This window comes from Trematomus bernacchii, unplaced genomic scaffold (genome assembly GCF_902827165.1).
Source record: "Trematomus bernacchii unplaced genomic scaffold, fTreBer1.1, whole genome shotgun sequence".
In the NCBI taxonomy this organism is placed as follows: domain Eukaryota; kingdom Metazoa; phylum Chordata; class Actinopteri; order Perciformes; family Nototheniidae; genus Trematomus; species Trematomus bernacchii.
The window spans coordinates 7,626,053-7,698,141 of NW_022987869.1; the positions used below are offsets into that span (position 1 = coordinate 7,626,053).

At 43.1% G+C, this 72,089-nt stretch overlaps 1 long non-coding RNA gene and 2 pseudogenes across 1 annotated transcript; 2 read left to right on the plus strand and 1 right to left on the minus strand.

Moving 5' to 3' along the window:
- Window positions 1-18,193: 18,193 nt before the first annotated feature.
- Window positions 18,194-18,954, minus strand: LOC117469249. Its single transcript, XR_004554572.1, has 2 exons — window positions 18,915-18,954; window positions 18,194-18,464 (listed from the first exon to the last, which is right to left on the minus strand). It is a non-coding gene; the product is annotated as an uncharacterized LOC117469249 (long non-coding RNA).
- A 36,658-nt stretch (window positions 18,955-55,612) lies between these two features.
- LOC117469371 lies at window positions 55,613-55,680 on the plus strand (annotated as a pseudogene).
- Window positions 55,681-55,863: 183 nt separating this feature from the next.
- LOC117469370 lies at window positions 55,864-55,944 on the plus strand (annotated as a pseudogene).
- The last annotated feature ends 16,145 nt before the right edge of the window (window positions 55,945-72,089 follow it).

Genomic DNA, 72,089 nt, shown 5'->3' on the forward strand with positions numbered 1-72,089 from the left:
ATGAAGGTGATCCTGACACGTTTTTTTTGTTATTTGAACGTGTAGCTAGGGCTAGAGAGTGGCCTGATGCAGACTGCGCTTTGATGCTTCAGTGTGTTCTCACAGGAAGAGCACAGTCTGCATATTCCTCTTTATGTCTGGAAGATAGCTCTAGCTATAATAAAATAAAATCGGCGGTGCTTAGAGCATATGAACTGGTGCCAGAGGCCTATCGACAGCGTTTTAGGTTCTTTGAGCAAAAACAAGATCAAACATATGTGGAGATGGCGAGGGATTTGTCTGTTCATTTTAAGCGTTGGTTAACTGCTCTTGAAATCGATTTATTTTGACGATTTGTGTGAACTCATGATTTTGGAACAGTTCAAAAATATTCTTCCTGACAAGATTGCTACCTACATAACAGAGCACAAGTTCATTTCCGCGGCTGGAGCTGCTGTGGCAGCTGATGAGTTCGTGTTGCTTCATAAGAGCAGGTTCGGAGGGCGCTCTGGGGCGCTAACGGTTTGTGAAGGAAATAGAAGGGATGTTGGGATGGATCCAAGGAAACTTAGTTTGGTCAAATCTGAGGTGGATAAAAAAAACGACACTTGCAACTACTGTCGGGAAAAGGGCCATTGGAAGGGAGACTGTCGTGCTCAGGGTAAAATCCAAGGGAGGAAGTTTTTTCGTTAAACCGGTTGCATTGGCTGCTCCTGTGAAAAGCTGCTGTGTTACCAATGTGCTTACAGCCCACTTCTGTGGATCAGATGTTCAGACGGCTCGGTGTCATTGGTAGGTAGCGATGTCAGAGTTCCAGTTAAAATCTTGAGGGACACGGGGGCATTTGACTCCTTTATTGTTGATTCTGTTTTGCCTTTGTCTGAGGAAAGTGACACTGGTGACAATGTTCTGAGTCGGGGGATGGGATTAAAGGTTCTCCCTATTCCTGTTCACAGGATGCATATTGACTGTGATCTTGTTAAGGGTGAGGTAGCTGTTGGTGTACGGCCAGCTTTGCCAATCGAGGGGATACATTTCATTCTGGGCAACGGTTTGGCAGGTAGCAGAGTCTGGGCTGATGTTCCCCCAGCGTTTTCAGTCACTGGTGGTCTGATTGAGTCGGGGTCTGAGGAGAGCTCTACAGTGGTGCCAGACGTTACGTCCTCTTGTGTGATCACTCGGGCTATGGCCAAAACAGATCATGACTTGTCACCAGATGGAAAGTCTGGTGATACAGTGGGGGTTCCATCTTTGTCTGAGTTTTCGGTATTACTTGCACACAATGAAGTTTTAGATGAGCAACGTCAGGATTCTTCGTTGAAAGACATTTTCGACTGTGTTGTGCAGAGCTGGAGAATGCTTTGAGTGGATACTTGTTACATAATGGCTTGTTTAGAAAATGGGTTCCTGTGGCTGATGGTGGTGGGGTGAATAATGTTTTCCAGCTGGTGGTGCCAACTAAGTTTCGTCCTCTTGTCCTGAAAGTCGCACATGATGAGTGTGGACACTTTGGTGTTCAGAAAACATATTTAAACATCCTGAAACACTACTTTTGGCCACGTCTAAAAGGAGATGTGTCGCAGTATATTTGAACATGCCATGTGTGTCAGTTAACAGGGAAACCAAACCAGAAGGTCAAACCAGCACCATTACAGCCGATAGAAGTTGTAAGTGAGCCATTTACACATCTCATTGTGGATTGTGTGGGACCATTACCATGTGCAAGGTCTGGTTGCAAGTATCTGCTGACAGTGATGTGTCAAACCACTAGGTATCCAGCTGCCTATCCGTTGAGGTCGATTACAACTAAAGCGGTGGTTAAGGCTTTGTCGCAGTTTATTTCGATATTTGGTATTCCTAAAGTCATCCAGAGTGATCAAGGCTCCAATTTTTCGTCTCACATGTTTGGTCAGGTGTTGAAGCTTTTGAAAATTAAAAAGAACCAATCAACAGCTTACCACGCTCAAAGCCAAGGTGCCTTGGAAAGGTTTCACCAGACGTTGAAATCCTTGTTACGTGCATACTGTACTGAACTAGATGGAGACTGGAAAGAGGGTCTTCCATGGTTAATGTTGGCTGCAAGGGAGGCGGTACATGAAGGTACGGGGTTTAGCCCTAATGAGTTGGTTTTCGGACATGCTGTACGTGGTCCCTTGGCAGTGCTGAAAGAGGGTTGTGTTGACACTGAGCCACCACGGAGTTTGGTTGATTATGTGAATGGATTCAGACATCGTTTGGTTGTAGCCTTGAGTATGGCACAGGAAAAGCTGTCAGTTTCTCAGTGTAAAACGAAGAAGTTGTATGACCGTGGTTCGGCACGACAGGAGTTTAATCCAGGTGACCAGGTTCTATCCCTTATGCCTATTGTTGGTTCCCCATTTCAGGCTAAGTATTCAGGTCCATACACTGTCATTGAAAAAAGGTCTGACTTAAACTATGTTGTGGCAACACCAGAACGGAGGAAGACCAAACGCCTCTGTCATGTAAATCTTCTGAAACCTTATCACCGGCGTGAAGCTAACACAGACACAGAGGTGATGAAGGACAGTGTGCATCCAGCTGTGGCTGTGACGTCACTTGGTTTGATGCATGAGGGAGATAGAGTGCCTGAACCTGATGATAGTTTGCTCTGTGGTCGTTTGAGAAATTCTGAATCACTGGGTAATTTAGATGGGTTGTTTTCTCATTTGCCGGAATCAAGACGTGAGGAACTCTCAGCGTTGGTACACAAGTATCTGTGTCTGTTTGGAGATACTCCTTCGCAAACTGACTGGGCTGAGCATGATATTGATGTTGGGGACGCTCAGCCGATTAAGCAACATTTTTATCGCATGCCACCAGTAAAGCGCAAGTGTTTGGATGCTGAGATTAATTACATGTTGGAGAATAAAATCCCACTGTTAGGGACTAGTGCTGGAGGTCTCTAGGCCGTCCTTTGGGGGTCTGTGAGCGGGCAAAGAGAGGGGATTTTCCCGGTCTCTGTCCTGGAGGTGTGAAATAAACAGAGTCCCACTGTTAGGGACTGGTGCTGGAGGTCTCTAGGCCGTCCTTTGGGGGTCTGTGAGCGGGCAAAGAGAGGGGATTTTGCCGGACCCTCTCCTGGAGGTGTGAAATAAACAGAGTCCCACTGTTAGGGTCTGGTGCTGGAGGTCTCTAGGCCGTCCTTTGGGGGTCTGTGAGCGGGCAAAGAGAGGGGATTTTCCCGGTCTCTGTCCTGGAGGTGTGAAATAAACAGAGTCCCCATTTCAGGGACACATCTTGGAGGTCTCTAGTCCGTCCTTCGGGGCTCTGTGAGGGGACAAATAGATGTGATTTTCCCCTGGTCTGTCCTGGATTTAAAAAAAGCTTACAGCACCGGGTATTCCCAGGCGGTCTCCCATCCAAGTACTGACCCGGCCCGACCCTGCTTGGCTTCCGAGATCGGACGAGATCGGGCGTGCTTTTTTTTTTTATCTTTTATTATGAAAGTTTACACTTTGCAATCATATCACATTACTGATCCCCAAAAAAAGTAAGGACCCCAATGTTTACAATACATCTCCAAACAACGCCCAACACAAACTCTCCATCAAGTCACAGTGTCATTGAATAATATTATAAACACCCTTTTATCGTAATGAACAAAAAACAAAACATCATACCATCATTCATCAAACATCAAAATGATATGTAATTTTGCCATCATCCATCTGAATTAACCCACTCCCCTCCACATATTCCACCTCAAAAACATCTTCCCCTTTATGTATAAGCAACATTCCCAAATCCCTTTTTAAGTTCCTCTTCATTATGTTCCACACTTTGTCTAATCTCCCCTCATAGTGGGCAGCATTCCTCCGTATCTTTACCGCATACCTCGCCTGACTCAAACACATATTCAGCAATCCAACATTGTACCCATCCATTTTCCCATTCATACCGAATAGCCACAGCTCCTTCCATTCCAAACATTTCAACACCTTTATATCCCAACATCTGCATATCATTTCTTTCAATCCCCAAAAAAAACCTTTTAATTCTCTACACTCAAAAAACTCATGCATACAATTCTCCACTTCCACCCTACAAACATCACATTCTCTCCTCACCTTTTCGTCAAACATACTTATTATCAAATTATTAAAAACCCTATTATGTCTTAAAAGAAAATCAAACTGCTCACATTCTATACTATTACCTTTCACTCTCAGATTCAACCATATCTTTCTCACATCCATTCCACCCACCACTTTTCCCCACACTTTCTCCGATGCTGGTCTCCTCACACTTCCCAACCCAAACATTTTATAAATTCCTTTTGCACTCAAATCCCCCAGTTTCATCCCTTCACCCACATATAACACCACATCACCTTCCACACTCCCCACATTTTCACTTTCAATCATTCTCCTCCACTCCCCCGGCATTCCTTCCTTTATACTCTCTAATAAAGTCTCAGCTGTCCCTTTCCCCATTAACAAATCCCCCCCTCTCACCTCATCAATAATCACCTGTGCCCTCATAAAACCCGGAACATATTCATATACTAAATCCCTTACAACCCTAAATCCCGCCCTCCACATTGGCAAATTGAACATTACCTTTCCTTCATTATCATTTTATTTTGAAATATCGGCTGCACCCATACCTGTTTCCTGTTCACACAATCATACCTAACATTCACCAAAAACTCTCCCCATGCACTCATCACTTCCCCTTGAAAATCACTCATCCCACTCATCCACCCTTTCTTGAAACACATAAAAATACCACTATCCCCACACCCCCCACCTTTACTTATACTATCCCTCAAAAACACTTTCCACACATGATCATCTTTTTTATTTAAATATTTGATCATTGTTTTGACCCTCATTGTTTTTAACTTCCTCTCTATATTTATTAACTTCAACCCCCCATCCTTATACTCATTTTCTAACACCTCCCTTGCTATCCCAGATAAATTCACTTACTATTTTATTTATTTCTCTAACTATCCTCTCAGGCACATCTAACACATTCATAATATAAACTAACTTACTCATAATTAACCCATTTACTACCATAACCTTGCCTCTCAATTTCAATTTCCTCAGTTTCCAAAACCTCAACGTTTTCCTAATGCTTCCCAAAACACCCTCATATTGCACATCCCTCCCCTCTCTATCTTTCAATCCCAAATTAATACCCAAAACCCTAAAATAATCCTTATTTTCCCTCAACTTCACCTCCGCTCTCCCTACACTACCTGTCCCTAACACCATAAACTCTGACTTTTCTATATTAATTTTTGCCCCTGATGCCCTTCCATACACCTCTACACTCTCAAATACCCCTTTCACACTCTCCATATCCCTAACCGTGATTGTTGTGTCATCCGCATACTGGTAAACTACACTCACCCCCCCCCCCAGGCACCACCACCCCCTTTACTTTCTCATTCTTTTTCAGCAATGTCGCAAACGGCTCTGCTGACAAAGCATAAAGCATTGCCGAGAGAGGGCACCCCTGCCGGACTGACCTTCCTAACTTAAAAACATTAGTGACAATCCCATTAACCTTAACACAACTCACCGCCTTCCTATAAATCCTCCTAATCCACCCAATAAAACCCCTCCCAAACCCCGCTTTCTCTTAAACCCTAAATAAATAATCATGATTTACCCTATCAAAAGCTTTATTTAAATCCAAACTAATCAACACCCCACCTATCCCCCCCTTCATATAATTAATAATATCCCTTATACTACAAATAGTGTCAGTAATATCTCTCCCTGGTATGCTATAAGCTTGTGTGCTCCCCACGACTACACCAATTACCCTCTTCAACCTGTTAGACAACACCCGTGCTAAAATCTTATAATCATTATTTAACATACTCAAAGGTCTATAGTTCCCTAGCTTATCCCTACTCCCCTTCTTAAACAAAATACTAATCACCCCTGTTGACAAACCGTCCGGCAGTTCATCCCTCTCTTCAAAGCATTTAAAAAGCTTTTGCAATATCGGCACTAATATGCCCTTAAACTCCACATAAAATTCAGCAGTTAGACCGTCTAACCCAGGGCTTTTATTCTTCCCCATGCCGTCAATTGCTGCTTCTACCTCCTCCTTTGTTATTTCTCCTTCACATAAATCCTTTCCTTCTTCAGTCAACACCGCTTCCATGCTATCCAGTTCCTTCTCTAGACACTCATTATCAATCCCCTCCTCCTTAAATAAATCCCTATAAAATTCTTCCACCCTTTTCACTATCCCCACTAAATCTGATATCACCTCCCCCCCTTTACCCTCTATCTGTTTAATATAATTATTCCCCTGTTTCCTTTTTTCCATCCCCAAAAAAAAACCTGTGCACTTCTCCCCTTCTACCAAATATCTAGCCCTACTCCTAACTATCGCTCCCATACATTTCTCCTTTTCTAATACCCCCAACTCATCCTTTAAACTATTATATACCCCTAAATCTCTCCCTATCTCTTCCTCTATCCTTTCTGTCTCTCTAACCAGTTCCTTCTTCAACTTTTCCTCCCTCTCTCTCTCTCCCTTTTTTGTTCCTCCTACAACTAAACTTAATACTCATTTTCTTAATCTTTTCTTTCAAATCCTCCCACCACTCCCCCTCATCCTCTCCATCCATACTTCCTTGCTTATTTATCCATTCATACACCATACCTTTATAACTCTCATCCTTTAACAACATTTCATTCAAACACCACACCCCTCCCCCTACACCCATCATCCAAACTAAACCTAAGAATAACATGATCACTTAAACTATTTATCCCATGCTTGAACTCCCCAATTTTCCTACCCATACTCCCCTTGCATAACACCAAATCTATCCTACTTTGCTTCAATACACCTCCCACCACCTGTTTCCTTGTGAACACCCTCTCATCCAAGTTTCTCTCCCTCCACAAATCCCTTAACCCATTATCACCCATCATCTTTTCAAGCGCACGCCGTGAGGCGTCATTTTTAAACACCATCCCCCCAGCCACATCATTTCTTCCACACCACACATTGAAATCACCCACCACCATACAATTCCCCCCGCATTTCCCATTCAAACCTTCAAAAAACACCTTCCTTTCCTTCTCCTCATTCGGTGCATGTACATTAATTAATCTAAACATTTCCCCCATATAATCAAACTCTACACCAATCATTCTCCCCTCACCATCAACCTTTCTCACATTCTCTACTACCCCTGTTCTAATTAAAATCGCAACCCCTCTAGCATTCAAACCCCCATTATTCACATACACATCACCCCTCCATCCCTTCTTCACATCATCCACACACCTTTCATCCCAATGTGTCTCTTGTAAGCATATAATGTCAGTTGCACATAGCAATAAAGCTCGGTCCCTTCTGTCCTTTGTTTTCAGTCCTCTTCCATTAAAGGAGCAGAAAGTCACCATAGCATATAAAAGAAAAAAAACAAACAACCAACAATTTAAACTCTATTTCTTATTTTTTCCTCTTTTTTTTTTTCCCTCTTTCCCAATATGTCTCGCCCGTCCCCTCTGAGAATGAGAGCGCATCTCCCTCCTATTGGGGCTCCTGTCCCTTCTCATCTGACTCTCATTCTCACCCAACCATTGATTGTCCCTCACTCCAACACCACCCATCACCTCATTCGTCTCCTCATCCGCCTCAGAGGAGACCTCCCCACCAAAGCCCCCTTCCGCAGACTGCTCTCCTCCAACCACCACCCTCTCCACATCAGAACCAACATCACTCGCCCCTGCACTCCGCTGCTCCCCCTCCACCACCACCTCCACGACAGTCCCGACCCCGCTTGCTTCTTCGTCCCGCTTCTCCACTTCCACCTGCTCCTCCACGACCTTTTCCACTTCTGCAATCCTCTGTTCTCCTTCCACCTCCTCATCCACGACAGGCCCGACCTCGCTCTCCACCACGACAGCCAGCTTTTCCACCGCCTTCTCCTTTTCAACAGTCCCACCTCCACTCTTTTCTTCTGTCTTCTTCATCATCATCACCGTCTCCACCCCTGCCCTCACGTCACTTATATCCCCACTCTTCCCATCTATACCTCCACCACACCCCCCTAACTTTGGCTCTATCCTCCTTCCTTTCCAGCCTCTTTACCCAACCCAACTACTTCCTTTCCATCATCTCCCACCCCACTCCCTCTCCCATCTCCATCCCCTTCATACTGTCTTTTCCCACCAGAGCCCCTCCTCTTTTTACCAGGCATCCCCATGCCCCCCTCCCCCTCCTTTTCATTCTCTACTTCTTCCATCCTCCCTCCCACATCACCCTCTTGCACACCCTCCTCTTCATCTTCCATTTCTTCAACATCAGACGCCTCACTCTTTTCCCTCAATTCCCCGGTCTCATCCCCATTCTCCTCCTCGTTCATCTTCTCCACATCCCCACCACCCTCTCTTTCACCTTCACCTTCCTCACTCGGCCCCCCCTCGGTCTTGTCCTCCCCTTTGTCAGCTGTAACCCTTTCAGTGTGAGGGTACCTCCCCTCCCCCCCCTCTCCCCTCCCTCCTCCCCCTCCACAGTGTCTCGCCAGATGTCCATACCCTCTGCATTTGTAACATCTCACATCCGGACATTCCCTGAAAATGTGGCCAGTGTGTAGGCAGTTCCTACAAACTTGGCTCTGTCCATCGTGCTTCACATTGAAGTACTCTTCCCCCCCCCACCACTTCAAACTTGGTAGAATACTCCTCTTTAGCTCCTGCTGCTATCGTCACAGCTGTTCCGTGCTTCGCGGGACCCGCCGCCTCTTTCGTCTTTGGACCCCTTTCTCTTGCTTCTCTGACCACTTTTTCATCCACAGCTGTCTTCGTCTTCACTTTCTCTTGTGAAACAGCACCTTTCTTTCCACTTTCCTCCGTTGTTTTACCTCTGCTCCTCACGTCAGTCTCCACAGCTGTCATCACAGCTCCGCCTTGATTAGCGGCGCCCGTCACCTCTTTTGTCTTCGGACCCTTTCCTCTTGCTTCTTTGACCACTTTTTCATCCACAGCTGTCTTCGTCTTCACTTGCGAATCACTACCTTCCTTTCCATTTTCCACGGTTGTTTCAATGTTTTCCATCACTGCTTCGTTCATCGTTTCCACTTCCTCATTCCAGCTTCGTTCATCGTTTCCACTTCCTCATTCCAGCTTCGTGACGCTCGCATTCCACAATGCACGTCGCTCCTCTTCGGTATTTCTCCCGTCTCCGACCTCCTAAACACACGGGAATGGTCCCCCCCGACAGCTATGCTGTTCAGGGGGGTCTTCAGCACAAAAACCTCCAAAAAATCCTTCAATATTCCACCTTTCTACCCGGTTCTCCTCCAAACAATTTCTCTCTCGCTCTCACACATGCGTCACCGGGCGTGCTCAGGGTGGTATGGCCGTAAGCAAAGAGTTTGGAGGGATATTGGCTTCTTATAGCTGGGTTAGAGAGGGGTTGGAGGTCCCCGGGCCCAGTTTGGGTGCTGAAAGGCGGACTGCCCACCTCCATGTCGATGCCCAGCAGCTGGGGGGGGGGCCTGCTGAAGGTCCCAGGCCGTGCTGTGAGCCTTTCTCCCCCGCTTCAGCACCTGGGCGCTCTCCGGGGTCCTGGAGAGTCATTTCCAGCCTTCTCTCTGCACTTTTTCGGGGGAATGCTCCTCTCCTCTCCTCTCCTCATTGATTCAAACAGATTCAGCAGTTTCTACCAAGACTTTAGCCCTGATCAGAGCCCTGTTTTCTCAAATCGTATTTTCAGAATCTGACCCTCTGCCGTAACTCCGCTCCCCAAGGTCCTAGAGACTCGGCGATAGTACCGTTGGATGCGGGGTACATGGAAATGGGGGGGTACAAAAAAGCCTGAACCGAACAGAGCTTGTTATCAAAAGTTATGGATTAGTAGCAAGATTTCACAATGGAGCTCTCCGGGGTGCTGGAGAGTCATTTTCAGGCTTCTCTCTGCACTTTTTCCCCAACAAATGCATTTTTAATGGATACTTTTAGATGTCAATGGTTTATTGTATCATTACTATGGATCTCTGAAACAATCAGACTTTTACCACACTTTTATCAGAGTCATAGCAGAGTTTTATCTGACTTTTAGCACTATTTTCCCCGCTTAAACTAGTTTAAATCATCCTTTTTCACTGTTAATGCACTGTGCTCATGTTGGGTGATGCGCCCCCCCCTGTGGGGACACATAGTAACTGCATTAAAACAGTTCCCTTCCGACTTTAAACACTAAAGTGCCCATGATTCAGACACTTATTCCTGGCTAAATCTGTTCTCTTTCCCCCCCTGGGTGTGTGTGTGAGACAAGTGAACTGAGTCAGCCTGCCAACAAGCAGCAGTCTGCTGTCATTTGAAACATGTTCCCCCACTTTTAGAGTATAACTAGAAGAATTTACTGAAATACATTTCATTTATTTGCATTTACTTTTTAAATAGCTGTCAATGAAGCAGTGTGTGAACCAACCTGACAGTGATTTGTTTAAAAAAAAATACGATTTAATATTGTATGTATATATGTATTAATGTTTTTCTATTGTATTCCACATTAGCTGTTTACTGTTGATGTTTTTGTTCAAAAATGTTATAAATGTTAAACTAAACCTTTGCACAGCCTTAACATTTGTTTTCGTAAAACTGAAAAGACTTTCTCCTATTTAATCCGCAACGTTTTTATAATATATTATAGTTGCCAATGGCCATGTTGTATGAGCACACACACACAGGTGAAAGATGAAAGGATAGTTTTTTCTCCCTCGTTTTACCAGGCTGCAGTTTTCTAATGTTATACCTGCTGCACAAATACATTTCATAGTGACACTAAATATCTAGAAAAATGATTAACAAAGCTAAAATGTCGTGCCATTTGCAACTACCGGAGCGCACCCTGACGCGGCAGGCATTCTCCAGCCCAAATCAGCAAAGCTTATGAGTGTGAAGCAACAGTATCTGCTGCCCAGCTGCTTTAGTATGAAACGTACCTTCAGCTCATCAAATCTCTGCAGTATCAGAAGGAAGTAGCCTAATGATAAATATGCAGCCTCTGAAAAGTGCAGCGTCAGAGAACCAGTGCCATTTACGCACGGCCGCTCACTTCGCTAGATCCGCTAAAAAGGACAGCAGTCTGCGGTCTAACCACACAGAAACACATCAGGTGCTCGCTCATTATTCCATATTCTGCCGTTGTATGCTCTTTGCTTCTAAATGTATCAATGTATTGTGAACCAAAACCAAATGCAGTATACCATTTCATTTCACTCATTGCGGCGTGCCGTGCCACTTAAAGGTGGGGTAGCAGTGTTAATTTTGGCAGCTATTTTTGATTTAGTCTTAGTCTTTAGACGAAAATGGTAATTAGTTTTAGTCACATTTTAGTCATTTCTATCCTTCATAGTTTTAGTCGACGAAAACTCAAAACGTTTTAGTCAACTTTTAGTCGATGAAAAATTACATTTTAGTCAACTTTTAGTCAAAATGTTTTCTCTCTTTAAACCAATTCAGTTAGGCAAATACAGGTTTCTGACATTGTAATCAAGGTGACAGCATCAAGTGTTGAAATTCGTAAAGCAACATTTCACTCTCTTAACACTTTACTTGTGTAATATATAGGGATGGGCATCATTAAGGTTTTCTACGGTACTACTAGTCTTATCAATACTGCTTATCGATCCGGTACTTTAACGGTATTCTTGTATTTACTTTTTGTTATTTTTTAAAGGAAAAAACTAACAAATTGTTAACCGAATTAATTGCTTTATTTAAAATGTGAAATAAATTAAATATATATAATTATGTTAAAATATTGTACTGTACTTGAGTAAAATGTTGAGGTACTTGTACTTTACTGGAGTATTTAAATGTTTTGCTACTGTGTACTTCTACTCCACTACAGTTCATAGTTAAATGGTGTACTTCTACTCCACTACATGTATTTAATACCTTTAGTTACTTTACAGATGTGGATGAATGATGTGAAATATAATCAAGTGTTAACTCAGACTTTAGTAAATTCACAAGCTACCCTGCAGTATACAGATATCATATATCATTCAAACTAGCTGCACCTTTACCAGCTTTGAGAACACTTTAATGATCAATCATTATAAAACATATTATATATATTATTCTGAAATGGAACAATCTGCACAATGACTACTTGTACTGTCGCTACTTTAAATATATTTTGATGATCATACTTTGACTTGAGGAACTCTTCCTACACTATGGTATTTTTTTACTTAACGACAAGATCTGAGTACTTCTCCCACCTCTGCACACCTGATGTGATAACGTTACTCGTAATTGGGGCAACAGAGCTACGAGTTAAGGAAGTCGAAAATTGTGCATTTCTCCGACTGAATATGACGCCTTTTGGCCGGCTGTTTGGACAGACTACTCTACTCGTGTCAACGCGCTAACGCGAAAACATGGCAAACGAGCTTTGTCCACATCGAGCCTTGTAGTGTTTCTATACTTCTGAACGCTCCGTCCCCGGCAGATCTCTGTGTGCCGCTGCAGCGTGTCTGTTAGGCCCCGCCCCCGCACACAGAGAGACACAGGGAGATCGCTCTTCTGGAGTGAAGAGAGCGGAAATAATGATATTGCAAGTTAGAAACGTAAGATGCATTTTGACAGACAAGACGGACACTTGGGGGAAAATATGCTGCATTTTGAATGTCCGCTAGTCCACCATTAACACCTTAGTCCCGTCTCGTCTCGTCAACGAAAACTAAATATACATTTCGTCAAATTTTCGTTATCAAGAATCTATTTTTAGCTCGTTATCGTCTCGTCTTAGTCATGTAAAAAAGGTCGTTGACGAACATTTTTCGTCATAGTTTTCGTTGACGAAATTAACACTGTGGGGTAGGTCATTTTGGAGAAACCAGCTCGAGATCGCTAGAATTTGAAAATACACAGCCGGAAAAAATCTGCCACTTCCTTACAGAGCCCCTCCTCCAACACACACGAACGCGCACATGACCAATGAGGGCACGAGATAAGTTTGTGCCCTGATGGAAGGCTGACAGGCAGGTAGGCCATCCAATCATTTTAGCCGCGGCTAAAATGATTGGTCGTACTTTTTACAGTACTTCGGCTTCCACAGATGACATTTTTTTATGGATTTTTTGTCAAAGCACTTAAGATATTCATTGCTATCGGGATGTTAAGAGCATTCCATGGAATATAACAAAAAGTGTATCTCGAGCCGGTTTCTCAAACTTACCTACCCCACCTTTAATTATTTAAATAATATTTAAGCTTCTTATAAGTGAAAATGTTTAAAAGAGAAGGGTTTAGAAAAAGTGTCTTTACTATAGGAAATATGTGATTACACAGTTGCCTACAATGATATGCAGGCATTTCTTTACATTTTATTTTTGTTAACGAGAAACATCTGTTAGAACAGGCCCAGCCGAAATTACATTGGCCCACCCAAAATTTAAATCCTGGCGCCGCGGCTGCTGTATTCCCCAAGATCTAACCCCTCAGCAAACAAATCCCAGTCTGTGTGTTCAAAACAGTCTTGCAGCAATGAGGTGGCTTCCTCAGACCACACTTGTACTGTCCTGATAGCTGGTTTTGTTTTGCAGATATGTGGTTTGTAAGCTGGAATCATAATTAGTGAGATGTGGTCAGATTGTCCAAGATGTGGGGATTATGTTGCTTTAAATGCCCCTGGAATGTTTGTGTAGATGTTGTGGTTCAGCCAGATCTCTGTGATGATCGGAAGCGCCGGTCTGTACGGGTTAGCCTTTAGCCTAGACCTTAGCCCGGCTCACTTACCACGCTTCTGTCTCCTCTCCTTCCGCCGCCGGCGGTGCCTCGCTGGTGGGACGGTGAAAAAGATTGCCTCCGGGCTGCGTAGAATCTACGGAGGGATGACAGTTGTGTCCAAACGGAGATCAGTGTGGGTGTTCTGAAAGAAAAATAATTTAGCTCAGTTATGTATTAAAGCAGGGGTGCCCAACCTTTTTTGAACCGAGAGCTACTTTTAAAGTTGCCAGTGTGCCGAGATCTACCAGTCCAAATAGAGAGGCGTAGCCATTACTGACAGTGTACTACCAGGAAAATACACACTTCTACTTGTATAAAACTGACCTTTGTACGATTAATACTTCATAAAATACTGCTGATCATGTATCTTACCTCTTTCTAATCTACACACATACAAGTATGTAACTGAAGTTACACAACAGTGTTGTTGATACAGAGTTGGAGTTTATTCACACGTCACATACTACAGTGGGTCATGTTTTCAAGAAACATTGAACAGTGCTGCCACATATGACACAGGAAAAAAAGAAAAGACTCTGAACCCTTTCTTTGCCATTATATAAAAATAGTGTTGCTCCAAAAGTATAAATTAGGCTTACTAATAAGACAACTCAGATCTGAAGCTACACAGGAATCTGCTGCCAAAGTGCAATCAAAAAGACAAATAGAATCAAACCCTTTTCTTGTTGCATTTTAGTAGAGTATAAAAAGAAATGCCTTTAAAATAGGATGCAAGCAACACTAGTTTCTTAACCTGAATTGATAATAGACTATAATCAATTTAAGTTTGCATTATTATTATACCATTTTGTACAATAATTATAATGAATAAGTTCAAACAAACTAAAACTTACAGCTGATTAATAACGGTATCTAACTTGAGTTTTTATTATATCAAAAACCTGTTGAAATGCTACTGTTATTTTTACTGTCCCCAAAAAGCACGTCGGCAGCCTCCAGGAATGCTTCTTTCACAACTTTGCCGTCTTTGAAAGACTTCATGTGTTTGGCAAGAACGTGACTGACACGATAAGATGCTATGGTAGCAGCCTTGCTCTTGTTGTTGGGCCTGGTGAAAATGGACTGCTGTGCATTTAGCTGTCCTTTCAGGTCCCTCACCTTTTGGGAGCGTAGGACAGAATTAGGAGGGAATTCCGTCTCGTAGCTGTTTTGAAATGCCGCTCCTAAATTACCCTTCTTCGGTAAAGCCACGCTCGCATTGCAGATGAGACAGATGGACTTTGAATTGGAATAGATACAAAAATAATCATCCTCCCACTCGGAGTGAAAATTATATATTTTGGGCTTTTTTGCTTCTGCTAGGGCTGTGCAATTCATCGTATTTTAATCGCAATTACGATTTTGGCCTGCCACAATTAAGAAAACAACATAATCGTAAAAAACGATTATTTTGCTTTGCTTGGTTGTGACCGTGCACTGCAACATATTGGATCTAATTTATTTGTATTTATCATATTTACATATGTTTAGTAGCTTGTTGAAGTGCGCTCCAAAATATTTGTTGATCTTGTTTATTGGTATTTATTATTTTGATATTATTTATTTAAATGTAAATATAAATGTATCTTAATTTATTTTTTGTATTGGTTTTTCAGTTGAATTATACGTTCAGGGTAATCAACAGTTAAAAAGATACTGTTCAAATTATTATTTGTATTTGTTTTAAAGTTCAATAAATGGATGTTTTCAAAGTCAATGAATAATCGTATTTAATAATCGTGATATCAATTATTAACCAAAATAATCGTGATTATGATTTTTGCCATAATCGCACAGCCCTAGCTTCTGCCATAATTGCGGTCTTGTGTGTGTGCGGACTGTCACTCCTGTTGACACGGACAACGTCAGCTAACTAGTGCCCACTGCCAACCAGCCACGCCCCGACACATGGGATCACGCCGGCCAATCACAAAGCTTTGATGCGTTCAAGTGCATTATTCTGGCACAGGAAGATTATGTTATAGGACATTAAAAATAGAACAACAATATTCTGTTTTATCGTTAGACACATCTCGCGATCGACTGGGAATCTCCCCTGTATTAAAGGCTACTACCTTGCTGCTAGAAAGTAAACATGCTAAAACGTATATAAACAAACAGAGAGCCAAGCCGCTGCGTGTGTGTGTGTGTGTGTGTGTGTGTATGAAAACTCATTTCTAGGGCAGAAAGTGTTTTAAAAATGAAAGAAACGATTTAAAACCGGTTTAAAAGCACAAAGTCATTTAAGTGCAGTTCCTCTGTTTCACCACAGGAGGTCTCATCACCCTACAAATGTAACAAGTTGGTTGGAACAATGCTTAATTGATTGGAGTTTTTTTTAATTATTACTATTTTATAGGAGGTAACCGTAGCAGCGGGGGCCCTGAAACTTTACACCAGTGTACTATGTATATAAGGGAATATTTTCAATGAATATCAATTCACTCAAATGCTTGATTTTATATCTATATTATTAGACTTTGAACGAGAATTGTGAAATGTTGCTACTAATTCATATCTTTTTTTAACAAGCTCCGTTCGGTTCAGGCTCAGATTGTACCCCCCCATTTCCACGTACCCCGCATCCAACGGTACCATCCCCGAGTCTCTAGGACGTCGAGAAGCGGTGTTATGGCGGTTGCTCGAATATCTAATATTACAGCTATACGTGTGTTACGGGTCCCAAAAGCTTGGGTATCACAGCAACAATAAATGTTGTGACGCAGGTGACCAGCACCAAATTCCTTGGGGTGACCATCACTGATGACCTCACCTGGGAAAACAACACCACCGCACTAGCGAGGAAAGCCCAGCAGCTGTACTTCATTCGGAAGCTCAAGCGAGCCGGAGCATCACCCCCCATCATGCTGTCCTTCAACCGAGGCGCCACCGAGAGCATCCTCAGCAGCTGTATCACGCTGTGGTTCGGAAGCTGCACCGCCGCCGACCGCAAGAGCCTGCAGCGCATAGTGAACTCTGCCCAGAGGATCATCGGTGCCTCACTCCCCTCACTACAGGACATATATAACACCCGCCTCACCCGCAAAGCACTCAGCATTGTGGGTGACTCCACCCACCCCTCCAACAGCCTCTTCAGCCTCCTACCTTCAGGAAGAAGGTTCCTCAGCCTCAGCTCGCGCACCTCCAGGCTGGGCAACAGCTTCCTCCACCAGGTGGTCAGGATGCTGAACTCTCTCTCCTCTCTCCTCCCTCCCTCCCTCTCTCTCTCTCTGACATCTCTCCCCTGAACTCTCCATCCTGCCTCCGACCTCTCTCCCCTGCCCCAAATGGTCTATACACAGGATCCGGTTGATTCTGAGGAGGGGGCGGAAGTGTCCCCCCTAAAATAACCCAGGTGTCACCGCTCACCTGCCAAAGGTTCCACCTTGACGCTACTTACTCTTCCTGTTTCCAATATGGGATTAATTTTGTATCATAAAGATAAAGCAACACTTTCTCAGAATAAAGCAAAACTATGAATTTAAAAGAAAAAATAAACTGAGTCAAGCAAAATAAAATAAATTAAAAAAATAAAACTATAAGTTGCAAACAAATCATTTGTGTAATCATGTAAACTATAAGTATTTTTTCTTTTTTTTAACATAGGTTTTTGTTTGCAGTTCTTGTTTCTTCTTTCTCAATGATCAGACTTTTGCTTTCGCTGCGGCACTCTCTTTTGCGCTCCTTCACTTTTTGTTTGAGATTCTGACACAAACCTCCCAGGTGGGCGGGACTTTCAGGGGTGCGTCCCCATTGGCTACTCAGTTTTTGAGTGACAGCCCACTACACCACAGATCATACAGTGCAACTCATGCAGAAAACTCCGGAGTCCACTCGGCCACGTTAGTGTTGGTGTCACCGGGGGATTTGTCATGAACATATCGGACTTATCTTATGGATTGCTGTGCATTATACTTGTGTTGTGTAGTTTATACTTTATTCCAACTTTAAATATTTTAATACCTGAACACACTGCTGCTGTTAAATAGTTTCCCAATTTGGGATTGATAAAGTGTCTGTCTGTCTATTTATTTTATAGATTAAAAATACACATCTATGTATTTTCAAGCTAAAGGTGATAAACTGTATACTATTATTTTTTCAAAGACATGTTACATTTCAAAAGCATATGTTTAGGACAAACAATTAAAGACTGCTTTAATTGAACAAATTCTACAATATAAAAGTGGCAGATTTTCTTTATTAAACAGACCAGACCTAGGTTGCATACCAACACAATTAGGAACATGCTCACATCTTACTATGTTGGTCTGAAGAGCTGAAGCATTCATACACAATGGATAAAAACTGTGTTGTCTCATTCTATATCCTGTGAGAAAATGATATACATTTAACATTAAAAATTCGACATAGCCAACTATTCCTAGCCTGAGGAAGATATGAATAATCAACAGATTTGAATGGAATCTCTAACATTTTCATGTAGAATAAAGACAAAAGAGTGATTATACAAATTACATTTATTGAAATTTGAACCAGAAGATGAAGTCTCAAAGAATGTTTTAAATAAAAGGACATGATAATAACATCTATTGCATATATGTAAAGACATTTGGTCAAATGAAATGACACTGAGCAAGTGATAACAGCAACGCCAGCGTGGATGAAGATGGTGCAGGTCTCTCTTCATGCCCCCCCTCCGTGCTGTCCCCTCAGAGGAAGTGGGAACATGGGATAAGACCTCTGGACACCACGCTGTCTCAATGATCCACACTGTTAATATGAGAGGAAAATAAATGTTTTAGGAAATGAAAAAAATGAAGTTAACAAATAAAACACAGCTCAGGGGCATCATGGACGGTAGGTTTTCCTACAAAGTTAACTCAGCCTCCATTGATTTTCATATCAAATTAGCGTGTTAATAAAATAAGCTATCATGGCTTATACTTGCATATCTAAACAGAATCATGAAAGCCTGTTGGTAGAGTCAGACAGGCACACGAGTCCGTTTGAGTGTGTGCGCCGGTGTCTGAAGGCTCACTCACTGCTCGCTTTGTAGCTAACTGTCCCTGCTATTAGGCTACTAGCTTGCATTGTTATGGATCTAAAGTTAGCAAAAGCTAACTTTCATAACACAGCTTTTCTTTACTTCTCACTTAACTAACACAATAAAGAAACAGACCGTATAGTATAGCACAAACAACACAAATGATCAATACTTACATATATGTTCACTTGTAGTTAGTGATGTTACGTATTGTGCCGAGGCTTCGGAGCGTGTGTCGAGTAATCCCCGAAGCTTTTTGTGAAGCATGTATCGAGGCTTGTATCGTTTTGGGCCAGTGACGTCATCGATGACAAACGAAGCCTCGCTGCCTGTCGATACCACGTGACTGCTTCAGAAAGCGATTCAGATCGGTTGAACCGTTGAACCACAACGCTCATAATACCCATGGATGTATAATAAGAACCATATTACCCCTCCTGTACCCGGGTCCGCTGGTGACACGATGGAATTAAATGAGCTCAGACCCTCACTTATATAGAGGTCGGAACATGTCATAAGTATAAATAGATACAAGCATAAATAAATGTAGGAATAAAAACATGAATAAATAAATGAATAAATATGGTGTAGTGTTTTCAGGGAGTTTCAGCGTGTGTGCTGTGGCTCAGCTGGAAAGCAGTTGACTCACGTCCCTGGTTCAACGACTGAACAATACATATTTTTTGGTGTTTATAAAAGCTACAGCTAAATGAGATAATGTAGTTAATAAATGTATTCTTTGATATGGTTTAGCCTTTCTCAGGCTACAACATGGTTAAGTTTATGAATATTATTAAGGAATACAAATCCCTCTTTGCAATGTTTACGAGCCTCCTTAGGCTTTTCAATCACAATCATTCAACTGGAATAAAAACAATATTGTTAACATGAACATATGATTTAATGTTCGTTGTTTAGAGTTATTCTAAGGCTTTACTCATTGGGAACTCGGTATGAGATACAGCACACTGTTGAGATGTCCAATCTGCCTGTTTTACACACTTTGACCAACAGGGGGTTTGTGTTCAAATGAAGCCCATGATGAAGCCTCATGAGATTAACCCTTTTGCGAACCAATTGGCTGGAAAGCTTCAAAGCTTCATAAGGCTTCATCTCGCCATCACTACTTGTAGTATTATAATAATTGAAATGCTGGTTCTTCTGGGGGTCTTCTGTCCACGCTCAGCTACCGCACCGCAGCTCCCTGCACTGTACAATCGCTGGAGGACAGGGCTGTAACTCAAAAACTGAGTAGCCAATGGGGACGCACCCCTGAAAGTCCTGCCCACCTGGGAGGTTTGTGTCAGAATCTCAAACAAAAAGTGAAGGAGCGAGAGCAAAAGTCTGATCATTGAGAAAAAAGAAACAAGAACTGGTGGAAATTTACTAGAAGTGGCCTCCAACATTCAATTAGTGTACATTTACATTTACTAAAAGTGGGCTCAGACATGAACCTGGTGGAGCGAGAGCAAAAGTCTGATCATTGAGAAAAAAGAAACAAGAACTGGTGGAAATGTATATAACAGTAATAACAACAAAAAAAACAGGCATCTTTTCCTCTTAATCGACACACACACATTGTCATCTACTTTAGAATCACCGGAAATGTCTGCGAGAGTTTGATTAGAGTTTAAGAAGCAGTCCTGAAGTACCATCATCGCATGCAAACAAAAAAGACAAACATATTTTGTCGAGCAGATTGTCTGCGACAAGGTAACCGGTAACTGTTTGTGTAACACATCCGACCCTTTGCAGGGGATGCCTACTGCGGGTGGCAGAACAGACCTGAATCCAGTAGGCTTCTCAGGATGACTAGAGATCTTCTCATAGTCCAGAACAGTTAACAGGCACAGCAGAATCACGATATGGGCCATCCTCCCAGACCAGCACACAGTATCCGCGATGTTCCCGGGGCAAAAATCCTCCTCCTCACAGCAGCAAAGGACAGGCGAAAGCAGCAGCGAGGAAGCGCACCGGTCTCTCCGTGGTATCCCCGGGGTAAAAGGTCTCCTCAGCAAAGCAGCACACAACACTGGAGCATACGACAGGTGGGAGCAGGCCTCCGCAACAGCAGAACCAGGACAGGTGGAGAGCAGGCCCCAGCCTCGGCAAATCCTCCTCCGCACAGCAGCACACGCCCGGTGGAAGCAGGCCCCAGCCCGAAGCGTGGAGCCACTCTACAGGTGGGAGCAGGCCTCCGCAGATAGTAGATGACCTGATTGTGGTTTCAGTAGTGTGTAGGATGTGAGAGTAATTCACAGATATTGCCCTAATGCTGCCGCTTATTCATGCGACGAACATCGTCGAGAAAGTCTAAAGACAACGTCGTGGCAAATACTACTGTATAGAAAAAGCACCTAAATCACATCAAAACGTTTTAAAGTAACGAGCATACAGATGGAGCCTCTTATTTTGGACCCCAGCATACAGCTTCCTGCCGACTGCCAGCCAGTTGCCAGCCAGTTGCCTGCCAAAGACCAGTATTCAGGAATGTTAGGCCCTCCCACTATTCTCCAATTTCAGGGTTTAACCAGGAGATGGCGCTATATATTAAATAACTAAGACTTAGTTTTTCACAATAGAAAATGCAGATATTATATAAAAAACTAAAGTTAAAATCTTGTTTTTAATGCCCCAAGAGCAATAACATCTTGTCACAAGCTTTTTGGAAGAAAAAGACTGACTCAAGAGACCTGTAGTTGACTAATTACAGGCCTCAATAAAGTTCTGCCATTGGTTGTGAAAAACAACGGTGGACATAGTGGAAAGTGAAATTGACATTGTCGAATTTAATAAAAATACAAAATAATGTATCTGTGTACGTGTTTTACTATGTGATCTGCACTTATCAAACATCTAATTAAGGCGAGACACCCCAGGTGAATAGGGTATTTTTAACTTAAAGATATCAGCTAAATATTTCTCCAGTTAATTACTTACAATAAGGCAATTGTTTTTTGTATTACAAGTTTTCTGAAATAGCATGTTTAAATATCCAAATGAACCATTATCTCATGAAATATGCGCATATTTTAACACATTTCAGGAACCGAAATCTGAACTTTGGATAAAGCCAGGATCAAAATTATTGTTTCATTTTGTAGTCATATTAGTATCTAAGGCTTTTACAGAAGGGATTTTGGATATCTCTTTGTATCACTCCATAATTCAGAAAATACTGTCAACAGCCCTAAAATATCAATTTTCACCATGTTTTTAGGTATAAAATGTTATATAATTCAGGCTATGAATTATATATGACCAAACCCTTCTGTAAAAGCCTTCATAATATTGATAGGAATATAACTGGAAGGTTTGGTGTATGTAACTGCTGAGTGATTCTACAATTTAGGGTACATTCCATGTCCATTGATGTCCATTGATGATAATTATAATTATTCTAACTATTTTCTTCAAAAATATCATATTTTGCCTATTATTGGAAAGCATGTTATAATATCACACAAACATTATGTGCATCCTATGCTTTATTTAGCTTGAAATGTGTCATGATGTTCTTAAATTGTCAGTTTTTGCTATGTCCGTTTTTTAGTTGAGGGTGTCTTGGATTCAAAATAATGAATAAAAACCATTAAAGTAAATTTAAAAAATGATTCATTTATTTCAAAAGTCTAAATACTAAAGAATAATAACATATTTTTAATTGATTTCCCCCTTTAAATAATTTAAATATCTTAATATATGAATGTCCGCAAAAGTTCTGTCAACTATGTTACTAACAGAACTTCCCCCTTTAACTCAAAAATTGTTTGTCCCAATACCATGTCACCAGCATCACATGATGCCATGTTCCTCTTTGGCAGACATTTTGAACACACTGTGGTGATTGTCCTCTACATTTTTACAATATTTTATGTATAATAGCACATGGTCAATTAATATACTCATTGACAATCAACAATGTTACGTACATTGTTATGGTTTACAATTGTTTAATGATTTTAATTCAATTATATGTGCAAATGTGATGTTAACCTGTTCAAGAAAATGACATGTGGTCATCCAGGCAAGGCCTACCATTGAAATGATGGATCCAGTCAACTATGTTATTTGCGTCAAATGTTTGACTTTCATTGTCAACTATGTTGCACCTCATTTTTTCAAATTTAAAATATCTAAAATAGTGCTTCTGATATCCTTTATAGTATAATGTATATCTACACAGGTTGGAGTTTTACATGACATCTCTTAAAACTATCAAAATGACCTGTATGGTAGTTTTATAATACAAAATATCCCTAAACTTAATGACAGTGCTGAACATATCACATGAAAAAACAAAACTTTAATACAATTATTTTTTAAACTTTAAAAAATCTTTGGATATATGGTAGAATAGACTCAAGAGCCTTTCAAATTTGATTTTACTTGAAGTGCAGGACTTAATCAAATGATTGTAATGACATCAAGTTTGTCCGTAACATAGTTGACAAACTGAGTAGTGAAAACATCCTTTCCCTTAAAATAAAAAAATATATAAAAATGTTTAAGCTTTGCAACTAGTGGATATGTTACACTGAGGAATATACTAACTTGAACCACTGATTGTTCTATCTATACATTTTATTTGGCATTAGTAAATAATTATGCACATTTACAGATATTTTACATGATATGAGTGATAACACGTGTTATAAGGGCTATTTCGCACAATAGGTGTGCCTTGAGATTTTTACTTGTCCTTTGGTGTGCCTTGGGCACAAAAAGTTTGGGAACCACTGCTGTAGAGAAATGTAAACGTTCACCATCCCCCACCCGCCTACTGTATGTTGCTTTTTGACATGTAAATGGTTAACTACCCCCCTCTGAGTGAATACCTGTTGTACCTGTCCGGGGCTAAGCCCATAGGACGATGCTCTGATGTCATCACCCTCGCACATTGGTCATATGTTTACAAAAAAACGATGTTAACACTTTCTCGTTCTTAATATATGCTATATTTAGGGTCGATATGTGTTGAATTTACTTTAAAATAGCAGATCACTGTGATTCACTTCTCCGCGGCTCCTCCGTGCAGAGAGGCCCCCCCCCGTTGACAATTCACGAGCGTCTAACTCTCTCCCCCCTGTGAAGAGATATCACAGGGGGGGGTTGGGACACACACATTCCGATGGCCAATTCGTTTTAAACAAAGAGTGGGGTGGGGGCTGGTGAACGGTATGGTCAATGTTTGTAAACACTGTGACATTTTGACTTTATTTGATCATTTCAGTTAAAAACTAACGTTCATATTTCATATTACTGTTTTGCCTGGCTGGACCTGTAATTTACAGGAAAGGAGTGCACGCTACTAAAGAGACACGCTACCATGGAAACCAAACAATGGTGTTGCTGTATTGAAGTCCGAGTGGAAACAGTCATATTTGGAGCGTTATGTTAGAATGAAACAGCGAGGGTCGTGACTCACAAAAAAAAAGTGTTACTTCACTAACTGTAAGCTTGTCACTCAGAGTAACCTACAGTTAACTTAACTGTTGGAAAAGAAAGATCAGAGTTAGGAGTGTGAACACACAGCTGAGAGCTGCCGTTTCATTCTGACTGTTTAAAAAACGGTAACAACGGACTATTTTTCTTAGCGGATGCATGTAAATTTAAATCAATACATAGAACTATGTTTTAAATCAATAAAAATATTTTCTAAATCCATAAAAGCATTTTAATTAATATTGGGAGTCATGTCGTTACTTTGTTGAGAATGTGGCCATGTAATAAGCGGGATAATTTGCAGCGACTTGGTCATTATGGGGGAAAATAACACCCAGGGATCAAGATCCCTCCGCGACGCGGAGGGATCAGTAATTTTTAGTGAATTACTGAGTTTAGGCACGTTAATAACATTTTAATGAAGTTGAATACAGTATATTCATATTTGTCAGTGATTTCATGTCAATTCGGCGAACATAAACGATTAAATTAGGATTAAAAATCGAGAGCCGGCTCGTTCGTTTTTTCCGACTAAACAACATTATTAACAACAGAGAAGTTGATTTCACATGACTCCAGTGTGGAACCCCACTGCACCCCCTGGTGGATCAATGATCCATTGCAGCTGGCTTCACAATAATTAAATGTATTTATCATGGGGGCGGTATCAAGTCTGACTGGGGGCCGGCCGGCCATCACGGAACATGCACGAACCGATCACGACCCTCGCATTTTAAACTGTCCAAAATAAGACGCTTCATCTGTATGGATGCACGGACAAGCGCTGAAAACTTGCATCCGAATCTTCCGGGTGCGCGTAACCGGAAGTCCCGAGTGAGAATAAGATCCAAAGAAGTCTTTGGATCTAAGTGAAGTCTCGCCCTTCTCTATTTTCCTGTTGAAGGTGTAGTCGCCACATGTCACATGGACAAAGGGGATGTCGTGTGTGATTACCACGGCACCCTTATGTCAGAGGTTGAGGGACGTGGAAGGGAACAATCGGAAATAAACATTGGTGTCACCTCTATGTTCCCACACTCACAGGTGCAGGACTGGTTGCAGAGAACGCCAGGGACTGACGGTACCACCATCCGGCTAACCAGCTCCAAGGCGGCAGGGAATATCTTCACCCTCAGCCAGCAAGAGGACGAGGTAGGTCATTATATCATTCTTGAAATGGGACGACATTGTTTTGTGTATTAGTGGTTGAACAGAGTTATGATGATGTGGTTTTTTTGTCTCTTTTTTTCATTTTGATGTTCCACCTGTGTCTCTGAAGATGCTGGGATGCTATTTCTACCATGTGAGGGCAGAAGCCATCAAAGGCCTGACCTCAGGGCAGGGCAGGTTCTTTGTGAACAATGGCGGGAAACCCACTGATCAACTTCTACTCAGACCTGCAGCGCCTGAGAAAGAAGTGAGTGACTTACTCAACGAGCATGTTTCAAACTGGTGCATAAGAGCTTTGCAAAAATGCATACTGTCAAGGCACTCATAACACTCCTACATCAACACAGGTATTTGCCAGAAGAAGCTGGGGCTGCGGTGGACGAGACGCCCTCCGAGACGCCCTCCGAGACGCCCTCCACCTCCACAGGACCGGCGTGTAGGTGTAGTCGCCACATGTCACATGGACAAAGGGGATGTCGTGTGTGATTACCACGGCACCCTTATGTCAGAGGCTGAGGGACGTGGAAGGGAACAATCGGGCTACCTCTTCTTTTTCAAGGGGCAGGGAGGTACCCGTGTCTGTATTGACGCCACCTCCCGTTGCGACTGCCACCCTGAAGTGGAGACATATGGACGCCTCCTGAATCACTCCAGGAAGCGGCCCAACCTGAAGGCGAAAAGGTTTTCCCTGACCTTCCCAGATGGCCCCAGAGAGGTGTTAGTGTTCCTCGCCCTGCAGAGCATTAAGGTTGGAGAGGAACTGCTCTGGGATTATGGCGTGACCAGGGCATCATTTGGAGTGAGGTGGGCTGAAGATCGGAAGGTTGTGAGTTCAAATCCCGCCTGGAACATCACCATTAGTTTGTCCTTGAGTAAGGCACTTAGCCCTTAGTTACTCCAGGGAGAATGTCCCTGTAATTGGTCATTGTAAGTGGCTTTGGATAAAAGCGTCAGCTAAATGAAATGTAATGTAACTATTGTATTCATGTGTTTTTCTTTCTCTACAATAGCTATTCTTACAGAGCCTAAAACGGTTTAATTTAGGGACCAAATCTATGTTTTGTGCCCCCCAAATAAGAAGCATTTCATTACTTCCATTTAGTCGATGTCCCTGTCACAACAGGGGAGAATAATTCGATTTTATATTTGTTTTCCAGCCCAGAAAAATGTAATTGACCCTCGATCTTTCTCTAACTGCAACGGGACAATTGCGCTCTGAACGTTGTGTGAGCTGTGAACCCAATTATTATCTAACCCTTTTATGCATTCAACTCAGTGGTTATATTAAAAAACCTTTTTATAAACTGTACATTCTAAGTCCAAAGCCTGTGAAGTAAGTGTCCCTGATCCAATTTCAACATTGGAAACCCAAGAGTTACTATATAATAACAGTGTTTCCCTTACCATTATCTTGGAGGGGCGCTGCGCCCCGCCAACGGAGCCCCGCCAACGGAGCCCCGCCAACGGAGCCCCGCCAACGGAGCCCCGCCAACGGACCCCCCGCGCCCCCCCCTGAAATTCAAGGTGTTTCAAAATAAAATAAAAATTATAATCTTTTTATTTTTTGATTAATTATTAAAACTGCAGTCTCCCACGCTGCAGCTTCACTCTGTTGATTCCTTTACAGTCTACGGTTGTATCCTTGATCGACAGCGAATAAGATTTTTTTTTCGATAATAGTTGGAATTTTTGTATCCTTGAACGACAGAGAATACGATTTTTTTTTCGATAAGAGTTATCGATAAGATGTCACACGCCCCCGGTTCCCGTGGGTCCGGACGCCCTGCAAGGTAGTTAAGTGTAGCTGTGTGTTGTCTTTTCGCGCAATAATGGTTACTACGAAATTGTAGACATTAGTCGGAACCGCCATGATCATGAATGCTGCAGGCATTACGCAGATCTATTCAAATTGCATTCAGAGGCATTTTGATTTTAAACACAGCCGCGCTGATATAATAACGCCAGAGAATAGAGAACCGCAGTGACGCGTCCTAAAACCCGTAAGTAAACTCCTTCCGGTTCCTTTGTCAAAAACGCAATGCCATAGGATTTTGGAAAATAGCTCGAAATAATGTCTGTGGTTGACACACATTAAAGAGACGGATCACGTTTTGTTCAGCCGGATAATATCCACGTGTCTACCCTACTTTTATAATTTTCGAATCATAAATCTAGTTGCCAGAAGCAAAATGCTAACATTATGCTATAAACGAACTACAGCTGCTTCAACGTCACGCCAACTTAAGATCCATATTCAAACAAACAGATTCGAAATGGTAGAAGTTGAAGCGTTTCTTTGAACAGTTTGCAGGAGGCAGGTACTTTCTTTCAAGCAGAACAGGGCAAACAAACTTAGCGGGAGTGTGTTAGGTGTTTGGTGTAATGACGTAAAACGGCCTGGACAACTTAAACCTTATTTCGAGCTATTTTCCAAAATCCTATGTAGAAATTGCATTGCTTTTTGTCGAAGGAACCGGTGTAAGTACTGACACCGGACGTGGTAAAAATGCTAACTTACTTCCGGGACGCGTCATCGGTCTTGAGACATTTATTAAAACATATATATGTCATATATATATATATATATATATATTATTGCTACATGATATGATTAAATGATCTGAGATGACCACACAAATGTTATTTAGCAAGTGTGCAGATCAATGTAGATTTAAAATATAAATCTGAAGGTTGGATATTTGTAAAAAATATGTTGTGTATATATTAATAATTTAAGATGTACATTTATTTATTTGTAGTACTTTCTATTAATATTGTGTCATTTGGTGGCATCAATTTGTGCATTTGATACAGATAATGGAGCAGATATTTTATGGCCTCATATACAGTAGGCTATAGCCCTTAAGGTCAAACAATGAGGTATGGATATGTTTTTGGTATTATGTTATGCACTGACACAAGATAAATTGTGTGTGTGTGTGTGTGATAGGCAAAGCAATGATATCCTGGCTGCAGCAGAGTACGACGTGGGCTATATAAAGTCCCACCTGGTGTCTGGCCAAAGACTCCCCGGATGGGACCTCACGGCATACCGCAGCTACTGTGTGGCGGTACTACTAATTAGACACAAGCTACCTAAAGAGGCAGTGGTGGAGTTCCAGGTAAGTGCTTCTGACCAGAGGGGGGGGAAGTAACTAAGTACATTTATTGAACTAGCTGCACCTTTGCCAGCTTTGATAACACTGTAATGATCAATCATTATAAAACACATCATATATATTATTATGAAATGGAGCAATCTGCACAATGACTACTTTGACTGTCGCTACTTTATCTATATTTTGATGATAATACTGATCTACTTTTACTTGAGTAACATTTTTGAATGCAGGACTTTTACCTGTAACATATAATTCTCTGGTACATTTACTAAACTACAATATCTGGGCGTGTGCATGCATGTGAACCAAATCATTATGCCCGCTGTTAACCTAAACATTGGTGTCACCTCTATGTTCCCACACTCACAGGTGCAGGACTGGTTGCAGAGAACGCCAGGGACTGACGGTACCACCATCCGGCTAACCAGCTCCAAGGCGGCAGGGAATATCTTCACCCTCAGCCAGCAAGAGGACGAGGTAGGTCATTATATCATTCTTGAAATGGGACGACATTGTTTTGTGTATTAGTGGTTGAACAGAGTTATGATGATGTGGTTTTTTTGTCTCTTTTTTTCATTTTGATGTTCCACCTGTGTCTCTGAAGATGCTGGGATGCTATTTCTTACATGTGAGGGCAGAAGCCATCAAAGGCCTGACCTCAGGGCAGGGCAGGTTCTTTGTGAACAATGGCGGCAACCCACTGATCAACCTCTACTCAGACCTGCAGCGCCTGAGAAAGAAGTGAGTGACTTACTCAACGAGCATGTTTCAAACTGGTGAATAAGAGCTTTGCAAAAATGCATACTGCCAAGGCACTCATAACACTCCTACATCAACACAGGTATTTGCCAGAAGAAGCTGGGGCTGCGGTGGACGAGACGCCCTCCGAGACGCCCTCCGAGACGCCCGAGACGCCCTCCACCTCCACAGGACCGGCCAGGTATGTGTTCAGACGAGTCAGCCGGCTGTTATTTTGAGTAGAGGGGTGCCATATGGGAACTTCCCGTGATGATGTAAAAATGATTTAATAATTTCATATATAGAAAAGCTCAATGCAGAGCAATATAAAAGGAAAACGTACTGTTTTATGTACGCTAACCCTGCCGAGGTAAATGATGTTGTGGGATCAATAGAATACTGCCTTCACTATGTTTAGACTATTGATTGGTATACAGCAGAGTGGAGGCCCACTTTCAACTGCATCAGATGCCCGCTCGCTGTGTCCTTCCCATGTAGGGTGAACTGTTGGCCAGTGGGCGGCCCTGCAGTAGCGTTAATAGACATGGTGTTTATTTCCTCCCTCCAGCCTGCCAACACCGCCTGTATCCGTGGGCAAACAGTGGGACAGATTTTTGGAGGCGTTTCCTGTCTCTCTGCACTCCGATCCACCGAGTAAGAGACGTTGTGTAGGGGCCGGCTTCACTGCATACAGGCCCTTGTACTACAAGTGGAGGAGTGTGCAGCTCCTGGCCAGATCTTCATACATTCTCAGTAAGTATTACTTGGGCAGTGTTGTTTTCCCCTCTTCTTTTTCACTTGATTGCACTGCTCACTCGTTTAACTCGTCACACACAGGTCAGGCAATGGGCAGGCAAGCCACACGACCGACCGAGGAGGCGGTGCGACGGGCCCTCACCAAGGAGCGCTGGCTTAGAAACACCCCTTCCGTACAGGGTGTTTTGGGTGGATGGGTCGCTCCTCGAGATGTGCCAACATCCAGTCAGAGCCTTATCCGCTCTATTTCAGAGCAGAGCTGGCGTGTGAAGTAAAAAGATATGATTCTACACTGTATTGAAGTAAACATGTATTATTTTGAATTGTATTTTAGTGAACATGTATTGTTTGAACTGTTTTATGTAATCACAACTCACTGATCCAGAGATTCTGTGTGTCACACACCAACATCGCTCCTTATCACCCCTAAAAGCCAGATGCTGTTTTTAAGTCGTTAAAGACATCGTTAAATAGGTGAAGGCCCCATGGGAAGGGAATGTGAGGTAGATAGGGTGGAGATAAACGTTGACTTTTGACCTGGTGTAACTTAGGATCTCACGTGCTGGTCAGACCTCTGATTGAACCCGGCCAGAAGCGAATCCAGCCAGTCAGGACACTTGGGGGAGGTGGTCAGCTTAAACAGCTCCTCCCCAGGGGCTCTCTAATTCGCTGTCGAATAAAAGGGGAAGGGAACAATTCAACACATCTCCGCCCCAAAATAGGGATATGTATACGGTTGGTTTTGTATGTAAAAATGCTTCTGGTTTGTTGAAAGCTGGTGCTAGAAGACGGTAAACCGCATCACAAACCTGGAGTCCATACTTCTCGTTTTCTGAAAGCTGGTCTGTCTACCTGTAAAACCGCGTCACAAACCTGAAGCCCGGAGTGCTCGAGTACTCTGTATAACTTGTATATGTGTTTGGTTTCCTACTAGAAGTAAACTCAGATAATTTGTTATAACTTTGATTCCGGTGTTTTCAATTCCTTTCTTAATTTAATAGAGATCCAGCCTCATCCAACGAACGGCGCGTAGCAGAGGTGTTCTGCTCCAACACGTGGGCTTGCTGTCCAGGACTTTGGGGTGCAGAAGGGCAAAGGTGAGTGCCTATATATATATATATATATATATATATATATATATATATATATATATTATAAATAAACTTGCCTTGCCTATATTGTGTGAAAAGCAGGCTCATTTAAAAAAGGTAGGTTTCATTTGAATGTCTCCATAAACACTAACGCCCTTCTCTATTTTCCTGTTGAAGATGTAGTCGCCACATGTCACATGGACAAAGGGGATGTCGTGTGTGATTACCACGGCACCCTTATGTCAGAGGCTGAAGGACGTGGAAGGGAACAATCGGGCTACCTCTTCTTTTTCAAGGGGCAGGGAGGTACCCGTGTCTGTATTGACGCCACCTCCCGTTGCGACTGCCACCCTGAAGTGGAGACATATGGAGTCCTCCATTGAAGCTGCAGGTCACGTCCATGTATGTGAAGGATGGAAACAGCCTGAAACCACAGTTTTGTGTTCTGACTTTACACAAATCCAGGCAAAGACTAGACAGCTATTATACTCTGATTCCAAACAACAAAGGGCTGTCTGCTGCATTGGCCGGGAGCCGGGAATCGGAGCCGGGTCTTTCGCGTGGCAGGCGAGAATTCAACTACTGATCCACTAATGCTCACATGATGACCTTTGAATGTAATTGTTGGATAGAAGGAAATTGCGCAACTGGTAATGTGTCACAGTCATTATCATTTTTTTTTCTGGTTCCTTGAGCATTTCAAGGCATCTGGCTTGTTAATTTATGCAAATCAGAATGCTATTGGAAGCAGAAAACGTCCCTGGGTGGGCTTGAACCACCAACCTTTCAGTTAACAGTCCCACATGGTGTCAATACAGGCTCACAGGATGAGAAAAACCTGTCATGTCAGACTGCAAATGGGAGGTAACTAAATCGTTGCCCCGTGTGAGGGTCGAACTCACGGCCTTCAGATTATGAGACTGACGAGCTGCCTACTGCGCCAACGAGGCATAAAATCTATGTTAACTTAACCAGCCAATTGTAAATGTAATTTTATTTAAATCAACGGAAATGAATGGTTGTCCTTCATGAAAACATGCATTGTATGCCTGCAAAAATATATAACTCTAGACTGGTGGCTGTATGCCACTGTCCTCCATTGAAGCTGCAGGTCACGTCCATGTATGTGAAGAATGGAAACAGCCTGAAACCACAGTTTTGTATTCTGACTCTACACAAATCCAGGCAAAGACTATACAGGCATTATACTCTGATTCCAAACAACAAAGGGCTGTCTGCTGCATTGGCCGGGAGCCGGGAATCGGAGCCGGGTCTTTCGCGTGGCAGGCGAGAATTCAACTACTGATCCACTAATGCTCACATGATGACCTTTGAATGTAATTGTTGGATAGAAGGAAATTGCACAACTGGTAATGTGTCACAGTCATTATCATACTTTTTTTCTGGTTCCTTGAGCATTTCAAGGCATCTAGCTTGTTAATTTATTCAAATCAGAATGCTAGTTGAAGCAGAAAACGTCCCTGGGTGGGCTTGAACCACCAACCTGGGGAGGTGAGGCCACAAAGTATAGCACAGCATTATGCATTTTGTTTACATGCCCACCGGAACCCCGAGGCATTTACCAACAGATCAACGCGCAATCAACCCATACAGGACATCTCTTGCTACACATTATGTGTAGACATTATAATTGACTATTCTTGTCTTCTGATGTTTAATTACATCACCCCATTAATAAAATAATCCCTATATGAAGTTATATGAGGCTGGGTGGGGGTAATATTAGAAATAGCTGCAGGTATGGAGAAAAGAGAAGATTTTTTACTTCAAAGCATATTTTACCGGCCATAGTCCGGTAATTACCGGCTAACGGGAACTCTGGGGTGGAGACAATGAGGCTTGATTTGGATCTGATCTGGAAAAACTCTGGTAAGTGCTTTTATCATTATAATATCATGTCATTATTTAATGTTGTTTTGTGTGTGTGTGTGTGTGTGTGTACAACGAAGTCTCTTTGAGAGGAAAATTATAATTTAAAGATCTTAATACCCCCTTATTGTTTAATTACTTCACACAACTATTAAAGAATCCCTATATGAAGTTACATGAGGCTACATCTACTGGAGTGCTTTTGTTTTTGTTACTAAGATACTTTTTAGATACACTTTTGAAGTGAGCAACACTTTACAACTGGTAGAAAGTTAAGTACTTTGTATGGAATTGGGTTTTCTTTAGAGCTGTTTTCAGTGAGACAATGCAGTTTCTGATCATTTTAAGTTTCAAGTTTCAAGGCTTTATGGCATTAGCTACAGTGTAGATATGTCAATGAAAAACATAGGTCACAGGCTCCTCCAACAGTGCACATAAAACAGATAAAATACTGCAATGTGTGCGTAATTCTCTCACAAAGGAACTGTAAGATACACGTTTATGTATGGAAAACTTTATAACTTGGTAAAATATTCATTCATTTGTAATGAATTGAGTTTTCTTCAAGAATCAAACTCTAAATGGAGAGTTTGTGATTTTAACACTGTTTCGATGAAACAATGCAGTTTTGATAACTTGACTTGACTAACATTACTTTTTTTTAAATATATGTTTTTAGATGCTTTACTTTTGATTTCTTTCATGTTATTTTAACACAACATTACTTTTTTCATATTTTTCAACATACTGTGATATATATATATTTTTTCTCTCCATTATATTTTTGAATATACAGTGATTTTTATCAAAATACAACATGCAACTATTACATTATACAATATTACGACTTTTTGCGATATTTTCAACACAATATACTTTTTTGTAGGGCTTCAGGATATTTGGCATGTCATGCATAAAACCGGTGTCATCTTTCCTGAAACTGACGTGCTGTCCGTTTTACAAACAAGTTATCTTTCTGCTTCTTCACCCTCTGAATTTTCCTCCCCCGTCCCTCTTACTTCAGCCATCACAACAGCAATCAAGTCAGATCTGTGAAATAAAACACCTCTTCCCAAAGCGTGACTTCCCTATTGAGGGAGTGGGGCAGTAGGGCCTAACCCGATTGGCCAAATATACTAACATGCAGAACATATGGTATGTTTGAAAAAAGACTAACCATCTATCCAGTTCAAGCTGTCTTTAAGATGTGACATTGCGCTCTGACTTTTTCCCGTAAAATCGTGACAAACTATTACTTATTACATTTGACCTCATGCTGCTTGGTTGAAAATGATAGATGAAAAATAACTTTTTAAAAAGAGTCAAACAGCGAGGGACATCATACGGGTGAAAGAAACTCTAATTTCTACAGATGACTCCCCCCACCCAACGCAATAAGTCCCACCCCACTCAGCAAATCATCCAAAACTAAGGACCCCGCTAAGACGACCGTTGAAAACTAGCCATGGATCTGAGAAAAACCAAGTCTGCTGTAGCCTACCCTTATTATCACCAGGATAACGGATATGGGCTTAATGACTGGATGTTACAAAGTAAGGGAGAGGATGTTCCCGAAGAAGAGCTTTCCTCTATATCATATCCATGTAAGGTCTTTAGGACAAAAGAGGACTATGATAAAATGACATATGAAGAATATCTTTCTTTAAAAGATGGTATTATAGATAACCTTTATAGAAACAATATATCTCATACAACTCGCCAAGATCGCAAACGACAATTAGCAGAAAAGAAAAGCAAAAGTAAAGAAAACCGAAGAAAAAGAAAAATGAAAAGCAAACGCAGAATGCGAATGAAAAGAAAAGGGACAATAGGACGGAAAAAGACAAAAAGAAGGAAGGTGAAAAGAAAAAGGAACAAAGTGAAGAAATTTCAACTAACTATAGAGGATGCTGATAGTGTTGTAGAGCCATTACCGGATCATAATAATCTTATAGATCATCTACCGCTAACCGACTGCTGCGAATGTGTGTACCAAAAGCAATGGCAGAGCTTTGCTTCAATATAATGAGAGAAAAAGCACGATACTATGGAATTGCCCAAATTGGCGACAGTGCCAGAACATGTATTAAAAGACTGTTGGAGGATCTCTATTCTAGTATCGGTTGTCATTACAGCGAAGGATATGCCAAAACGTGTGACGACATAGACAAAGCTTTTGAAGACAATTATATGGTACCCGTCCTTACAGCTAAACAAATCCTATGCCAGGTATTCAACAGACCACAAGAAGCCCCAGAAAGGATTACATTCAGAGCTAATAATGGTGAAACCGAAGAAGAAGCAAAGCAGATTATAATCGTTGCGGGTGAAAGGATAGAGAATTTGCAAGTGATGTTAATGCACTTATCTGATATAAAAAATGCATTCATTTACTTCCAAGAGACCCCTAAACATCTACTTGGGCAATGTGAATTGAACGATAAACCGATCACTGTAAATGAAACGCGGAGAGAAGCAGCAGTGCAAATCGTTAAGTCTATTACCTTGTATGCACTACGACATTAACTTGGTCAAATGTAATATGTCTTTCTGAAGATGTGGCGAATGGTGTGTTTTTCAATTAAACAACCATAACAAATGAAAATGTGTTTTATTTTTGCTTTCATATATAGTAATAGTATTAACTCCTCTGACTAGACTGTACTAAAATAAGACGTTTCACTGTTAAATAAAAATGGAAGTAGAAAATCGAGATAATGATGAGGTTCGTTATGTATCCAGTAACTATGAACAGCAGTTTGAAAATGTTATTTAACCCTTTAACTCTAATTGACAAATCTAAAATAGCCTCTAGCTTATCTATAAGTTTGTGATTTTAACACTTATTCACTGACACAAGGCAGATTATTGCTTTTTTCTCTTGCCAAGATACTTTTAGACACACTTTGAGGTATGCAAAACCTTAAAACTAGAAAATGAAGTACATTGTCTGATTCGATTTTTTCGTAAAGACTGTTTTCTCTAAAAGGCAAGTTTGTGATTTTTAACACTTATTTACTGACACAAAGGCAGATTTTGACTTTTTTTCTCTTTTCATGTGTTACCAAGATACTTTTTAGATACACTTTTATGTATTGCAACACTTAACAAAGGGGTATAATATGAAGTACTTTGTAAGGAATGGGGGGTTCTTTAATACCCGTTTTTATTTAAAAAAAAACACTTGTACAGTTAAATAATGTAGGTTTTCTCTGATATTCTAGTTATTTTCAGCTACCAAGATACTTTTGTTGATACACTTTTATGTAGGAACATTTGGCAACTGGTAGAATGTCAATTATTTTGTAACAAAATGTATTTTCTTAAAGACTGTGACTCTAAAAGGGAAGTTGGTGATTTTAACACTTTTATTTTTTCCCCCGTTGTCTTTCACTTACTTTTTTGATACAGTTTTATGTATGACAACTTTACAACTGGTAGAAAGTTAAGTACTTTTTCTGAACAGATTTTCTTTAAGACTGTGACTCTTAAAGGCACTCTGGGATTTTAGTAAGACAATCCAGTTTTATGGAAGTAACTTAAATTATTTTTGTTTTTTCTCCTACAAAGATACTTATAGTTACACTTTAGTGGATGCAAAACTTTATAACTTGGTCAAATATTCATTAATTTGTAATGAATTGAGTTTCTTTTTTGTTTTTGTTTTTCAACATACAATGACTTTTCCATATATATATTTTTTTTCTGACAAACTATACTTTGACTTTTTCCGTAAAATCGTGACAAACTATTACTTAATCTTAAATTTGACCTCTTGCTGCTTGGTTGGAAATGATAGATGAAAAAGCTACAAAGCTTAAATAACTTTTCTAAAAACTCTCAATTCTACAGATGACTCCCCCCACCCAACGCAATAAGTCTGGAGAGGGTGCTGCATCGGTACAGAGAAAAAATCTGCAATGGATTCAGAGTCAGTCACCCCGGCCAGAGGCAACACGATTGTCTGAATGACATTCCAGAATATTTCTTCAGAAACAATTACAACGCGCTAATGAAAAGTCTTTGGCTCGCCGACTTCATTACAGTGAATGACCAGAGTCTTAATGATAAAAAAAAAAAAAAAAACATTTACACGGCTGAATGGAGGATCCAAGGCGTTTCGGAGGCTTTTCTGTACAATCTCAAAAACTGCAGACTGCAGATATCGTTTATTCTGGCAGTACTATTCCGGGTCATTGGGAAACGATTGTAAACGAAACTTTTAAAGTGGTACTGGAATCTTCACTTTCCGAAACATTCTGTAACATTACAGAAGAAATTAAACAAACACCAAAAGTGTATCATGTGCCGGATGCCGGAAAAGAATTATTTGTTTCTTCAGCAAGGCTTCAAAAATCTTGTTAAATAATTCTTTTCCGGCATCCGTTTGCAACTTTTTAGGAATCTGACTATCTTTTAGAATTGCATCAAATGCTATAGCCACTTCTAAGATACGTTTTTAAAATGTTTTTCTCTCATCCTGCTATATTCCTTCCAGGGGAGGATCCCTGGGGATTGATCAGAGCAAAGAAAGGCTGTAAACACTGACACACTGATACACAAAACACTGAAACACAAAAACACTGAAACACTGAAACACAAAAACACTGAAAACACTGAAACACTGCAACACATAAACACTGAAAACACTGACACACAAAAACACAAAACACTGAAATACTGAAACACTGACACACTGACACACAAAAACACTGAAAACACTGAAACACTGCAACACATAAACACTGAAACACTGACACGCAGAAAACACAAAACACTGAAATACTGAAACACTGAAACATGAAACACTGAAACACTGAAATACTGAAACACTGACACACTGAAATACTGACACACAAAACACTGACACACTGAAACACTGACACACGAAACACTGAAACACTGAGACACTGACACATTGACACGCAAAACACTGAAACACTGAAACACTGAAAACACTGAAACACTGACACACTGACACATGGACACGCAAAACACTGAAACACTGCAACACTGACACACAAAAACACTGAAACACTGAAACACAGAACACTGAAACACTGACACACTGAAACACTGCAACACTGAAACACAGAACACTGAAACACTGCAACACTGACACACAAAAACACTGAAACACTGACACACAAAACACTGAAACACTGAAAAACACTGAAACACAGAAACACTGACACACTGAAACACTGACACACAAAACACTGAAACACTGACACATTGACACACAAAACACTGAAACACTGAAGCACTGAAACACTGAAACACAGAAAACTATTAAACAGCCCTGCTATATACTATGACCATTCTTTACTTATTTATAATATGGTACAAATTGAGTAATTTGAGTTGTCTGATGCACTTGATACAATTTACTTTTTAAAAATACTGATGTGTTTATTCAAAACCATTTCAACACACAATGTCATGACTTTTTCAAGATCTTTTTGTCAAACTATACTATGACTTTCTCTCGTTTTTTTTTTATTTTTTTTTTAGAGATCCTATACTGACATTGCATACAAACTATATAATATAATTCTTAACTACATACTGTTAAGGAATAATTCTTCTAGATATCTAACCTTTTACTCTGACATGTGTTATCTCCTTTAAGGAAAGGCCTTGGTGCCATATGTGTTGTTGTCACCAGTGTGAGACCGGTCAACTTGACTGGCACGTAGGGTAATTGTTGTGAGAACACTGAGGCACTTCTTTATCGGTGTTTGTGGGCTCTAGGATGTGAAATCCTTGAGGCCATGAGCGTCGGACGCAGATGATTCAGTGTTTAGTCTACTCCTTCAGAGATGTTGATTTCTCTCTGTGAACCTGTTAAAAGGTCTAGCATAAAGAGAGGTTCTTCAGAATTGACGTGGCAACTCTACCGTGTGGTCAGAACCTCTGACTCTTTGATTTGTGATGTGAATCCTCCGGCCAAATACTCTGAATAAACCCATCAGTGTTTGACATCAAAGCTCCAACTCTCACCGTGTCTCCTTCCTGAGTCGGTGACTCCATGCATTACTACACAGAAGTTTCCTCCACAAATTGGCGTTGTCGGCAGGATACCAACAGATCTTCAGAGACTGGTAAGTGTGATTTCAAATCTACATTTGGACATTGCCTTACCAGAATCTGTGATTGACGGTATCCTAAAATTATCTGTGAAGCTAAGCGGCTGCGTTTCGTTTTGGTTAATGAACATTTGGGGCTATTAACCCCAGGGGATCATCCAGGGACTCTGTCTTGGCTGGTTCCCTCTGTGTGTGCTGCTCGGGACGTATGTGCTGTGCAGGCATACACGGAGATGTTTAAAAAGACCTTAATGAGGGCAGCAGTAAAGTGAACTTCTGTGTGAAATCAAAAATAGAGATTTGTAATGAACAAATCGCCGAGATTCCTGGGGTTTTCAGCGGCCAACACTAGCAGTTAACTAAAGCAGCCATAGATCTTACCCCCATGCAACCTCTAAAAAAAACACGGCTCCAGCTGCGCTCCGGGGAATGTGTGTCAAATACCTCCCCGTTCTGCATGAGCTGGTGAAGTGAACTCAGAGGGAGAAAATCACAGCTTTTGTCTATAACTTTAACTCACACCACCGCCGTCTCTATTAAAAAAGAGACTGTTTAAAAGCACTCTCGTGGCTTGTGGCCGTTTACGATGTGCTGGCAGGTGCGAGGTGCGTGCATTACCTGATGCGACAGGCTCCCTACATTGCTGGAGGAGCTGGTGTCGGTCCGGGGGTGCATACAATAAAATTATAGGCTATTGATCATGGGTGGGCAGTGGTATGCAAGTGTAAGAGCAAAACTGTGGTTCAATCATTCATCGTGTGGGATGAACATGATGGGAGGTGTGTAGGCTGGTCGAGTAGGACTACAGTTAACTGTGTGGTTTCGGATAGAAAGTGTAGAGGAAAAAAGTCTATGTGCTCCAGATCGGGGGGGCATAGCACCACTAGAGCAGGGATAGTGGAGTCGCAAGAGGATAAGATAGTTATTGCTCTTGGACGGTCTTCAGGCACCGATCTAAGGACTTGTATACAAGGGTGGAGGTACGAGTCAAGGTACCCCACTGGATTCCCATTGGGAGAGATCATAATAGTCCCTACCCCCCTCTGAAACCTCTTTAATCCGGACTAAATTGAGCTGGATGCACTTTTGCTGTCACGCTGGTGTTTATTATGAGTTCATCATGTTTGTTTGTCTGATTGTTTGTATCAGGGGTCTATATTGGTTTGTCTACACCGCCGTCTTGTGCATGTTTGTAACAACTAATAATGAATCAGTCCATAGCCAGGGTAAAATAAACTAAGCTTTAGTTAACTCACCAAAAGTAAATGACTTGAGAAAGATAAATAATATATAGTGTTTTGCAAAATTCTGGTAGTATAGATGTGCTGCAAAATGAAAATAAATAGCAAAAGAGTGTTTTTATGTCCTGCATCTGAGTGTGCAGAGGAAATGTAAACAAGAAGCACACTGTTCAGGGTGTGCGCTGTAGGTGTAAGAAGAAAATAAGATTATATTACTTTTAAGAATACATTCTTAAATTGTATTGCTGGTATGTTAAGATATGTTTGTGACCTTTTATAAACCCTATGCCCCGTCCTGCACCCTGAGACCCTAAGAGGCATCACTGCTGGTCGTAAAAAACCCTGCCTGAGGAGGTCAGGGTTGCAAAATCTGTCTGCTGTTTTAGGTCAATATTGTATTATTTGTTTCATTTATTCTTAAATCTATGTATTGTATGGTAATAATGAAAAAAACGTAATGTATTATGGAGCAGCTCCATCTGAAAGTTGATGTCATCTACTGCCTACAATGGAACCAGCAGGAGAAGGCTTTCGACGTCGAGCAAGTATACACGAAGGTTGCTAAGGACTGTGTTGCTGCTGCTATGGTAAAGCCGCTAGCCTGCTACAAGGTTTTACATTTGGACAGACCAAATTTCAGGACAATCACGGTCCACATGTTTAATCCCTTGTGACTGACAGAGCGCTGGCTGATTTTTTGAGGCTGTATGGGGGAAGTGCTAACTGCAGCAAGACATGTCAAGGACACCATGGGGATCTGGACAGGTCGAAGGCAGTTCCAGGTGCTTCTTAAATCTGAGCCAGAGGGTTTTGGCGGCCTCAAGCACCCGCCTGCCTCCTTCAGCCTTGGAGCAGATCGAGGGTACCTTTTCTACCCGCGTCAGCCAGCTTTCTGCAGGCGCTGCAGGCAATCAGGCCACGTGGAGGGAGGGTGCGCTGGCGCCAGCTGCCGTTTTTGTGGCCAAAGGGACATGAGGCCAAAGACTGTACAGTGCCCAAGGCCTGCCATGGCTGCAGTGGGGATCGACCATCTATACCAGGGGTCTCCAACCTTTCTTCATCTGGAGAGCTACTTTGAAAAAAATGAAAGTGGCCAAGAGCTACTTGCATCACATCGCTTACATTTATTCACATAGCCCTCATCAGTTGAATTAAGCTATACTTTTGTACACGTGTGAAATTGCAATACCCAAAGCTTATCAAAAATCTTAACTTCACATCAAGGTCCAAGAAAACGAAAATGTCTCACATAAATGTCCTTAATCACCACCTTACAAGCATTTCACTCTTTTTTACAGTCAGTGAGATGAATGGCGCTGCATGGAGTCCACCATACAGGTGTATGCTGGAGTGTACCCACTTAGGTTCACTCTAATAGAGTCATTTAAATGTTCATCAGTCAGTCTTGTTCTGTATTTAGATGTCATTCATGTCAGAAAAAGCTGCTTCACAAAGGTATGTAGAACAGAACCAAATAAAGCAGACATTTTCAGTGCTGCTTGGTGAATGTTCTTATAGTTTTCTGGGTCTACAAGGCTCCAGAAATGTTGTGAGTTTTGCTGAGACTTAAACTGATCATGATTTTGGAGATCTCCACAGGATGACACTGAACAGTTGTTCACCCATCTTTTTCTTCTTCTTCTTCGTCTTGACATGAAATTATAAACCATAATAAATCAATTGTATAGGTCTAGCCTCCCTATATCTGTGTGTGAAATTGTTCCATCCTCAAAAACTAAAAACTAATACTTCTGCAGTCTAGCTGCAGCTTCTAGCTACGGTCTACTGTTAAAAAAAAAGGACACTGAATGTATGTGGCATCACACACAAGACTTAAGTCTGAACACAGCAGACAACAGGAGTATTTACAACAGCATTATAAAAACAAAGATAGTGCATGTGGGTGCACACTTACATTCTCTGTCTTACCGTTACATAAATCCCATGAATGTACAGTATGAGATTAAGTTAGCTTCATCATATCTCAATCAGTGATTAAGTGAATAATAAAGTTTCTATCGGGTCCTATCAGCCATTATTTTCAGGGAGGGGGCGGGGTTTGGGAGGAACGGAGAGGAGACGGTGATCGCGGAAGCTTTCCTCCTGCCTTCACAAACTTACACAAGTATTTATCAACTGAAATAGCAAGAGGACATTCATACTCTGCAATCCAAGACGTGAATTAAATCCACCAAAAACCTGACATGACGATAACGAGTGTTTTTTCAAAAGACACAATCCCTCCCTGTGTGTCCTCTGAGCCGCAGCAACAGGGGCCTGATTCAGAGCGGGTTTCTTGCTGTTGGTTCTGGACTGGTGTTGTGTGGTAGAAAGCAGACTGCTCCGTGTGTGGTGTCGCTGTTGCCGCTGTCACATCTGTTCCATGATCTCTGCGTCACCGACCAATTTGATATTCGTTGACAGAAAAAAATTATAAATAAAAAAACGTTATTGTCCGGCCACGGCCGAAAAAATCAATAGACACCTTAATACGCTATAATCGATAATCGAGCGGGCGAGCTGCCTGAAAAGCTGCCCGCGAGCTACCGTAGCTCGCGATCGACGTGTTGGAGAGCCTGATCTATACCGAAGCTGTCCTGAGCGTAGGAGGACGTTTGCGGAGGTAGCCGGGCCAACAACTGGAGGGAAACGGAGTTCGAGGACCTTCTGGAGGGGCTTATCCAGTGCCAGAAGAAATATGTTTCCGGTGGGCCGCGGGGGAGGCCTCTGAAGAAGCAAACACGTTTGCGAAACGTCAGGATTTTATGTCTCTTCCGCTGTACAGTCCTTACTGGTATTTATCGAAACAAAATTTTAAACTATTTATCTTTTATCTATACTTTTAGATTCGTGATTTTAAACATTAGGACTATTTTATTCGCTTGTGGGGGTTCTGCCCTTCTGTGGGCTCCACTCTAACTGGCACAGGGCTAACTGGACAAGCACACCATAGCAACAAACATTTCAGGATGCTATGTGAGCCCTTTTTTTCCTTGAAAAAGGACTTGTCTGGAGCCGGTCTTGAACCCGGGTCTCCCAGTGCAGGGAGCCGCGGCCTGCCCGGTTGGCCATAGGATCTCCTGGCTGGAGGAGCTGCTCGATAGCCAGCACACTACCCCAGCTCCATCCCCAACACCGGGACGACCAAAACCATCGGAGCCAAACTGAGTCACACCACCCTGCGGACAGGTAAGGGCCTTCATAGGTGACTAGAAATGTCCTATAACCAGAATCAGACTGTGCGGTGGAGTGGAAGAGGAGCACAGACACACCTTCCCTTCACTGATGCAGACAGACTCCACAACCACTTTTAGCAGTACGCACACACCCCACCAGCACACCACGAACAACACCTCACACCCCATGGACGGAGCCACAACGTCTCCTCTTTCACCCACCAGACCCAGCAACCAGACATAGCAATAAAGAATACTTTAAACTCATCCAAGCTACACACCACAAACACATAGTAGATAGGGCCCTACTGTCACGCATATATCCACCAGGTATGACCAGACAAGTACTCAGGCTTACAGACTTCATCAAGCCCTCTACTCCAACAGAACACACACACACACAAATACATAACAACACCATCAGCTGGATGCACACCAACATGACCATCCTCCAGCAACACTACAACACTACCATTGCATCACTCCAGAACACCCCGTGGAATCCCACTGCATTTCAAATAGCTACAGGTTGGGCACAGAAGCGATATGGCCCCAGGTTGCACACTGATACATTACACATAGCCAAACACACACTCCATAACACCACACCCACCGCCACCCCCGCCTCCCCCCCACCTCCGTGGAGGGCCCTCCCCAGGCAACCTCAGCCACTTCCCCTTCTAAGTGAGGAGGAGTTCCCTTATTTACAGAGAACCCAACCCCGCAACAGATCATCCCTCTCCCTCGGTCCCAGGCCTTTACTATCAGATGTTGTCTCCCAGTATCAGCGCCGCCACCCACCTTCCCAGTCAACCAACCTTGTCCGCCCACCATCAACCGCCAACTCCAGTGACCATCCCCCATCCTATCCCAACCCAGGCCAGCCCCCGCTAGGTCCCTCTCAGAACCCCCTGAGAGGTCCTGGCCATCCTCGGCCCCCGCCACCTCCTCTACTACCCAACCCCCCTCTCCTCCCTACCCCCTCCATCCAGCAGTACCCGCTGCCCCGAAGAACCCCCTGCATCTGCTTCCCAACCCGGAACCCTACCTCATCCAAACCCACTTCCCCGACCACCAGTGAAACCACTATTCCAGCCACCTCAGACCAGAACTCCAACCGTCCCAGTACCACCCCTCCCTCTACCTCATCCCTACCCCACCCCCCCCCACCTCCTCAGGTCAGCACAGTTGACCTCAGTTCCCCCTCACCTCCACCCAACTCCTCCCCTCCCAAGAACGCTTCCAGCAACCGCCAAACTACCATTGAGGTCCACCATTCCAACGTCTCAGTCAGCTTTCCTGATAACATTCTCCCCCTCTCCCAATCCCCTACAGGTGTTGCCGGTTCCCAATTGGACCTTGCTGGCACCCAGGACCCAACAGACTCGGTACTCCATCCCACAGAGGGGCCGATGATGAAAGGTAATCTCAAGGTCACCCAGACCGCACAAGTCCACTCTGAGCCCCCCTCTGGCCAGTCTGTTGGGTCACTGCAGCCCAGCGGGTTTACTGCGGGGTCTGGCACACCATCCGACCCAGACCACAACCTCCCAGGACCTTCACCCCCTCCCCCAACCCCACCTTCTTCCCGGTCTACTCCTTCCTCTTCTCCCTCTCCTCCGCCACTTTCCTTCTCCAGTATCCCTCCCCACCTTACCCCTTGTCCCCGTCCCTCCTTCTTCCAACCAACAAGCTCCGCTTCCCCAACCCATTACCAACCCATCTTTCACATGGCCAGACCACAGAAGAAGGCACTGGACTGGTCCCTTGCAGGCACCAAACCCATCCGGATACTGGGAGACTCAAATATCAACCGCATACCACCCCATACCAACCCCACACTACAGCTGGACTCCTATCCTGGTGCCAAAGTATATCACTTCATGGAACTTTTTAAACGCACCCCTCCCATCCCAACAGCCAAGATTGTCATCATCTCCATCGGGATTAACAATAAGGACGATGACCCCCAACGCACCACAATCAAACAACTCGGTAGTATGAGTAAACATGCTTCCAAGACCTTCCCCAGGGCTTCCATCTACATCCCCCTCATCAACCATTCACCCCGCCTGACTCCAGCACAAACAAGCAAAATCCTAATCCCTCAACCACTCCCTCACCAGACATCACAACACCCTGCAACCCATTCCTCAGGAAGCCTTCGGACATGGCCAGGACCACATTCACTGGACTTCCCCCACAGCCCAACTCATCCTGGACTCTGGTGCAGAGCAGTTACATTTCTGAATACCTCTGAACCTAACCCGGTCAAACGCCATCAACCTCCCAAACCCCCCCCACCAGCACTCCTCCCGACCCTGACCAGCACCCTGACCTGAGGTGGAATTCACCTCTCACGGTTCTTAATTTTATCACCCTTTTTGTCCCCTCTGTAGTCCAACAAACAACTCCTACAGAGGGGCCTCACCTTGTTCCACGCCCCCCCCGTCGTGACCGAGAGGAACTTCAAAGTGATTTACACCCAATATCACAGACGTCTCAAAATCATTGACTATTTCCATACCAAACCCGCACCCCACAGTCACTCTTCACCTTTCCTCAACTGGGAACCGTTACTTCACCCCAAGTCAACCCAAAATACCAAACAAATCATCACCACTAATAAACGGGCCTTGCAATCCTTCCGACCACCGACAGACATTTCAGATAATCTGTCGGTGGACGAACGCAGGGCCCTAACCCAACTCAATAAAAACCCACACATAGTCATCAAACCGGCCGACAAAGGCTCGAAAATAGTCATCATGGACAGACACCACTACATCACAGAAGCTCAGACACAACTCAGTAACCCACTCCATTACAAACCCATCCCGGACACCACACAACCCCGATACAACTCCAATTAAGACCCATAATAGAAACACTCTACCAACTCAAAATTCATTTCCGCCAAGCAGAGGGATTTCCTATTTGGACCAGACACACCCCGCCTCCGCCAATTTTTATTTACCTTCCAAAAATTCCATAAGACCCCTCCACCTGGACCATTCCCTTTGAGGTTCCTCCCGGCAGACCCATTGTCTCTGACGCAGCCAGCACTACATACAACATTTCACCACTATATAGAGCATCATTTTAGGCCCCCTTTCCACCAAAACACCCCAGCTACTTGAAAGATACTTACCACTTCCTCCAGATCACCCAGACCCATGGTCGTTCCCACCCAATCCCCATCTGTTCACTATCGACATCAATAGCCTGTTCACCAATATCAACACGGATTAGGCCTCCTTTCTGTTACCTCCATTTTCTCCAAATATCCAGACCATAAACGACCGGACAAACACTTACTTTCCCTACTCGCCCTCTGCCTCAACAACAACGACTTTACTTTAATGATCAGCACTACCTCCAAATCCACGGAACGGGCCATGGGTCAGCGATTCGCCCCCTCATACGCCAACATATATATGAGCGAGTGGGAGCGAGAAGCACTGGCCAAGTGCACCCATCTACCATCCCTTTACCGTCGATTCCTCGATGATATAATCGGCATTTGGCCCCATGACATCTCCCTCTTCCCACAGTTCATCAACACCCCTCAACAGCCATCACCCCACCATCAAAGTCAAGTACATCATAAATGAACACACAGTCAACTTCCTAGACACCACAGTTTTCTTCCAACCTCTCAACAACACACACAAGAAAATACTCACAAAGGTTTACTTTAAGTCTACAGACACACATTCATTATTACATAAATCCAGTTATCATCCAAAACACACTTTCCCAGGTATCATAAAATCTCAAATCATCAGTTATCACCGCATCTCCTCCAAACTGTCTGACTTCCACCATTCCGTCAGGATCCTCTTCCACAGCCTGCAAACAAGAGGCTATTCAAAACGCTTCCTCCGTCACATTAAGGACGTCACCTTGGCCAGCCTCGTCCCCACTCGCTCTCCTCCTCCTGCCCCTGGAGGATATCCACCTCAGGTCACTGACTCGGACCAGTCTCCACTCCCAATACCCCTCTCCACTCCCGACTCCTCCTCCCCCCACCCCAGGGTTTGCATCCTCTCCCTTACCCACACTCCACCCGAACCAGGGGTCTGCATCCCACCCCCCTCCTCCCTAACCCCAACCCATTGGTACGTGGAGACTGCCCGGACCACTCCCCCGCCGACAACCCTCCCCCACCTAGCCCTAACCCCAACCACCCCCTACCTGACCCTAACCCTAATCTCAACCCCATGGGACTCGTCCCATGCCCACACCCCTCATCCACTGACAAGCCCCCACCTCCGGATCCTAACCCTAACCATCTCCCACCTGACCCTAACCCCAACCGTCAACTCATTCCATTTGTCTCCACCTTTTCCCACACCATCACAGGATTCACCGGACATCAAAAATAACTTCTCCCTCCTCCAGTCACAACCCTATTTCTCCAACCACAAGGTCATCTCAGCCTACAGAAAAAATCCTAGCTTACACGACATACTCATACATTCCAAGTTTAGCAGCAACAGAGCCTTACCACATACACAACATAGTCACCGATACGTCAACTAGGGATGCATATCGTTGACTTTTTTACGATACCGATACCGATACCGATACCACTGAACGATACCGATACTCAACCGATACATATCGTGATACTTTGAAAATGTATCATCCCACAATTACTCCCATGAAGCGCTTTACGATATAGTTAACATGTCAAATGAATATTAAATTCAATTGTGGGACTTCTTGGACCTTTTAGTACTGAACAAACAATGAAAAATACATACAAAATATGATTATGGAATATCTTTTATAACACCCACCATCAGGTGTGCCGCGTGAATAGCACATCTTGTCAATGCAAACAGACCGTTATAGCACCGTTATAATTAATGTTAAACCTGAGATTCGACCAGAGAACAAATAAATAATAGAATAAAGGTCATGAGATCTCGGCATTGCACAAACAAACAAATCTCATCACAGTTCATTTGTGGGACTTTTACTTTTCTAGTATTGAACAAACAATGAAAAATACATCAAATATGAAGAAAAACGATTATGCAATCAAATTTATAACACCCGCCATCAGGTGTGCCACGTCAATAGCACGTCTTCTTGTCAATGCAAACAGAATATAATAGCACCGTTATAATTAATGTTAAACCTGAGATTCGACCAGAGAACAAATAAATAATAGAATAAAGGTCGTGAGATCTCGGCATTGCACAAAACAAACAAATCTCATCACAGTTCAGTAAACTGAAGATGAATGCAGAAAACTGAACTTCAGTTTTCTGCATTCATCTTCAAGAAGATGAGCATATCTGCTCTCTCTGGATCCAAACGGGCCCTTTCACTGCGCAGGATATCACCTGCTGAGCTAAACACTCTCTCGCTTGGCACGCTGCTTCCCTGTACACAAAGGTACTTGGTTGCCAAAAGACACAGCATTGGGAAACGAAACTGATTGGTTTGCCAAAAAATCAGTGGGGCCATATCACTGGTGATTCCCCTTGTGGCACGGTAATCCTCCACTTCCTTGAAGGCACGTATATGGTCCGATTCTGGAGCTTCAACGTGGGTAATCAAGACCTCATCTTCTTCTTCGAAAAGTTCTGCCAGTCCAGATTTTCTTATTTTGCTTGGTTTCTGCAACAAATAAAAAGAAGGAACATCTTAAGACTTGGCTTGTAGCCTACAGTATAGTAAAAGCCTTACAAAATACATTTGTTATCTGTAAAAGTAAATAATTACCAATCCTGTTCATTAATAAATTCATCATGTTTATAATTATGATAATTTTCTCTGACTTGGGTCTGACCTTTTTATGTGCCTTAGAAACCATGTAAGGCCTGTATGCTAAGCCTTTCATGTGCACATCAAAGGGATCAAGTTGGTTCAGCAATTTGATCACTAATGACTACAATGTAACATAATTTAGTATTTCATTTCACACGTATGATTTTCAAGAAGGAGTGGCACATAATGGTAATTAATACTGTTACAAATGTCCATGGTGAGAAATGAGAAACCAGCTTTTCCCCTTCACTGACTAGGTCAAATTCTACAAATATTGCAATTTCACTGAACTTGGTTATAAATGGAGAATACTCAGACCCCCAATGCTTCTGTCAACCCTTTCATATACTGTACCTCTAGTTCTTCACTGTTGCCTGCTGCACAATCACTTTCACAACCAGCCGGTTCTTGCTGGATGGCAGTGGCACATGTTCCAATGTTATCCCTATTGACCAAGGCAGCCAGCCGCTCCCAGACGGCATCATCATGAGTCACAGTACCCTTGAATCGAGGATCCAGAGCAGCAGCCTCCTCCAAAAAGTGGCGGACAGACTCAGACTGAAAACACATAAGGGGATAACAAATTAAATATTCAAAGTTACTTATCTAGATATTTTTTATAAATGATTATTTGTTATTGTTTTTCATGCCCAACTGATCTCAGAATTTGTTAGAACGATTTGACATGCCAACGGGAATTCTATAATCAATAATAATGTGTTTTATTTTGGAAGTCGGATACAAATATTTCTAGTTGCATCAATGTGCTTGAAAATCCATATTAATTGTTTTTTTTCTTTTTAAGATTTGAACCCATCAGGGAAAAGACACCCAATCGCCAGCTGCTGGCCTGCAGTATGTTACTAATCCCCGGGCCCTTACCAACTAAGCCAGCAGAAGATCTCACTAAAAAAGATGACAATATTGTTAAATTGAAAATACCTGATAGCGCTTGGCCAAGCTGCTTGATACAGATGATTTGATCTCCTTGGTGAATCTTGAGTCATTAGGCTTGATGGTCATCCACTTCTTCAACTTCTTGAGTATAGGAATGATCAGGCCGGCAGTGGGTTGTTTCTCCTTACTCATGGCAACAGTGCAGGAAAGAAGAATTTTCATGACCGCACAGAATTCTTCTGCCTTACCAATGTCCTCATCACTAATCTTGGCCAAACGTTCACTCTCTGGGCTTTTTCTTATCCTCTCATCCCGACATGCCGAGAGCAGTGCTGGATACTGTTCAAGAAATCGCACCATCATGTCATGGGTAGAGTTCCATCTCGTTTTAACATCGAGGATTAGCAGGTGATCTGGTAGGCCTAGAAGTTTTTGCTTTTCTCGGAGCACTACTTTCCCCATGTTTATTGACCTGAACCAAGAAATTATAGTACGTATTCTTCCTTTCCACCTGGCCACCTCTGGGTTGTCCACTGCTTTCTGGGCCGCCAAGTTTAGAGTGTGAGCAAAGCACCCAAGTTTCATTATACCAGCCTTCTCAGCAGCAACTTCCATGTTGGCAGCATTGTCGACAGTGATCATGGACACTTTATCCTTCAATCCAAAGTCAGCCAAGCAGTCCTCAATTTCTACAGCCACATTCTCTCCAGTCTGTGGTACAAATACAGCTTTTGTGCGAAGCACTCGACTCAACAATTTCCAGTCAACAATGAAATGTGCGGTGAACGTCAGAAAATGATCTGTGGCCACACTGGTCCAACCATCACTGGTTATGGCAACAAACTGGCTTCTGGCAATGTCACGTATGAGTTTTGACTTTTCTTCATCATACCATGAAGGAATCAAGGTATTAGCCAAAGTATCCCGGTTGGGTGGCTTCCACCTGTTGTCAAACTCGTCAAGCATCTCTCTGAAGTGTGGGCTTGATATTGTACAAAGGGGCGCCATGTCTTTAACTATATACTTGGTAACCTTTCTCGTCATGCTGTGTAACTTCTCTGGTTGAAGTTTGGTCCTTCTGGCAATGCTCCAGGGTGACGTCTCAGGCAACGTAGGTGTTACTACTGGTGCTGCAAACAAAATGGAAAGATAATAGCCAACATTAATTTGAATAATAATAAATACATTTAATTTCAAAGCGCTTTTTCAGGTGCTCAAAGATGCTTTACAGTGGTGATAAAACGAGATAAAATAGAATAAAAAAATATTGAAACAGCAACACATATTATAATAGAATTAAAACATATTAAAGCAGCAACACAACACAATTCACAAATTAAAAGCCAGTCTGAAGAGGTGTGTTTTGGTCAGTGTTGTGAAGGTGGGGGGGGGGGTGCAGCAGGCTCTGATGTGTTGTGGAAGGGAGTTCCAGAGGGTGGGGGCAGCGATGGAGAAGGTGTTTTTGTCTATATCCATCAGATCTAGCTAGTTCTAGCTAATGATATGACTGCCTGCTTATCAAAGTACACCTAAACAAACAATAAGCGTTACTTGGCAACGGGTTGTGGCGGCAAAGTATAGCGCGGCTGCCGCGGCATTATTATGTGTTTACATGAGGGAAGATTTAAACTTTAACGGACATGTTGACCGGCAAACAAAAATTATAACGGAAACTCTGGTTGTTGTGCTCCAAGTAGACAGGATGAACATGAATGAGTCTGTCCATGTGTAGTTATTATTCTCTCCCTGTCTGCCGCTAGGTCTCCGTCCGTAGCTAATCTCTCCACCTATGCTGTCCACTCAATTGTCTCTTCTGTTGCGTTTCTCCCCCTGTATCGCTCACTCCCCCCCCTGTCTACGCCGGTTAAAATAGAAGCGCCCCGTCAGTTAGCTTGGTTCTAAACATTGTCGATCACTCATAAATAAACTCACCTGGTTGTAGCGTAGCCGTAGGTAACATGGGTAGGGATGTTGAAGGCGTCGGAATCTGGGAGGCTGCAGACAGTGGTTGTCCTTGGGGCTTGAAGACTGAACATTCTCCTACTCTGATTTTATGCGATAGCAGTAAATGTTTTGACAGGTTTGATGTGTTACCGCCTTTCCCTGAAATACATTTATTGCAGTGGTTACACACCCCACCATTCAAACTGGCAGTCATGTGCAACCACACTTTCGATTTCCGTGCCGACATCGAGCTAATAGTAGTTAGTAAGAATGACAGCTAACCGAAAGGCTCAGACGTTCGGGACGATGGTGACGAGCGTTGCTAGGCAATCAAGCCTATCACCGAAGCCGGTGCAAGGCGCGCGATCTGATTGGCTGGCGGATGTCAACAATATGGTCGCAGCCCACACTCCACAGTGACTCGTTTGTGGAGTTTCACGTCGAAATTGACATCGTAATTTGACGGTTTGGGCCCGAGTTTAAGGATCTTACGGCTCACTTTTAAAATAAAAAAAATAAAAATGTTTTGAAAAAAAATATTTATTTGAATTTTTTTTTTTTTTTTAAAGTATCGATACCGGATCTGATTTCGGTACGGTATACCGTAGCCACCAGTAACCGGTATTTCGGTAATACCGGATACCGGTATGCATCCCTAACGTCAACAGAAAATACATACATAACCAATACAGTGGAGCAGCCTTCCCTGCCCTTGGTTCATTCTCTCTTAGTAACAGCAACATAGTCTACATCATCACATGCAACACCTGCAAAAAACACTACATAGGAGAAACAAAACACACCATACTCACCCGCCTGAAACAACACCTGTACCACATTGGGGAAGGTCGACTCCCAACCCCCCTGGTCACCCATTTCCAACGACACCCGCCAGACCAACTCATCATCTCAGGCCTGGAAACCAATGACCGGTGGACCATCGGGCAGAGGAAGAGGGCAGAAACATCTTGGATCCAGAAACTCGGGACAACCACACCCAGGGGACTCAACGACGTTTAGACGTATCTCCTCTGGATCCCCCCTCTCCTCTGCCTAACAGTCCCAGGGATGATCTGAACTACTCCTCCTCCTTGGTCCATGTACCCCAACACTAACAGACAAACACACTCACAACACCCATCCACAGACCCCTAGGCCAGTGCAACCCAATCCCATACCGGAATCCATAACCCTAACCCTAACCCAACCCTAACCCTAACCCAACCCTAACACTAACCCTAACCCAGACTTTTAACTTATTAAACAGTTGGGGATCAAATAAGTCTGCTCACACTGAATTGTGGAGACAAACAAGCTCAGCGTTTTCTTTGCAAATGTGAGCGTTCCTGGGAGCCTGCCTTTATCCTGCTGCTGGTACAATTTTAGAGGAGATAGCTACACATCTCACGCTGCGGCTCAACGAGCTCCCGCTGAAGCCGGATATCACCCGGGTCAGAGACAGGGGAAAAGAAACATGATTTTTTACATAGAAGTAAAAAGCCTCCGTTGAATATTTTCCATTGGAAAGCTGCTCATGCAACTCAGAAAGTGGACCCTTATTCGACAGGCCTTGAACCTTTTGGTGAATCAGAAGCTGCAATTGAGTCGTCTTTTGCATAGGATGGTTTCTTACGGAGTAAAATTACCCCAGAAGTTAAATAACTTAGGGTGCTTTAATGCTTCCTTTCTTATCTCCTTCAGTATTGAGTACACTGGGTCAATTATTTGTGGCTACAACATTTAAACTGACCATTCAGATATCAATAACCTCTGCCATGGCAGTTTAATCAAAACCCGAGGGCACCGAGCCTTCGCAGGCAGCTGGCCCTAGGCTCTGGAACACTCTGCCCCTCCATGTGAGGTCGGCCCACTAAATCTACACTAAAAACACACTTCTTCTCTCTGGCCTTCTAGTTAGAGCGGAGTACGACTCCTGACTTTTCCTTGTGTTTTATTTTTTATATATATCTGTTGTAATTTATTGTCTTTTTTTGTGATTGTAGTAATGTGTTTTTATTACATGTACAGCACTTTGGCTCGACCAAAAATCGCTTTTAAATGTGCTTTATAAATAAAACTTGATTTGATTTGATTTGACACAATGAATCAAATAAAAAACATCCTTGATACAGATGTAATTGAGTCCCAGACAGGAATCCAACATTTAATTTGATAGCATTGTGTCACATTTTCTACTTGTTATTATGTTTGAAAACCATCCACTCTTGCTTTGTATAATCCCCATGTAGCACAATGGTTGTCTTTTTTTCTCATGTATTCTCCTTGGCATATTTGACCTTTAACCTTTGAACTTTTCCACTGAGATCAAGGATGGTAAAAGACAAAAGGTTCATCCTAATTGCTTATTTGGCCTCCTCGTTACGAAGATAAGTGAGAGACGGGAGGAAGAGAAGCGAGGACAGAGGAGTCCTCAGGTATGAGTTGGGATGTCCTCGTTCACTCCAGCGTCCCTTTTAAACGATGCCCTTTACTGCATGTGCACAGTCTATCACCTGTCACTGGACTTTACTCCAAATAAATCCCTTCAAACATGTGATTTAGTTTGCCCATTTTTATTGAAATGAATTCGTCCATATCTTCAATCCATCAGTTTTTATTAGAGTTTTGAGTGTTTTATTTTTGGTCCTGTATTAGTTTTTTGAGGTATAAAATGTAATGTAAAGGTCCCATGACATGGCCATTTCTACTGATCATAATTCCACTGTTGAGGTCTACTAGAATAGATTTACATTGTGCAATTTTCCAAACTCACATTGGTTTTCTCACACAGCATCTCTGTATAGTATGTGTATTCACTGAATTTCACTCTGTCCTTGTTGGAGCTCCTGCCCCCCCCTCCCTGTGAGCCCAGTGTGCTCTGATTGGTCAGCTCGCCCACTGGCTCGCTGCTGCGAGGAGCTGACAGTGTGAGCTGGCTTACTGGTGTGGTTTCCTGCTTGCTGCGAGACAGCGAGACATCACGAATGGACGCGGGAGGGGGGGGTGCCTAGGGGGCTGCAGCAGCCCCATCAGCGAGGCTCCACTAGCACCCGCATCCCCCCCCCCGCACCCCCATATGCGAACCATAAAACAATAAAACATGAACAGTGATACCACTCAAATTACCACTGCATGTTCTTTAGACCAATAAGACCAGAGACAGCAGCTTGTCTCTCCACAGACTGGTCACAGGCTAACACCTGGTGGTGAGTTTGTGAAACTGCAATGGCATTGACATTTTTTTTATGTAAACAGGAAGTAGCAAGAAGAAACTATATCATTTTAGAGTTTATTCACTTGATTAAAAGTCAGATCAGTTGTACAAACATGTCTTGTCGGTGGTAACTGCAGGGGTCTTTTTTGGACTCAATGCCAAAGAAGCCATAGGTGAGAGCCATGAACCATGCTAGCGCAGCTGGGGGAAAGAGTGTAGCCTGGGGTGTGGAAAAGCCAAGTGAGGGTCACCGTGAGGGTTTGGACTGGGAAACCTATGGTGGTGTCTGTTTTCGAGGACGGCCTCCACAATTACTCTGGTTTCTCTTCAAAGCATATAAGTCTTTCGCCTTTTACTAAAGACTTCCGTGGAGAGGAACACCTATTTTTGGTAGGCTTGGCCGTTTGGCTGAGCATTCTGAGTTTGTGAAAGGCAGGAAAAGAGCAGTCATTCGCACCTGGGCGATCCAAGTTACGCAGCGCCTCTGTTATGCCAGGTCAAAAGAGCCGCACCAAGACCGGTGGTAACTGCGCAACGAGGCTGACTCCTGCAGCAAACGGCAAGGGTCATTACTTCTCGGCCTTTTGGCTAAGATCAAGTGTAGTATCTGTTCTTATCATTTTTCCCAGGAAGGACATTTCGAACCACGAGGAGATAGGAGCGATGGCCGGGAGGGCCGATGACGGACAGCCGATCCCAAGAGTCGGGCTGAGATTCACGCTGCGCTTCCAGGCAGTTGGCGCGGACGAAGATGTCGTATCGAGGACGTGGTTCTGCAGGAAAGTCATCATGGAGCAGCTCCATCTGAAAGTTGATGTCATCTACTGCCTACAATGGAACCAGCAGGAGAAGGCTTTCGACGTCGAGCAAGTATACACGAAGGTTGCTAAGGACTGTGTTGCTGCTGCTATGGTAAAGCCGCTAGCCTGCTACAAGGTTTTACATTTGGACAGACCAAATTTCAGGACAATCACGGTCCACATGTTTAATCCCTTTGTGACTGACAGAGCGCTGGCTGATTTTTTGAGGCTGTATGGGGAAGTGCTAACTGCAGCAAGACATGTCAAGGACACCATGGGGATCTGGACAGGTCCAAGGCAGTTCCAGGTGCTTCTTAAATCTGAGCCAGAGGGTTTTGGCGGCCTCAAGCACCCGCCTGCCTCCTTCAGCCTTGGAGCAGATCGAGGGTACCTTTTCTACCCGCATCAGCCAGCTTTCTGCAGGCGCTGCAGGCAATCAGGCCACGTGGAGGGAGGGTGCGCTGGCGCCAGCTGCCGTTTTTGTGGCCAAAGGGGACATGAGGCCAAAGACTGTACAGTGCCCAAGGCCTGCCATGGCTGCAGTGGGATCGACCATCTATACCGAAGCTGTCCTGAGCGTAGGAGGACGTTTGCGGAGATAGCCGGGGCCAACAACTGGAGGGAAACGGAGTTCGAGGACCTTCTGGAGGGGCTTATCCAGTGCCAGAAGAATATGTTTCCGGTGGGCACGGGGGAGGCCGCGGCGGTGGAGCGGGGACCGGGCGGCGGCTCGGGGTCTGACAGCGTGGGCCGAGGGCCTGCTGGGAATACGGACTCAACTGTAGCAGCCGATGTGGGTGTCAAGCCTGGGGTACGTAAAATACAGGAGGCTTTCGGAACAGAGGCTCCAGAAGACAATGGGGACTGCTCGCAGGTCGGAGACAGTAAAAGGCCAAAGACAGAGGCGACGAGCAGGAAGGGGCGGGCCAAAGAGGTGGTGGCGGTGGTGGATGAAGGAGATGGGCAGCAGAAGAGGGAGGGGCCAGTGAAGGACAGCGACCAGGGGAGGGGTAAAGCGGACGAAGGCCATGGTTTGGGTGGAGTGATGTTGGGGGAGGACCCAGGGGTTGTAGGGGTTGGGCTCCCATCTGGGTTGCCACTGGACCGGGGGCTGCCTGCTGCTCCACTGCTGCAACCACCTCCCTTGGGGGATGACACACAAGGGGGCGTTGTGAGTCCCTCCACCTCTTCAAGTGTGGTTCCTGTGTTATGGGCCGACCAGATGGACAGTTTCAGTGAAGACCCCTATGCATCGTGAAAATTGAGTGGGTAATTTTTCCTTTGTTAAGGCTTAACATTTCATCCTCATGACACGTTATTTTGATGTTCTCACTTTGAATGTGAGAGGAATGAGGAACACTGTTAAAAGAAGGACTGTTTTAGATTTTTTAGGCACTTTGCATGTAGCCATAGTTTTTTTGCAAGAGGTCCATCTGAGAGACATGGGGGATGTGGGGATGTTTTCAAGGGAGTGGACGAAAGGGGACTCAGTTTGGAGTGTAGGGGGGGGTTCACTCTACGGGGGTTGGGATTTTGTTTTGTTTTAAGGAAATAAGGGTGGAGGATGTTTTTGTTATTGACCAGGGCAGGGCAATAGGGGCAGACATTGTTTGGGGAACAAGGAAGCTGCGGGTCATTGTGGTATATGGACCACAGTCACCGGCAGAGCGGACTAATCTGTTTACATTAGTGGAGCCTTTCCTTGTTACCAATAGACAGGTAATTATAGGGGGGGATTTTAATGTTGAGCTGGGGAAGGGAGGGGATGCCAGCGACCAGTATATTTCACAACTCATGGTTAGATGTGGGTTGGCAGATGGGGGTAAGGGGGTCAAGCCACACATAGACAGCCCCACGTGGCGTAACTCAAGAGGCGTGGCAAAACGTTTGGACTATTTGTTTTTTTCCAGGTCTTTAAACCTGATCACAGGCAGGACCATCCCCGTTTTCTTTTCTGACCATGATGGCCTGCTGTTTCCAGTAGATGTGGATGCGCTAACTTTTGGGCCTGGTTACTGGCGTCTAAATGTCAGTGTTTTGGAGGAAAAGTTTTTCAACCAACAGTTCCCTTTGTTTTTTAAGGGAGTGTTGGGCCTCAAACCGCTGTGTCAGGGGATACTAGAGTGGTGGGAGGTAGCCAAGGACAGAATTAAGACCTTCTGCTTAGGTTATTGCAAAAGGAAGGCAAGACGGTCAAAGAGGGAGATGTCCCATCTGCAGCGACTCCTAGAGCGTGAGTACGCAAAGGGGAACTGTGGTTCTACTGTAAATGAAAATGTATGCGACTCTTTGAAGGCAAGGCTCAGACATGTTTCTGAAGGCAAGGCCCGGGCTTTCCTGGCGAGATCACGTTCAGAGTTCATTGAGCAGTCAGAAACATGTTCTGCTGCTTTTTTCAGCTCTGTGCGGGCTAAAAAAGCAAGGCAGGTGGTGACAGGGTTTAGGGACAGTCAGGGTATTGTAGTGACAGAAGAGGGCCAGGTGGTGAGGGTTGCCACAGATCATTTCAGGGACAGCTTTAAGGAGAAAGATGTGGGAAGAGGGGATGATTTCCTGGATCGCCAGGTTCCAGGGGACATAGTGCAGGCTTTAGAGGTCCCGCTAACGGTTAGCGAATTGGAGGGTGCGCTCAACAAAATGAACAAGGGTAAGGTGCCAGGAATTGATGGCTTACCTGTGGAATTTTATGCAAAGTTCTGGAGCATATTAGGGCCAGTATTGTTGGAGGTGCTGACAGAGGTACTGCAGGCAGGAGAAATGAGCGGATCTTTAGCCACCGGGGTGATCTCCCTCCTGTATAAGAAGGGGGATCGCACTGAAATAGGTAACTGGCGACCTTTGACCATGCTGTGTGTGGACTATAAACTCTTGGCAAAAGTTCTCACTGATAGGCTAGGCGAAGCAATGCCCCATGTGGTTCATGTTGACCAGACATGTGCGGTGCCAGGGCGCTCAACAAGATGGAACCTGCAGCTCCTAAGGGATGCTGTAGCTTGGGCAGAGGACAGAAACCTGCCACTCATGCTGGTTGCTCTTGACCAGACCAAGGCGTTCGACAGGGTGCAGTGGAGTTTTATGTTCAGCATTCTGGAGAGGCTAGGTTTTGGTAAAGTCTTTATAAGGTGGTTGCGCACATTATACATGGACGTGGGGAGCAAGGTAGTAGTGAACCTAGGCGATTTTTTCCGGTTACAATCGGGTGTGAGGCAAGGGTGCCCTCTCTCACCACTGCTATATGTGCTCTATATGCAGGGGTGCACATAACTGGTACGCTGGTACGCATGCGCGGCAACAATCTGAAATGCGTACCGTCACTTGTGTCACAAAGCGCATTTGCGTACCGACGTACTTGTGAAGCTTTTCCAGAAGGTGGTTAGATCACCTGCGCTAAAACAGCTGATCACAACGCTCACACGCTCCGCGGTCACGAAGCTCTGTACTCCACTACCACCACCCCCCGTTGACAATCGCGAAGCGCTGTACTCCACCACCCCCCCCCCCCCCCCGTTGACAATCTCATCTGAGTACCTCACTGAGAAAGTTGTGTGCACCCCTGTCTATATGGAGCCTTTGGCGGCAGCCTACACTCAAAAAAATAACTCTTTGAATGAACGTAATTAAATCATGGACAATATTTCCACATGATTAAATCACTTTCTTTCAAGATTAAGCAATTTGATTGGTCCAACTTGATTTACTTGGGTTGGGTCAACGTAATTATTAGGATTGATACTACTTATTTATAAGGTTTGTTACCAATTTAATTTACTTGGGTTGGGTCAACGTAATTATTAGGATTGATACTACTTATTTATAAGGTTTGTTACCAATTTAATTTACTTGGGTTGGGTCAACGTAATCTATTAGGATTGATACTACTTATTTATAAGGTTCGTTACCAACTTAATTTACTTGGGTTGGGTCAACGTAATTGCTTAAAGCTGAAAGAAAGCCATTTCATCATGTGGAAATACTGTCCATGATTTAATCAAGTTAATTCAAAGAATAACTTTTGAGTGTTTACACATTTAAAACGTTTAGAGTGAACAGTAACCAGAATTTCAACATAGTCTAGTGAGCTTCAAGGGTGGAAACATAACACAAACGCGAGATGTTGAAATAAAATTGTATTTTACAAAATAGGCAAAGAGAAACAATGCTTTACACTGGCAGATGCTTGAAAAAATAAAGTTTCTTCCCAAATATTATATGAAATATAATACGATGATGCATTCGCGTCTCACGTCAATGCTGTCAGTCTAAGTATGCAGATTAGAGAACATGCAATAAAAAAAGCCCATTAAGAACACCATCTCAACCAACAAGCAGACTGGGTTTCACTGTTATTAAATACAACAGTGAATATATATTTCACAAAATAGGCAAAGATACAATGCTTTACACTGACAGATGTTATTAAATATAACAGTGAATATATATTTCACAAAATAGGCAAAGATAAACAATGCTTACGTTGACAGATGTTATTAAATATAACAGTGAATATATATTTCACAAAATAGGCAAAGATAAACAATGCTTTACACTGACAGATGCTTAAAAAAATAAAGTTTCTTCCCAAATATTAAAATGTTTCAACTTTAGGGTGAACAGTATAACAAACTTGAGTTTCAACAGTAGACCAAACTACTTTTATACTTCTTGCATATAATCAACATTTCTGTCAAAGAGGTGAGTCACCGAATCTCTGATGGCTGCGTGTTTGGAACATGAGGCGATCCCAAACAGTGACATTAGGCACGGGAAAGCAATGTTTTGAGGACTTGTCCTTTTGTGGATAGTCTGTTTCCATCTAGCTCCATCATAATTTTCTGCAGTGCTTCAAATGTAAACTTCAGCTCTGGAGGGTAGCTCAAGTTTAGAGCATACACGAGAGCAAACATCATCGCCACTGCAAAAGATACGTTTCCCAACTCATCCAGCACTTCGACCCCCTCCAGAATGATCCCAACGTTCTCAGGGTCATCCCCAGGCTCTGCACCTTCGTGTCGAAAAACAAATATTCCGAAGACCGTCTCTGCCATTGCCGTTTGACTGCTGTTGTCGATGCTCTGTGAAAAAACAAATAAGAAGGAGAGTGATTTTCACGGATGTGCATTACGTCCCATTTCTATAATGTGTCATATTGAGCTTTATGTAGTTTGGGTTTTCCAAATTGAAAAAAAAGAAAGAACAAAAAACACTATTTCCAAAAAGCATTAACACATCCAAAATCATCAAAATGTAAAGGCAACATTTCCCTGGAATAATTGATAGAATACTCGATTACTAAAATAATTGATAGCTGCAGCCCTACAGTACACTCAGTGACCATTGGGGTAGGAAAATCTGCCATTTCCATGAAAGACTGCTGTCAGGGACAGCTTTGTCGTGCGTTATTTTAGGCCTTCATAATAGTATGCCGCTCACTCTGATACAATGACCCCCACTGGGGGAATGGATGTGGTGCTAAGTGTCAAAAAAATATCGAAAACATAATGCTCCGGATGCTATGCTATTCACGGAACATCCTAGACTTTGTACAGCTCCTTCAGTTTATTTGTCACCTTTACATTGTTTTCATACCTGGGTTATGGGAAGCATGATGCTTTTGATCTTCTTCCCTTGAACTCCACCTTTCTTGGTATACACGTCGATCAGGCTTGTAGAGTGAATATCCAGCGAAGAGAAGAACTTGGATTGCAAATTAATTGTTGTGATTCTCTTAAATTCTGCATTCACCTACAACAAAAAAACAAAACCCACAAAACTCAGATTGGCTATTTTGATGTCACTGTTCACAGGTTTGATTTAGCAGTTCAGTCCGTTTAAGACATGCAATTGCATAAATCATGTATTTATTTATATGATTCCTTACACCTCCACATTTGCCCACCAAAACAAAATCTCCAGCAAAAAATAAAAAAAACATTTCAATCATGAACTTGAGAATGGCAGATGACACCTTTTACTTGCAGTCACTGATGAAGTTGGATTGCAGACACAGGTACGGTTAGACAGGACACTCTTGCGGTCGGACAGCAGCCACAGGAACTTTTGCAGTCACGAATTGCTGTGAAAAATTGAGAGAGACCAATCAACATACATGAAAGTTAAGTTACACAGAGAACTCGCAATATTGCTGTAAATTAAGACTCATCATTACATCTGCTTTTTTTTACACCGAACCTTATCAGTCCCCTTATCAGACAGAAGTTGACGAATTACTTAGTTATATCCAAACCAATTCAACAGAGTTCTTCAATTTAAAAGACATGGATCCAGCCTAAGTGCTAAGCTTTAAAACTGAATTGACAAATCACATTAAATAATGTGATGACAGAACTGTAAACAGAATTAACATTGCTTTTTATTTAAAATATATAAATAATATTTCACATCAAAAGAAACAGCACCATGGTTGTTTTATTGTAGCTGAAGCTTTAACAAAATAAATAACTCAGTTACCTCTAATCATTAACCCATGTTTGTATAATTGTGTTAACTCCGTGTGTTGCTGCTTGCTTACATAATACCTGACGTGGAAACGTTACTCGTGGAGGGGGCTACAGAGCTACTAAAAAAAAAGTATAGTAGAGTGTGGTGTACTTTTGCAAGATGTTTAGACAAATTGCTCTCTGCCGTGTGTGTGTGTGTGTGCTGCATGTAGCAGCCGCGTGTGTAAACTGCCCCGCCCCCTCGCACACAGACGCTAGATTGGAAAGATCGAAAATACTCAAAATAATCATAGACGCATTTTGCAGTCTTTTTGCGTATTAAAAACGGAGTTGGCAAAACTAAAACTGCAATATAATGTTTGTGTAGCATAATACATATAACATATGTTTTAAATGTCTCCAGTACCGATACAAAGACTGATAACATTGGAGCTTAACGGTACCAGAGTCTTTAATAATTAATTCCTGGGACTCCTTTGATTAAAACCGGGGCTCGGTACCCATCCCTACTGAATTGTTACATTATTCTATATTACTCAAAGTTGAAGTGCTTGTTTTTGCCACTGACAGGCACACGTATTATTATTAAGTGCCTGACAACATTATTACTGAAAATGCGTGGACATCAATATTTAAAATCGAGGAATATTAAGGAAACGTTGCCGATTTTCAGCCGGCTCTTTGTCACTGCAGTGCAGGCAGCATGTATGTAGGTTACTGGCCCGGGGGTGCAGTAACACAGAGCCGAACATAACTATATGCTGAGCAGGGAGAGCTAGCGGAGAGACAGAGAGTGCGACTACCGACACTGGCAGAGCGGCACCCGTCACATAACATTAACTGCCGAGCGAAAACCACAGTGGCAGTCAGCTCCGCATGGCAGCTAGCTTGGCAGCTAATTTACGTGACGCAGCCGAATAATGGCGCAACATTCCTTTGTAAAAGGGGCTGATATTACTGACATATAAGCGCCTAGGGTAGCACACTTTTCGTTTAACTTTTTCAGGGTAATGCTACCGTCATTTAGTTTTCAATCCTGATATCCTATATTTGAACCATCTCCCTAACTGGCAGTTACACAGACTAGCTAGTTAACGACGTTAGCTTTAGCATGTTCGTCGGCTCATTCGGCTTTTTAAGTGAGATAAAAAATAACACTAAATAACAAATTAACTATCAACGTTACCACAATATCGCCATGGACTAGCAATTGATGACATTTATTAACAGCTTCACAGTTAGATGACAATGTTTTCTGCTTACCTCCTCCAACTTTCGCCAACGGTCTTTCTTGTCTCAACGACCCTCTCTCGCGATGATGATGGTTAAGTTTACGGTTACGCCAAAATATCGCGAGTGCACACAGGATGCAGGGAAAAACCTTTCCCGCCAGATCGCGGTCAAAATAAAACAATGGCAGAGTCTGGCAGAGTTCTCTTAATACATCCATGGAAGTGTCCAAGAGCAGTCAAGAATGTAGCATGCCTTATTGTTCAAGCCGTGTTTGTCTGTTTGTTTCACATCTTTACAACCGTGAACATTTAAAAGTAGATTGATTTTTGTCTCTGTTTACATTAGTTGGTATCCAGTTTATTGGTGGTTATACCGCCACCTTCTGCTCTGGAGTGGGAATCATATGTACCCTAATCCCTTTTTCTCAGTTTATCTCAACATGAATGAATCTAATAAATGTGAAGTTGTTGCGATTCATGCAAACCATACATGTTTTCATCACGTTCATCTTGGAAACATGAAATTATTACGTTGAAAATACATGTTACATTTTATTTGATGAAACAGCCAGCCAAAGTCCTTTTTTTGAGTGTATGGGCCGACCCAGGGGTCAGAGGTATTCTAGTGCCTGGCAGCAGAGGGTTACGGGTGAAACTGTCCCAGTATGCAGATGACACCACTTTGCTGCTGGACAGGGATGAATGCCTTATTCGTTCGCTGCAAATCATAGAGGACTTCGGCAGGGCATCCGGTTCCAAGCTTAACTGTGCAAAGTCCTGAAGTAAGAAGATATGATTCTACACTGTATTGAAGTAAACATGTATTGTTTGAACTGTTTTATGTAATCACAACGGTTTGGGTAATTATATATAGAATAGGAATGTTATTCTCACTTTCAAACTCACTGACTTAGAGATTCTGTGTTTCACACACCAACATTGATCCTTATCACCACTAAGAGCCAGATGCCGTTTCTAAGTCGTTAAAGACATCGTAAAATAAGAAAAGATTCCCTGGAAAAGGTAGGGAGGGGAGATCGGGACGGAGATAACATTGACTTTTGACCTAGTGTGGTTTGGGGTCTCACTCTGTTCGAAACTCTGATTGACCTCGGCCAGAAGCGAATCCAGCCAATCAGGACACTTGGAGGAGGTGGTCAGTTTAAACAGCTCCTCCCCAGGGCTTCTCTGATTCGCTTGGGAGAAAAGTGGGAAGGAAGAATCGACAAATCTCCGCCCCAAAGACAGATAGAAATACTGACGTTTGTGTGTGTAAAATTGCTTTTGGGTTTGGTGAGTTTGTTGGTTCCGATATCTGTGTCCGCATCGAATCACAAACTTGAAGTCCAATTTCTTCTCGTTTGATGAGTTTGTCTGGTCCCGATGCATTTATCCGCATCGCATCACAAATCTAAAAGCCCGGGGTACTCGAGTACTCTGTATAACTTGTATATGTGTTTGGTTTCCTACTAGAAGTAAACTCAGATAATTTGTTATAACTTTGATTCCGGTGTTTTCAATTCCTTTCTTAATTTAATAGAGATCCAGCCTCATCCAACGAACGGCGCGTAGCAGAGGTATTCTACTCCAACAGTCCTCGGTGAAGTTTTTGGGGAAATGGAGAGAAAGGATAGATGCGCCAGGGGGTCTTGCTTTCTGCCCAGGGCCTATAAAAGTTCTGGGGGTCAGTTTTGAGTCTACTAAAAGTGCTTCCCTGAGTTGGGCAAGACGGCTTGAGGCAGTAGAGAGGAAAGTGTCTCTCTGGAAGAGTAGGCAGCTGACCTTCATAGGGAAGGTATTAGTGCTGAAGGTAGATATATTGCCATCCCTCCTATATCTCGCATACATATATCCGTTGCCGGTCAGCATGAGGAGGCCTCTCATGCGCCTCGTGTTTGGCTTCATATGGGGTGGGAGATACGAGTATGTGGCAAGAGGCCGCATGCTGGCTGGGGTCGAAGCAGGGGGGGAGAGATGTACCACATTTAACTCTGAAGATGGACTGCATTTTTGTTTCGACTTTATGTAGGGAAGTATCAGGCCCAGTAGTACATCCTTCTGGTTATTTTATCCGCCTTTTCTTTCTTATCAAGCAAGAGAGCTTATGGCCTGGAGCAATTTGGGGCCCAGAGCGGAACAGCAGCCATGGCACTACCGCCATGCAGCAAGGTGGCTTCGGGCTCACCCGGAGGCTGCCGGGCCAGAGGTGAAACTCAATCACAGAACCCTATATAAAGAAGCCAGAGAGAAATCAATGTCGGTCCTGTCATTGGAATACCATCCAAAGTGTGGAGGAGGATCCAGCCGAAGGGACTAGACAATAGACTAAAGGACCTTAACTGGCTGTGCCTGCTTAGGTGCCTGCCAGTGCGGGAAATCATGCACCGTCATGGATTGGCAAGGTCTCCGGTGTGCCCTAGGCCAGACTGTAAGGATGAAGAGACCATCAGACATGTCATGTGGGACTGTCCTTTCGCACGGGGAGCATGGAGAAGAGTGGAAGGGTGGTTAGGACAGAGTTTTCCTGGTCTTAAGATTACATGGGATGGGATCGAAAGGGGCTCGGGTCCTGGTGAATATTGGGCAATGTTCCCCGTTTGGCTAGTGGTAAGCCTGCTGAAGAGAAATCTGTGGCTGGCTAGGCAGGATGTTGTAAAGAACAAATGCTGCAGCAGCATAAGGGGGATCATAGGAAAAGTAAGGGCAGATATGAAGGGGAGAATGGAGAGGGACATTCTGAAATGGGGACAACACGCCGCTTTGGAAAGATGGAAGGGGGGTTTAGGGCTGGTGGGGTGAAGACCAGATCACCTAATGGTTATTACCAACATGAAAAGTAAAAGTGATATATGTGTTTGTATTGAATGTCCTTTGTTTACTTGTTTGTAAACTGTGTATAAGAATGATGTAAATTGAAGATTTGTTATAATAAAAAAAATAAAAAAAATCTGTTCTTATCAGAAACTGCGCTCTTGGCCTCTTGGCTAAGACAGTGGTCACCTCCCTTTGGAGGGAAAACTTTTGCCTGTTGTGGCACTGTTTTCTGCTCCTCATTTGGGAGGATATTATATTGTATTGTTTTGTTTTGTATTGGTAAATTGTTGCTCTATTATTCACTGTCTTTGCAGATCTGGGAACATCATAGGTTGCAAACCTTATCCTCTGGCCCCAACAACTGAACCAAGGAAGGACCCGGGAGAAACATACCTGGAACATCGGTTGCACACCTCATCGTCTGGCCCCGGCAGCTGAACCAGGGAAGTGTGAGTACCCCCTTTTAACTATTTAATGGTCCGGGATCACTGTCTGCTGTGTTTTTTTGTTTTTTTACAAGTCTTTTTATTTCATTATAGTGTACAGTAATCAATGCCATTTCATTTATATTGTATTATCACAGTACACTCACTACACTCCCCCCTCCCTCCCTCCACCCACACATACCCGCACAGGCAAAACCAAAAAATGCTTATCAATATAACTTAAACAACAGAGCCATGAAAATAAACATAAAAAGGAAAAGGAAAAAACAGAACCAAAAAATAAAAAATAAAATAAAAACCAACTGCTGTGTTTAACTCAGATCCAATTAAGTGTGTGGTGCCTCTAGCATGTCGGCCAACCATGCCGGCATGCAGAGGCACCATAGTGTGAGGTTCACTTTTGTGGAGAAGGATGGGAGGCAGCTGGCGTTGTCCAGATTGGACTTCTCCAGGAACCTCATCCAAAAAGCTTTGAACTTCTCCCCTGAGGATCTGAACTGCATCCTCACCCTTCCTTTTAACAAAGGCTTCGATGTTAGATTCTGTACCTCAACGGCGTTTAGAGAATTTTGGACAAAATTTGAAACTGTAAAAGCCCAGTTTTTTGCCTTTGCTGTTGAGAAACTAACTGACAATGCCTTGAAAGTAGTCATTGTCAGGATGTTCAGAAGACATTCACTTTTGGCTGGGCAGATACTGCACTGTAAAAGGCCCGGCTACCAAAGTGAGAGATGAGGACGGCATTTGGAACTGTGCCTGGCGGGTCCCCATTCAACAATGGCAAGACCCCCAAGGCTTTCAAGGCCTTAAACAACTCCCATCTATGATAGTACTGGGGAACAACAGGGGCTACATTCACTACCAGGGACAGCCCAAACTCTGACGCAAGTGTGGAGAGCATGGGCACCTAGCGGAGGCATGCCTGGAGAGCTGGAGAAATCATCTGTGGGTGTTTGCACCTGCTATATCTGACTACTGTATATGGATTTCAATGACTACTTTTTTTACGATGTTGTATTTTAGTGTTGCCTCTGTGTTTAGTGTCCTGTCTGTCTGTAACTTTGTGTGGTAGTGTTACCACTGACAGGTCTCTCTTGAAAATGAGACCTTGTGTCTCAATGAGATTTTACACCTGTATAAATAAAGGCTAAATAAAATTAAAATAAAATGCCAGCAGATGGTGTGTCATAAATGTAAACAAATTTGGCATATTTTTGAGGAGTGCACAAATGGCAGAAAGTGCAATCTTTGTGGAGAATCCAACCACCTCTTCAGAGATTGCCCTCAGTCTTTTGCCAACAAGCTTAAGGCTGCAAGAGTGAGTAGACAAAATGGCAGACAAAAGGAAACAGGTGAGGGGCTAATTGAAGAGGCGGGGACAGAAAATGCAAACCTCCCTCCAAATCCTGTGAATGGAGAAAGGGGAGCAGGTGAGGAGGGGCAAGGGGAGGGACCTGTAAATACTCCGCAAATAGAAAGTGGAGAAGGTACAACGCAGGAAGAGGGCGGAGCTATCCCTGAAACTGAAAAGGAAAAGGAACCTGACACTCACCCGCAGAGGGATAGCAATGATCCCCCCCTCCCCAATGTGCAGCAGTCCATGAGGTCTTTAGCAGAATTGTTGTCAGGGTTGTCGTCCGATTTTCCCACAGGGGAACGGGAGGGACTGGTAAGTGCCCAGCCAATGGAGGGTGGAGGGGATGCAATGCAGGAAGGAGGCGGAGCTGTGCCTGAAAGTGAAGGGGAGACTGAGGGTGTTTCTCAATCGCGAGTAAAGCTGCTTCAGAGCCACTATTTCAAGCATACTACGTCATCGAGTGCCGCCGAAGTACTGTTCCAATCTCCAGCATACTTGGAAATCTACCGAGCCCGGCGTACTCCGTTTGGAGAAATATCGAGGCTGCACATGAGTAGACTCCGCGGTCTTAAAATCCCCACAATGCTTTGCGCACGGACCAATTTCCCCAAATCTGTGGCGGAAGATGTAAGGCGGGGCCTCTCATATGACGCACACCTGCACACTTGCTAGCGTGTTACACTCTTCGTTTTCCAAATGCCAGGAAGTATTCTTGACTCGCTTCTGAAGCAAGATGCTCGGCAGACATGTGCTACCAAGCAAGCGTACTCGCGATTGAGAAACACCCTGTCACTCAGCCGCAGAGCGACAGCAACGACGCCCCCCTCCCCAACGCACAGCAGTCCAAGAGGCATGTATCAGAATTATCCCTTGATTTTCCCATGGTCTCAGAGAAGAGAGGAAGAACTGACTACTCCCCAGACAGTTCATCTCTGGAGGAATCCAGAGTATTCCTCCCCACCTCCCCAAATCAGGTATCGTTTTTAAACGTAGTTCTGCAATCGACCCCAAATAACTCAACTTTCGACGCAAGATGGCCTACCCCAAGAGTCCGAAAGGAAAAAGAAGGGCAACCCCGTCAGCTTTCACCCATAAGAGTAAAAGAAGAGCTAGACTCACATGAAATTGGCTAACAATCTTTTGTTTTAACAGCATAAACCCTTTTTAGTTGCTCAAAATGTTGTACCTGTTAATCTTAACTATACTCATGACACTCACAGTCTCAACCATAAATGTGAGAAGTGTGAAGTCGAGAGTTAGAGCCCAGACTGTTTTATCCTTTCTCAATTCTTATAAGTCAGATCTTTTTCTAATACAGGAATGCAGTCTGCCGTTTTTAACCCACTATAGGCAATGGGAGGAGCTATGGCCACAAACATCGTTATGGAGTGGATCCAATCAAAACAAAAATGATGGAGTAGCCATTTTAATCAAAAAACCCCAGATCTTGGTGAAGGGCAGCACTGTGGTGAAAGATGGCCGGGCACTTCTAGTACACTTGACTTTCATGGGAAAGGATTTTAACGTCTTAAATATCTATGGCTTTAACGACAAGAATGATAGGTACGACCTTTTAGAATAGCTGCAACCCCACATGCTAGCAGTGGCGGCGCCAGGGTATGGCTGGGGTAGGCTACAGCCATACCAAGAAATGGCTTAGCCCCACCTTAGCCCCACCATGAAAAATGATGTTAAAGTAAGCAAAATAAAGTCCGCCAACTCGCGCGGAGTAAATTGCACAGACAGCAGTTAGTAAGATTGATTTCAGCAGCCACTTGTCTGGAAATACCGAAGACTAGAAACGGTTTTGAAAACTTTTGTCACGTAGTGATCGTCTTCTTAATAAAACATCTTTGATAATGTCTTCTGGCCAATCAGAATCACAATAACGGCGTGGTGTTGTTGCAGGAAGTCCCGACGGAGAATACTTTTGCTGTAGTACACTGTACATCTCTATATACATCGATACAACATTACGTGTTGATAGAAATCAACACGTAATGAAATAAGACCCCACGGTTTGATGATTGATAGGTGTGTGGGCTGTCTTTCATTTTGACACACAGAACAATGGGGGCTATCCACCCTTATCCACAATGTAAAGTAATTCACACAGCCTCTTCCCTCTTCTCTCTTGCCCCTTTCACACCGGCGCTTTTTTCAGCTCCGGCTCGGAGCTGGAGCCTGAAAAGTACCGGTTTTTCCTGTTCACACCGCAGCGGCGCCGCCTCATACAGATGAAGCGTCTTATTTTGGACAGTTTAAAATGCGAGGGTCGTGATCGGTTCGTGCACGTTCCGTGATGGCCGGCCGGCCCCCAGCCAGACTTGATACCGCCCCCATGATAAATACATTTAATTATTGTGAAGCCAGCTGCAATGGATCATTGATCCACCAGGGGGTGCAGTGGGGTTCCACACTGGAGTCATGTGAAATCAACTTCTCTGTTGTTAATAATGTTGTTTAGTCGGAAAAAACGAACGAGCCGGCTCTCCCGATTTTTAATCCTAATTTAATCATCATCATTGATGTTTATGTTTGCCGAATTGACATGAAATCACTGACAAATATGAATATTCAACTTCATTGAAACGATCAGGATGGGTGTTATTTTTCCCCACAATGACCAAGTCGCTGCAAATGATCCCATGTATTATGTACATGTACATGGCCACATTCTCAACAAAGTTACGTAACGAAACATTCTGTATTCCTTGCTTACTTTTTATTTAATGCTTTATAACAGCTGGAATAGTTCGTTTAGAACAGGCACCTCACTCGCAATCTGCTCCTCCGCAACGCCTACCACCTACCTCCGGCTGAAATTATGAATGTACAGTAAGGCATAGTAATCATAGATAACACGGCAGGCTCCGTTACAGTTTGTTTTCATCTGATTTCAAATATTTCAAATGTCTGAAGTTAATAAATACATTCTCAGTGTTCAAGTCAATAATAGTCATATAAGAAAAGTACTGATCTAATAACAGAGATTTTATAAGGACTTTTCAATGTTCGACATCGCTCATGTGAAATACAGTAAACTGGATGTTGTGGTGCCGAGAGGCGGGGTATCAAAAGTACAAGCTAAACTTTTATTTAGCATCTGAACACACTTGTAAACAACGTGATGCCCGGGAAGCGAAGACCCGGCGGAAACAGCTGGTCTGGTTCACTAAAATGTCCGTGTACAGTATATCTGGTACTAATGTATAGCGGATCTTTGTTAAGATCCATATGTCAGTAGAGATGGGATGGCAGAAGGTGCTATATATATATATATATATAATTCCAAAGCTGGTAAAGACCTTTCAAATTTAGCAATAATAGTCATGTAAGAAAAGTACTGATTTGTTCTTGAATCAACTTTTTTATGGAAAATGTTTTATGTAATTTTATTTCATTTTAAATAAAATGAAAGACATTCACAGTTAATGTAATTAGATATACATTATTAATGCCATACATTTTTAAATGTAATTAGATATACATTATTAATGCCATACATTTTTGCATAAATATTTATTCAGTATGATAGCTGTCTAACAGAAGTTAAATCCATTTCTCACTTATTCTGACAATGTACTTAACCCCAAATAAAAGAACCCAATAAAAATAGTTGTTAAATAATAGTGAAGTCACGTTGTAATAACAATAACTCATCTCTCTCGGTTTTTTTTGTTTTCT